The sequence below is a fragment of the Nicotiana tabacum genome, chromosome 6 (assembly GCF_000715075.1).
Source record: "Nicotiana tabacum cultivar K326 chromosome 6, ASM71507v2, whole genome shotgun sequence".
Lineage (NCBI taxonomy): Eukaryota > Viridiplantae > Streptophyta > Magnoliopsida > Solanales > Solanaceae > Nicotiana > Nicotiana tabacum.
Genome location: NC_134085.1, coordinates 61059228 through 61131316, shown reverse-complemented (window position 1 = coordinate 61131316; position 72089 = coordinate 61059228). Strand labels below are relative to the sequence as shown.

At 39.0% G+C, this 72089-nt stretch overlaps 1 protein-coding gene and 1 long non-coding RNA gene across 2 annotated transcripts; both read right to left on the bottom strand.

Moving 5' to 3' along the window:
- Nucleotides 1–63121: 63121 nt before the first annotated feature.
- Nucleotides 63122–66879, bottom strand: LOC107775692 (uncharacterized). Its single transcript, XR_012710378.1, has 2 exons — nt 66650–66879; nt 63122–63628 (listed from the first exon to the last, which is right to left on the bottom strand). It is a non-coding gene; the product is annotated as an uncharacterized LOC107775692 (long non-coding RNA).
- Nucleotides 66880–70047: 3168 nt separating this feature from the next.
- Nucleotides 70048–70710, bottom strand: LOC107775690 (histone H2B.9-like). The gene has a single exon (XM_016595444.2). The coding sequence runs from the start codon at nt 70620–70622 to the stop codon at nt 70182–70184; it is 441 nt and encodes a 146-aa protein (XP_016450930.1). The 5' UTR covers nt 70623–70710; the 3' UTR covers nt 70048–70181.
- Between the last annotated feature and the right edge of the window lie 1379 nt (nt 70711–72089).

Here is a 72089-nt window from a genome sequence, read left to right as displayed (position 1 = left end):
GTCTGTCTAGGACAGGTGTACCAAAAAATAAAAATGACCATCCTGTTGCTACTTGTGCATTTATTCGATTCAAACTTGTGTGTTGACCGATTTTTGAATATCAGGAATATTGTGAAATTGAAAAAAAAAAAAATAGTGGTTAGGGAATTGATTGCTTATTTTTGAAAAAAACCCAATGCCCAAATACTGTCAAAACTCTGCCGAAATTTTGAGAAAAATGAAAAAAAAATATCTTATTAGTTTGTTTTATTAAAAGCAAAGGAAAAATAGAAAAAAAAAGTCGTTGTTCCGTCTTGTTTTTCAAAAAAAATAGAAAAAAAAAATATAGTTTGTCTTGCCATGAAAATGAAAATGAAAAAGAGTCTTGTTTTTAAAATGGTTTATATTTATTTATTTATTTATTTATTTAGGAAAATGCTAAAAATAAAAAAAATAAAAAGAGTCGGGCATTGAAAGTGGTTTTATTATTTGTTGCAAATATATATATATATATATATATATATATATATATATATATATATATTTGTTGCAAATATATATATATCCAAAAAGTTTTTCTTTATGTCCAATATATATATATATATCTTTATTTGTTGCAAAAAATATTTGTCTTGCCAAAAAGTCTAGAAAAGTTTTTTAGACCCCCAATTTTCAAAACAAAAAATCCAAAAATATTTTCCATTATTGACTTCTTTAGAAAGTCTTTTTAATTATTTAAAAAAAATAAAAAATATATATAATAAAATAAAAAATCCGAAAATATTTTCCTTCTTCTTTCAAAATTGAAAAGAAAATTCAAAATTCAAAAAATACTTTTGGAACCATTTCTTTCATTGAAAGTAAAATTCCAAAAATATTTTCTTAGAAATCCTTCTTTGCAAAAATGCTCCCTTTCTTCTTTATAAGTCTTTCCTTCAAAAATAAAAAAAAATAAAAAGTTAGTTCATTTGCTTATTCATGATCTGCCTGAACTACGCGGGTTTGATTCTCACTGGATGTGAGATACGTAGGCAACCCTCATCGGGTCCAACCCCACCTTTTGCTAAAATAGCCAAAAACAAATAAATAAATAAATAAAAAACATGTCAAAATTTTAATTCTGTCATAAAGAAGTCGGGTGACGCTGTTTTATCAAGATATAGCCGAATGTTCCCGAAAGGGACGCCGGAAGGCTGACTTTGCATAAACAGCCACCTTTGGGTCATTTTTTAAGATTTGGTCCAGTTGACCCACACAGCCTTAAAAATCTTCGTCCCCGAGACGTTGAAAGGCCGTGTTTGCAATATTGAGTTTTCTATTTTGAAAAAACGATAAAAAGAGTCATAAATAAGTCGGGTGATGCTGTTTTGTCAAAAATAGCCGAATGTTCCCGAAAGGGACGCCGGAAGGCTGACTTTGCATAAACAGCCACCTTTTGGGTCATGTTTAGGATTTTGGTCCAGTTGACCCACACAGCCTTAAAAAATCTTCGTCCCCGAGACGCTGAAGGGTCGTGTTTGCAACACCAGGGTTTTATTGTAGTTTGAAAAGAAAAAAAAACAAGAGTCAGCGGTCAGGTGAATACCGTTTGGATTTTTAGTCAAAAATAAGCCAAGCCAGCGTCGGTCGCGTCTTAAACCGTTCTTGCCGAAATAGCCTTAGAGTATCTTTCAGTTGTTGAAAGGCTATTTTCGTAAAAGAACGGACAAGTTTGTAAAGTGTCATAAAATAATCCTCCCCGGCCTCAAAATTCATGTGAAATTTGGAAGGGGCCACGTTTGCAAAAATAACCGTTCGGTTGCATTTGTCAAACGGAGAAAGGAAGTTGGCCATTTGTTTTTGGAGTTTGTAAATCTTTTAATTAGAATATGTGGGTTGTTTGATTTTCGAGTTTGTAGGTCATCTTCAAACCTTTGAAACCTAGTTTGTTTTAATATGAAAATTGAAAAAAATGTTTAGTATTGTTTATCTTTTATTGGTCCGAACTACGCAAGGTCTGATTCATGCGGGGTCATGATACGTAGGCAATCTCCATAAGATTCGACACACAAAAAAAATGAAAAAAAATGAAAAAAAAGAGAAAAAAAGATGTTAATAATGAGGACTGACTGAGTCCATTCTAACCTGTTTGTTTCGCAAAGAAAGTTAAGGTGGTTGGTTTGTGGTAAGCCGGACAATGACACCCAGAATATCGCGCAGAATCCTTTACTTGCACCTCATGATACACACTCTGCGGGGATCAAGCCTGATAACAGAAGCACTCGAATCCTATTGGGGACTTGTTGATGGAGGTTGATGATATTAAAGCTGGTAATGGTCTTGGCAGTATTGATGCGAAGCTCAGTGGCTAAGATGTCAGTTTTGTTAAAGTGGGAGGACGCTCCGTTCCTTGGTTAGCAAGAGAGTAGCTTGTGGTGGCTTATTTTGTTGTCATTTCTATTGTTCGGATTATTAGGATTGTAATTAGGATATTGTTCTGTGTCAATATCTTTCCGCTTATCTTTCCTTTTTGTCATAGCAGTTTGTTTAAGTTTTGTCCAGTTTGTTTTAGGATTTTATTTTGATTTTGTTCGTCTTGTTATTCAAACCCTTCCACCGGTAGGCTAAAGCAAATCCGGTCCTTTATTATTTCCAGTCATCTTTTGTTTAGTCCTTTTATCATTTTTGTTCAGCGTCGATTCCAGTGACATGACATGCGCACACAGTTTGGGCCTAGTCTTTAAAGTTAATCACAAAACCCTGGAGAGGTGATCGGAACATTTAAAGAAAATAAGGACGGTTTGAGATTATTCAGAGCTCAAGTCATATGGAACTGGGGCAAGTAAAACATAAAGAAAACCGTTAAAAGCAAGATTCGCCAAATTGGCATGAGGGTCATTCATGATAATGAGAGTGTCGCCCAACGGTGCTTTAGAAAGGACAAACGAAAAGCAAATGTTGAATATAATTGTCAAAGTCCAGCACCATCAGAAGAGACTATAAATCTATGTTCAATTATGGTGTTTGCACTTGGCATGTTTTGAAGACTGGAATGACGAAGGCATTTTGTTCTGCTACTTAAACACTTTATCCTTCGTTAACCCCTTTTTTGAGCCTTATTATTTTTCTTTCATACCCCTCATTCGGAATCAGTAGCAACGACTAGAAACTACGAACAGGGAAGATAAAGAAAAAAAAGAGAGAAAGAAATGGAAACATCAAAACGACAAAAGACAAAAAAAAGAGAAGAAAAATGATAACAAAAGCAAAAGAAAGTCATAAGAAAACAGAGGAATTGGGAACTACGTTTGACCTGATTCCTCAAAGAGGATACGTAGGCACTTCACGGCTCGGTCATAGGGTGAATAGTGTGCATAGTGTGCATGGTGTAATAAAATTTTTAAAAAAAAATTAAAAAGTCCTCAAGCAAGAAACTGGGGCAAGGGTTGCGCTTGTTGTAAACAAATGTGATTTCGAAGGTTGTAATTTTGAACCCCAAATTTATTTTGTTTTTTAAGCCTTTAATACCCTTTCTTTCTAGCCTATCCAAAACCCACATTACGGTCCAAAGAAAGACCTTCTGATCAGTCTTCAAAAGATGTCAAGTCAGACAAATGAGAGTCTTACCGGTGAATATAACATTCTGTTCCACAGCAGAAAGGACTCTAATCTCCAGCAGAGAGAGTCAATACCGGCAACACTCCAAATCCCCAGCTGGAAAGTGATACAAATGAGAGAGTCTTATCGGTGAAAATCTTTACAGATACCATAAGGCGATGCAAGCTGAGAAGAAAAAAAACCAAAATGAGAGAGGCTTGATAGTGAAAACCCTTCGGGCACTACAAGTCGAATAAGATTGAGAATCAGATGGGGAATTGCCAATTTAAGGTCTTGAAAGACGATTGACGGTGGAGGATAGGCCACATGTGCATGTCATGACCATTAGAGTCGGTATCTGCGTTTGATAGGTTTTTATTTATAGTTTATTTTGTTAAAGAGTCATCTTTTTCCTTTGTCTTTTTTATTCTGTTCCCTTTTATCTTTTCCTTTCATAGAAAAATTCCCCAGTAGAGTCTGTTTGGTCAGAACAAGTGAGAATTGACTTCAAAATATGCCATCAGCTTTACAATTATGCAAGATGAGATCTGGCTAGTACATCCAAGTGGTGTAGTCAGCAAGGAACAAGCGTGAGGCCAGTGTCAAGAAAGATATCCCAGCCGAAATCAAAGGTTATTGAACCTCAAGGCCGAGGCCCGTGGACAAAGTAAGGAGAGCAGTGAACATGATTTGGGGAAATTCATACTAGACTAAAAGGTCGGGGAAATGCCAGTTTCCGAGCTATGCCACAAAAGAAGAGGGATATCCCCAGCAGAAAGGGATTATCCCCAGCAAATAATATCATCCCCAATAAGTTGTGGAACGCAGAGCAAGGAAGGAGAAAGGGAAAGTCATCCCCAGTAAGAGTATCACAACCAACCACCGCGTTTTAAACTAACAAATTTTGTTTGATTTGAAACAGGTAAAGGAAATGGCATTGATAACGGAAATGCATGCCACAAGAAAGATTATCAAACTGGGGCAGAAAATTTTCCTTCCATTTAGAAAATTTTCTAGAAGTCAGGTACCCATTCGGGGAAGAATAAAGATAACACCAGTCTCAAGGGAAGTGGTCTTTGAACCAGTGTTGCCCCCAACATAATAAGTTAAAATGGAGGAAGTTGTTCCCCAGCAGACAGAACAAAGGGATGAAACTTGAGCTCAGAAAAAGCAAAAGGCCAGTATCATTCCCAACAGCCTTCGAAGAGTGAAGCACTAGTTCTAAAGGAGTCAGAATCCCCCAGTAGTGTTATCCTCAACAGCGTTATCCCCAGCTGATAACATTTTATCCCCCAACAGGTAAGTAAATAATTCCCCAACAGTGTTATCCCCAGCAGTTTCGAGGAGTCCAACACAAGTTTGGTGAAAATCGGTATCCTCAGCGGTTCCTTTCGGGGAAAGGCAAAACGAGTCTTAAGGGAGGTAGTCTTCGAAGGAAGAAGCTATGCAAAAAAAAAAAAAAAAAAAAAAGAAGAGAAAAAAAGAAAAAAAAAGAAAGAAAAAGAAAAAAAGGGGGAAGTAGTTTGCAGAGGAATGAAACATCCTACTTAAAAGGAAGTAATTTTGGAAGGAGTAAGATAACATATTTACTCAGCAGAGTTATCCTTAGCAGTGTTATCCCTAGCAGGGTTACTCAGCAGTTCGCAGTGTTATCCCAAGCGGATCATCGAGATGTAGAAGCATCCTCGACAGAGTTTCGACCAAGTTTCAAGAGGGTCGGACAACCCAGAGTGGGTAAGGAAGAAAAGGAAAATTCATCCCCAGCAGTTTCGAGGGAAGACAACATAGGTAAGTAAATAATTCAGGAAGAATGAAATGGTTCACGCATAGGAGACACACTTCCTAAGTTCATTTTACCAATAGGAGACGCACTTCCTAAGTTTGTTTTTACCAATAGGAGATGCATTTCCTCCTAAGTTTATTTTACCCATAGGAGATGCATTTCCTCCTAAGTTTGTTTTTTACCCATAGGAGATGCATTTCCTCCTAAGTTTGTTTTTACCCATAGGAGATGCATTTCCTCCTAAGTTTGTTTTTTACCCACAGGAGATGCATTTCCTCCTAAGTTTGTTTTTTACCCATAGGAGATGCATTTCCTCCTAAGTTTGTTTTTTACCCATAGGAGATGCATTTCCTCCTAAGTTTGTTTTTTACCCATAGGAGATGCATTTCCTCCTAAGTTTATTTTTACCCATAGGAGATGCATTTCCTCCTAAGTTTAGGTTTACCCATAGGAGATGCATTTCCTCCTAAGTTTATTTTTACCCATAGGAGAGGCATTTCCTCCTAAGTTTATTTTTACCCATAGGAGATGCATTTCCTCCTAAGTTTGTTTTTACCCATAGGAGATGCATTTCCTCCTAAGTTTATTTTTACCCATAGGAGATGCATTTCCTCCTAAGTTTGTTTTTACCCATAGGAGATGCATTTCCTCCTAAGTTTATTTTTACCCATAGGAGATGCATTTCCTCCTAAGTTTGTTTTTACCCATAGGAGATGCATTTCCTCCTAAGTTTATTTTTGCCCATAGGAGATGCATTTCCTCCTAAGTTTGTTTTACCCATAGGAGATGCATTTCCTCCTAAGTTTGTTTTACCCATAGGAGATGCATTTCCTCCTAAGTTTGTTTTACCCATAGGAGATGCATTTCCTCCTAAGTTTGTTTTTACCCATAGGAGATGCATTTCCTCCTAAGTTTATTTTTACCCATAGGAGATGCATTTCCTCCTAAGTTTATTTCTACCCATAGGAGAGGCATTTCCTCCTAAGTTTAGTTTTACCCATAGGAGAGGCATTTACTCCTAAGTTTGAAATCAGGAGCCCGCCTGAAGAGAGGAATGACGTTTATTTTTAAAGTTGTTGTTGAAGTCAGGAGCCCACCTGTAGAATGGCATTTTTATTTTAAAGTTGTTTTTGAAGTTAGGAGCCCGCCTGAAGAGAGGAATGGCGTTTATTTTTAAAAGTTGTTGTTGAAGTCAGGAGTCCGCCTGAAGAGAGGAATGGCATTTTTATTTTAAAGTTGTTTTTGAAATCAGGAGCCCGCCTGAAGAGAGGAATGGCGTTTATTTTTAAAGTTGTTGTTGAAGTCAGGAGACCACCTGTAGAATGGCATTTTTATTTTAAAGTTGTTTTTGAAATCAGGAGCCCGCCTGAAGAGAGGAATGGCATTTTTATTTTAAAGTTGTTTTTGAAATCAAGAGCCCGCCTGAAGAGAGGAAAGGCGTTTATTTTTAAAGTTGTTGTTGAAGTCAGGAGCCCGCCTGAAGAGAGGAATGACGTTTTATTTTTAAAAAGTTGTTGAAATCTCGCCAGCCTAAATAAAGGAATGGCATTTTATTTTTTAGAGTTGTTTTTTTGAAATCAGGAGCCCGCCTGAAGAGAGGAAAGGCGTTTTATTTTCAAAGTTGTTTGTTGAAGTCAGAAGCCCACCTGAAGAGAGGAATGGCGTTTATTTTAAAGTTGTTGTTGAAGTCAGGAGCCCGCCTGAAGAGAGGAATGGCGTTTATTTTTAAAGTTGTTGATGTCAGGAGCCCGCCTGAAGAGAGGAATGGCGTTTATTTTTGTTGTTGAGGTCAGGAGCCCGCCTGAAGAAAGGAATGGCATTTATTTTTAAAGTTGTTGTTGAAGTCAGGAGCCCGCCTGAAGAGACGAATGGCGTTTTATTTTTAAAAGTTGTTGAAATTTCGCCAACTTAAAGAAAGGAATGACATTTTTATTTTAAAGTTGTTTTTGAAATCAGAAGCCCGCCTGAAGAGAGGAATGGCGTTTTTATTTTTCAAAGTTGTTTGTTGAAGTCAGGCGCTCACCTGTATAACAAGAGGAATACTTTTTAGTCTTATACTGCAGATCTTAAAATCAGTAACCCACCAGAAGGTAGAAGGGTACAACAGGAATCCCCAGTAGGAAATAATAAAATTCCCAGCACCGGAAAGCAGAAGGTGGCAACAAGAGGTCCCAGCACAAATTCAAGCGCATGTGTCAAAAGGAAGAAAAGACGCATTTTGAAAGAAGTGGCATGTGAACATTAAATCATGCCCAGCATAGCAAATCTGATGAAGAGAGTTGTATCCCCAGAGGAACCGCCGAAAAGCTTAATGAAGAAAGACATGTCCCCAGCGGACCGAACAAAATGATGAAAACTGGTATTCAGAAAAGCAAAGGGCCAGAAGTCTCGGAAGAAAAGCACCGGAAGAAACGCAAGCAGACAAGAAAGCAAGGCAACAAGAACAAGTTACAGTCTAGCCTAGCTTCTTGTTTTCTTTTAAGCACGGTGTAACAAGGAGATTGGTAAGCAGTGTTAATAGCATGCAGTAACAGCAAGCATCGCAATCCCAGGGTAGTCCCAACTACCAATGTTGCCCGAACTACATTGACCTGATTCCTGTTTAGCCCAGGATATGTAGGAAACCTCTGAAGCAAAGGTTCGGTCAAATCTTTTTCAAAAAAAAATGCTTCACACGGAGTACTCGGATGGGCAAAAATCGCTCACTTTATCTTTGCACAAAAACCCTTCATGTCCTCGGGCAAAGAGGGGCAGCTGTAAGCACGTGATTTTTGCCGTATATGAGAATTACTCCCAAAAAATTCAAAATAAAATGATTTTCCTTGGTGTGCAATTTTGAGAATTTTTGTGACATTTTTGGATAATTATTTGTATTTGTCTGTGCATGTTTATTTGTTAAATTAATAAAAAATACAAAAAATATGTCACATTTTGCATGTAGGATTTAATTCTACAATTGTTAGTGATTCAGTTTGTTTTACAAAAATTGAAAATTACAAAAATAGGCATTTTTAGTATTTAATGTCCAATTGTACAATTTTATGCTTAATTAGTACTTAATTGTGCGTTAATTGTTATTGGGAGTTAATTTGCGTTTTTATAACTTAATTTAGTTCTTAATAATAATTTAAGTATTTTTAGAATTTAGTTTTAGGAAATAAAAGAAGAAAAAAGAGCAAAAATATAAAGAAAATCGGAATTGGGCCTCTTCTTCAATTTCAAACCACAAGCCCAAATAATTGCCCAACCTTCCCCATGACCCGGTCCATCTCCACACGGGTCGACCCGGTCCGCCCCATAACCCCAATACCCAACCCCTCTTCATTTTTCATTTTTCCCAAAACAAAACAAAAAACAGAAAAAGAAAACAAAACCCTAAAAACCTAAGAAATCCATCCGCCCCCTCCGCCCTCTCATCTTCTCTTCTCCTTCACCATCTCCAAAACTGTAAGCCTCTCCAATGGCTGCCCGAGCCTCCATCGTCTTCTCCTTCACACCCAAGTCGACCCCTCCACGCTCTAGCTTCGACAACCCAAGCCATGAACGACCCCTCCTTTCTCCTCCTCGCGTCCAGCTGCTGCCACTGCTGCATCTTCATCTTCTCCATGGCGAGCTCAGGCTCGTCCATGGCTGCCCTCAACCCCGTGTCTGTTTCTTCTCCGTCTCCAAACGACCACCATCTTGCTAACCAAAACAGTCCTCGACGTTCGTCATCGCCATCGTCCCCAGCTGCTTCCTGCTGCCTCTGCGTCGAATAGTAGCTCCAAACCAAAAGCCAAGCAGGTTGCTTCATCTTCTTCGTCTTCGTCGAGCTCGAACTCGAGCTCCCATGGCTGCCTTACCACCAACCCGCGTCACTGCTGCTGCGTTTCTTTCTCCATTGATGCGGTGTTGCTACTTCACTTCATCGTCCTCATAGCCTCATCGACCACAGCTTTCTCGCTCTCGTCTTCAACCACGCGCAGCTGTCCCAAGCTCATCCGTGGCTGCGTGTGGTTACTCTTGCTAGTTCGTCAACCTTCTCCAAACCAGCTGCTTCTGCCTTCATCTTCAACGACCTCCAGGCGACGCAGCAACAGCAAATGGCGCTGCTGCTTCACTTCATCATCTTCATGGCGCTGCTACTTCACTTTGGTCAGAGTTTGTCGAAACAGTTCATACACAGGTCGAGTTTGTCAGGTTATGTTGGCACGATAATTCTTTCCGGGCAGATTTATTTTGTTCAAGTTTATCGTCGTTCCTCTCCGGTTAGTTGTTTAACCAATTTGTGTTTATCGTTTTTCTTATTTTTCTTCAGTTTGTTTCATGTTTGTTTTATTGTTCTTGTTTATTTTTTTAGGTAGAAATTGTTAGTTTAATGTTTGTTAGATTCAAATTGAAATTTAATTAATTATTTCTTCAATTTGTTTCATGTGTTTTATGTATTTTTCAGAAATTGTTAATGTTGTTATATTCAAGTTTAATTTCATAATTGTTTCTTCTTCGATCTTGTTATTTGTCTAAAAGAATTTAGTTGTAATATGGAAATATGTTGGTTTAATCATGTGAATCCGTCATGTTTTGTTGTTTTAAAATGGATTCAATTCATGTTCATTTTTTTTGAAGTTCGTTTTTAATTTAGTGATTTAATGTGAAGTTTGTTTTTGTTTTTGATTTGTGGATTTAATTTGAATCGTGTATTGTGTTGTTAATATTATTGTTTCCTTGCTCATCCATTTTTGGTCTAAGTTAACTAGGATTGGTTCCCAATATGGTTAATTTATTTCCATTAATTTGAAGTTGAATGATTCATCTGTGTTCATATGGTTTGTTATTGAGTTTGTTTAAGAAATTGGTCATATTGACTATATTTTGGTTAAGATTGATTAGTTGAATTGGTTATAGCTGATGGGGTAGTTTGGTAAATTGCAGTACGTTCAGGGGTAAAATGGTAATTGCAATAAGGTCGGAGGGGTAGTTTGGTAATTGAACATTTTGAATAATTCTTTATGTTAAGCATGGGGGACAACAATATTCCCCTCCACTACATTATGTCTTGTCCCTCATTATATTAAACAATTATATCACCCACACCCCATTACATTTTGTTTATGTTAGGCATGGGGGACAAGATGTAATGGGGTGGGGTTGATACAATTATTTAATATAATGGGGGACAAGACACAAAATAGTGGGGAATAATTCATTTGTTTAAGAAAGTGGGAAGCAAAGCATGCATTGGGGAAGATTTCGGGTTGGGGATTCAAGACAAGAGTCTTGTTATATATAGGGACATTTGACACACTTGAGAGCAGACAGACTTTTTACACTTGAGAGCGGAGGAGAGAAAGAAAACAAGACAGACTTTTACAAGACAGACTTTTTACACTTGAGAACTGGGAGGACTTTTACACTTGAGAGCTTTTAAGACTTGAGGGAGAAAGACTTAGTCTTGAACTTGAAAGATTTTTTAGGATTATTATTGAGAGAGGAATACATTCTGAAAATCTGAAGAGAATGTGATAGAGTTTAAAAAGAGAAAACAAAAACAAAGGGAGAAACGAATTTAGTTTCGGATTTAATACACGCGTGGGTTGTTGTTGTTTAGATTATTTACAAACTTTTGGGTTTGCTCTATTGAACTTGTTTGGTTTTCTTTAAATCTTTCTGGGCCTTGAATCTGGTTCGAATTGCTGCTGTTGGGTTGCTGAACCTGCTGTTGTTGTGTTATTACTATTGTTGACTCCTCCTTCTTTTGTTCTTGTACTGCCATTTCCAGGTACACATTTGTACACTCTCGGCTTGAAGCGAAATGAAATATTAATCAGGCTTTGTTCCTGTTGAATTCCTCCTGCTTAGATTTGTGTTTGAATATAATTTTCCTTTCTTTGTATAAAAATGTAGTTGACTGATTAATGAGTAATGAGGTTGCATATGTATAACTTCTTCATCTAATAATGTTAGTTTAAATTAATCGAAGAACAGGCAATCTGTTTTGATATTATTGTGCGTCAATCTCATGTTCCAGTGTTATTAAATAATAGAATATAGAACGGAAGCAATCTCTCTTTGTACAAACTCGATTGCAATTTTCCATTTGCATTAGCCGTAAACTAATAACTAATAAGTTCGACTTTTTCAGCATGTAATTAATTGAGGGATTTCCTTTTATTTTTAGAGACGAACTTAATAGAAGAAATGTAGTCACTATAGGTTTATCCTTTTAAATAAAATGAGATGAGCCTCGTCAAATAAAACACACAGATTGCGGGACCCTTACAAAAATATATGTGTGAATTACTTAGAATTCGGGAGGGTCGTTTAGCGAATTTCACGGCCTTCCCAAAATAATAACGCGATAGTCTCTTTAGGCGCGTGTTTAATAGTTTACTTTCTTAAGCTTGGGTGTGCATTTCATGCGACCCAAATCCAAATCCCAAAACATCAAATAAAATGTGTTCCGGATTGTGGATGCATTTCATGTGACGCAGTCCAAAGACGTGTTTTAAGCGATGTTCACATTCTTTTAAAAATAATAATAATAAAGTGGTAAAAAGTTAAAATTGGCACATCGGTTCATAATTGTATTAAAATCAGATAAATAAGCCGAATATGACAGTTGAGCGACCGTGCTAGAACCACGGAACTCGGGAATGTCTAACACCTTTTCCCGGGTTAACAGAATTCCTTATCCGGATTTCTGGTACGCAGACTGTAATATGGAGTCATTATTTTCCTCGATTCGGGATTAAAATTGGTGACTTGGGACACCCTAAATCTCTCAAGTGGCGACTCTGAAATAAACAAACAAATCCCGTTTCGATTGTCCTTTAATTGGAAAAAACTCTTTCACCCCTCGCGGGGGCAGAAAAAGGAGGTGTGACAGCTCTGGCGACTCTGCTGGGGATTAGAGTCCAGAATCTCTGGTTCAGGGTTCAGAATTCGAGCTTGGAAGGAAGGAGCAGGCCATCTATTACCTCAGCAAGAAGTTCACCCCGTACGAGGCTCGGTATTCTCTATTAGAGCGCACCTGTTGAGCTTTGACTTGGGTAGCTCAGAAGTTAAGGCACTACTTCTGTGAATATACTACATAACTCATATCAAGAATGGATCCCTTGAAGTACATCTTTCAGAAGCCCATGCCCACTGGCAAGCTGGCCAAGTGGCAAATCCTGTTGAGTAAATTTGACATTGTATACGTGACTTAGAAAGCAATCAAAGGACAGGCACTAGCAGATCACCTTGCTGAATATCTCGTGGACGGAGAATACGAACCCCTGAAAAAATATTTTCCTGATGAAGAGGTATCATTCATAGGAGAAGAAATTGCAGAATCTTATGACGGTTGGAGAATGTTTTTTGATGGAGCAGCAAATTTCAAAGGAGTTGGCATAGGAGCGGTCCTAGTATCAGAAACCGGTCAGCATTATCCAGTGTTTGCCAAACTCAGGTTCCCCTGCACCAACAATATGGCCGAGTATGAAGCCTGCATCTTAGGGCTCAAGATGGCCATTGACATGAACATCCAAGAGTTGCTAGTAGTTGGGGATTCAGACTTGCTTATACATCAGGTCCGAGAAGAATAGGCGACCAAGAACTCCAAGATACTCCCTTATCTACATCATGTGCAGGAGTTGAGAAAGAGGTTCACAAAGACAGAATTCCAGCATATTCCTAGGGTCCAGAATGAATTCGCCGATGCACTGGCTACCCTATCATCCATAATACAACATCCAGACAAGAATTTCATTGATCCCATTCCGGTAAAGATCTATGATAAGCCCATTTACTGTGCTCATGTTGAAGAAGAAGAAGCAGACGGAAAGCCTTGGTTTCACGATATCAAGGAATACTTGGCAAAAGGAGAATACCCAGAACTTGCAAATCCCACTCAGAAGCTCACACTTCGGAGGTTGTCCAACAATTTCTTTCACAATGAAGGAATCCTATATAGGAGGACTCCTGATTTAGGATTGCTAAGGTGTGTCGATGCAAGGGAAGCATCCAGGCTACTAGAGGAAATTCATGCAGGGACCTGCGGTCCACATATGAATGGCATTGTTTTAGTAAAGAAAATACTCCGAGCTGATTACTCTTGGATGACTATGGAAACAGAATGCATTCAGTATGTCCGAAAGTGCCACTGCTGCCAGATACATGCAGACATGGTAAAGGTGCCTCCAAATGAGCTTAATACAACAAGCCTGTCGTGGCCGTTCGCCGCTTGGGGAATGGATATTATCGGACCAATCGAACCTGCCACATCAAGCAGGCACAGGTTTATCCTAGTAGCAATTGATTATTTCACCAAATGGGTTGAAGCAGTATCTTATAGGGGAGTGACTAAGAAAGTCGTGGTGGATTTCGTCCGTGACCGTATCATGTATTGGTTCGGAATTCTAGAGTCAATCATTACTGATAATGGCTCCAACCTCAACAGTGATTTGATGAAATCCATATGTGAAACCTTCAAGATCAAACACAAGAATTCTACAACTTACAGACCTCAGATGAACGGAGCCGTAGGGGCTGCCAATAAGAATATCAAGAAGATACTAAGGAAAATGATAGAAAAGCATAAGCAGTGGCACAAGAATCTCACATTTGCTTTATTGGGATACCGCACCACAGTCCACACATCGACAGGAGCAGCCACCTATATGCTGGTCTACGGTACAGAGGCAATCATTCCCGCTGAGGTAGAAATTCCTTCCTTAAGGATCACACAGGAAGCAGAGCTCGACGACGCAAAATGGGTGAAGAGTCGTTGCGAGCAGCTAGCTCTTATAGACGGAAAGAGAATGAATATAGTTTGTCATGGTCAGCTCTATCAGAACAGAATGTCCAGAGCCTTCAACAAAAGAGTCAAGCCGAGACAATTCACACCGGGGCAGCTGGTGTTAAAGAAAAATTTTCCGCATCAAGATGAAGCCAAAGGGAAATTCTCTCCCAACTAGCAGGGTTCGTACATGGTTCACCGGTTTCTGATAGGAGGAGCCCTCATACTTGCAGAAATGGACGGAGAAGTTTGGCCAAAGCCGATCAATTCAGACACAGTCAAGCGATACTATATGTAATCTTTATGATTTCCTTATTTAATGTAATTTGAACTACACCTGACATGATTCCCATTTAAGAAGGGATACGTACGCAGCCCTATTTGTTCGGTCACAATTCAATAAAATTTCCATCTCCCCCGCTATTGGAAACTGGGGCAGAATTTTGAGGAGGACCCTCAAAATTCCGAAGTCGATTCCAACCATTTATCATTAATAGCCGTCAGAAGCAACAGCCCAGTAAACTAGGGCAGAATTTTGAGAAGGACCCTCAAAATTATGGAGCAAGAGAAGTTACAATGTCTTGAACCACGTCGCAGTCGTCAGTTCATCTAAAGAAAACTATTCTTAATTATGTACTTATGTTATGCTTTTACTAAATCATGCATGTTTATTACTAAAATTGCCTTGTTTAGCAATGCCACCCCAGTGATATATTCGGCATCGCTGGATCAAAGCCGAGCAGGTCAAGCAAAGCCAATGGGGATACGAACTAACCCTTCCCCCTTTACAAACCCATGATTTTTCTTTGGATGCAGGCACTTGAGTTGAAAAATCATCAAATATACTATACACTCATCACAAAGTTCAAGAATACAACTCTCCCAATCGTTGCACTTTCTCGCAACTGTTATCCGCACAACAGTGTCCCCAGCAGGCACAATATCCCTAGCAATCACGATACCGCAATCCACTATCAGCTAAGAATACTCTATTGCCATTTGCCATTTTTACTTCCTACATAAGGCTACCATTCTGCCTTCCGAGACTAAGCTCTGTCTCCATATGCATTCTCTGCATTGTATAAGGTTACCATTCTGCCTTCCGAGGTTAAGCTCTACCTCCATCTGCATTCTCTACATTGCATAAGGCTACCATTTTGCCTTCCGAGACTAAGCTCTATCTCCATCTTTCATGGCTGAAAGATCGCCACTTAATTTACATCTTGCATGGCTGAAAGATCGCCATTTTATTTACATCATTCATGGCTGAAAGATCGCCACTTCATTTCCATCTTGCATGGCTAAAAGATCGCCACTTCATTTACATTTTGCATGGCTGAAAGATCGCCACTATATTTACATCTTGCATGGCTGAAAGATCGCCACTTAATTTACATCTCGCATGGCTGAAAGATCGCCACTTCATTTACATCTTGCATGGCTGAAAGATCGCCACTTTATTTACATCTCGCATTGGCTGAAAGATCACCACCTACTGCATTTTATAGGCTGAAAGATTGCCAAATCATCTGAAGGCGTCATTGTTTGGAGACACCATTTTCATAGCCCGAGAACGCCATGCCATGGCCTGAGGACCCTTTTATATTTTGCATATCATTATTCAAAGGCGTCATAGTTCGGAGGCATCATTCTCATGGCTCGAGAGAACCATTTCATGGCCTGAAAATCTTGATTATACGCTTCTTGGCCCAGGACGTCATCCTAACCGTCCGAAGACAACATTCATGGTCCGATGGGAACTTGCATCATGTTTAAATTTCCGCACAACACTTTGTTTATTTGCAGGTAAACCAGCGAGTAACGGCTGTCTCAGCAGGAGCGATCCCGCTCCAGTTCCTGTAGCCCTATTAGACTTTAACCATCCAGCCCAACCTAAACATTGCATCCGTTCTTGGAAAACCTCCATCGGCATACTCCGCCGACGGATCCTGAACTACATAGGGCATGATTCCTGTAAGACCAGGGATATGTAGGAAGCTCAAGAACCAGGGCACGGTCAACCTTTTCAAATCATTTCGTTCGGTCAAAATTGGTCATCATATCTTTACCCAACAACTCTTTCATCTTTCCCGGGTAAAGAGGGGCAGCTATTGATACCCAATTTTTCCCTATATATTTTTCATATGCAAAATACTTTCAAAATAGCATATGTATGCATATATAAGCATGTCCAAGTGTTTCATTATTTTCCAATTTTTAAAAGATTTTTAAATCATTTTATGGCCTTATTTTATCAAGAAAAAAACCAATAATTATTTCCCAAATTATCCATTTTTGGTAACTCTTTATTGAATTTTCATATTTATACTAAAATATAGCTAGGGTAAGTTTTGCACATTTTTCACAAATTTATTTAGTATTTTAAAGCTGAATTGCATATAATTGTAATATTAGCTTATTTTAGATTTAATTGCGTTTATAATTACAAAATTGATTCCAGTATACTTAATTTAATATTTATATATTATTAATTAATAAAGTACCTTTAATTTGTTTCTAGAAATCATTTTACTATTTTTTATAAAATATATAAGGGAAAAGTGGCTATTTAAATACTAGCCATACTTATTTCAATTTTAGCCTAAATTCTACCCCAATTAAACCCAATTGAACCCCAGCCCAATTCCTAAAATTACCCGCCCCTGACCAATTAAAATAACCCACCCGACCCCCCTTTAAATCCCAGCCTTTAAATCCCAGCCGTTGATGGCTCACGTTCTCCCTTTCCTTTTTTAATTTACCAACCCCCCTAAACCTAAATCATTTTCCACCTACCAAGCCGCCTCTGAACTCTCAAACTCTCTCAAACATTCTCAAACCCTAACTGCCTCTTACCACCACCTCCACCTCTTCCACCCTGAAAACCACCGGAATCCATGGCTTCCAAGGCTCTAGAAACCCTACACCGGCCTCATATGGCACCCACGCGCCTGATACATGAAGATTCGAGGCTTGACCTCGAAGGTTTGCACCAAACCTCTGCCGATTCAAGGTTCTAGAGTCATCGTCGTCCTTGCTCCGGCGTACCATGGTGTTTTGAGCCTGGTTCTGACCTCTACGACTCAGATCGGTGACCTTTTCAAAGCCTTTCTCATTTCTAGGATTCTTCTGAAACCCTAACCCTTCAAGGTTTTCTCCAATCTTTTTAGATCCGTTGTGTATATGTGCTCTCTTTGAGTTTTTAAATGATTTCCCTAACTTTTCTTTCAAAAAATTACTTTCAGAACCGCTTCGTTTCCGATCTAGGGTTTTCTGAAAATGTTTAAGTGTTTCTCTGACTTTCCCTCCTTTGTCTTTTGTGTTTATTTGCCTCTACTGTGTTCTTATGTTTTCTTCTACCTTGTATGTTCTTCTACTGAGTTTTTACACTCTGTTCTTGTATGTTCTTTTACTGAATTTTATATACTACATGCTTGTATGTTCTTCTACCATGTTTTCCATACTATGCTCTCATATGTTTTTCTACTGTGTTCTTATATTTTTTTGACCTCTACTATGTTCTAGCATGTTTCTCCTACTGTATTTTCCTGCTAAGTTCTTAAGTTTCCTTATTTTCCTTCTATTAAGCCCTGTTTAAGTTTCTTCTGAAAAATCTCTTAAGCATGTTTCTTTTACTGTTCCTATCAGTGTTTTTCTTTCGAGTGCTTCTACTGTGTTCCGCATGTTACTTTGTTATCACGTTTTTCTCATGAGTTTCTATTGATGAAAGAAGCATGCAAGAGGTTTCAACTCTGAAACCTCTGAGCCTGTTTCAACTACTTGCCTTCTTATCTATGTACTTGATTCAATGTGGAAACCCTATAATTTGGGGGTTCCGCCAAGCTTGATTATATGATTTGATTGAACTTAGGATTTATTTCAAAACCCCTAACTCTTTCAGACCCATTCCTTGCTTTTCATATGACTCTGACCTTTTGCTAAACTTTTCTATACTGAATTTTCTACTGACTTTACAATGACACTACAGTCTTCCTTCATGCTTAACATGTTCGTATGCTCCTTATATATGATAAACTTCCCTTTAAAGTAGCTTTTGAATTTGTGATTAGTTCCTACTTCCTTCTGAATATGGGACTAATTGATTCCCTTTCCATTGTTTGCTGATTTCCCTTAAGTTAAAAACCTTTCCCATCTTCTGACTCGGTTCACTCATGCAAAATCTCATACTCTTTTGATTTGCTGTTTGTTAATTGATTTGCTTACCTTATTTGCACAAACCGTGTATTTCAAAAACCCTGTCCTTAAGTAACTTTTATGTATTCACCCTTAATTGCCTACTTTGCACAAAGTGTTTGATTAATTTCTTTCCTTAATTGGTTTATACCCGTTTGAATCTGAATCCCTTAACTAAAGAGAATCTTGTGTAATTAATTGACAATAAGCTCTTCAATTATTTCTTACCTTATTTCTACTTGGTTTTTACACAATAAAGGGCATGACCTTTGTTCACTACACATCAGACTTCATAATTCACAATCTCTTCTAAACTTTTACTCACATAATAGAACTCTATTTTCTTGTCTGCGCTGAGGTTTTTACCAGATTACTGCATTTTTCTCTACTTGTTTCCTTGAAACTGGTATGTCCTAATTTCAAATTTCAGCATCTCCACAATGTGTTTACTTACAGCTTTCTGCATCTATGTCTACTTTTCTACTTCCACAGAGTTAAATATTTAAACTAGCTTGTTGATTCCCTTTTGCTTGTTTCTGCTATGAATCCCTATTCCCTATTTCCCTTTATGTGCTTTGAGTTACAATTTAAAACATGGCAATATACAAGTTATTGTCTATGGATTGAACTTGATCCCTTAGGGGATCCTAACCTCTAAACAATGTGTTCCAGTAGGCTTATGGGTGTGCCAGCATCTCTCATTGTTGGGTTATGCCCACTCACCTGTTTTTACCTCTTGCAACTCCCCATTCCCTATACCCTATGTGTATCGTTTCCCTTTCCCTTTCCCTCTTTCAGAATTTTGCACTTACACTCTCTCTTAGTTCCTAAGTTCTGCCCCCCTCTTGTGAGCCTTTCCTTGGGACCTTGAGTTCCCTCTGAACTTGGACACCTAAGGGCTGGCCCTTCCACATTGCACTTTGGCTTAATATGGTGATACATTTGGGTGTAATCATTGCCCGGAGTTCTTATGAAACTCTTAGGGAACTCTGACACGCCCAAATGGGATAAAGGCTTTGAAACATGATCTTTGGAGTTGGTTTACTTCATACTTCACACAGGAAGTCTGAATCAGGCTCTCTTTGGTTGTAATTTTCAACTTCTGATGTATTTTCTTTACTTTATTTTTCAGGACTATAATAACTTGTAATAAACTATTAGGGATGGCTAGTGAAAAAGGGGGGAATAACTATGTATGTAAAAGGGGTAGATATCTTGCTCATAGGGAATTTCTGATTTATGCATATCACATAGATATCCTGCCTATAGGAATTCTGCACTTTCATATATAGATACTATGCCTATAAGGAATTCTTCACCTATATAGATATCCTACCTATAGGTTTCTGAAATTCTGTATTCATATGGATATCCTGCCTATAGTTAAATTTCTGCATCTCTCATATAGATACCATGCTCATAGTTAACTGGAAATCCGAATCCTGCATATGCATCTGTCACTAAGCAAACCTGTTTATAGGGCTTAAACAACTTACTGCATGTAGATATCATGTTCATAGGCTTAAACGAAGTACAGCATTTAGATGTCATGCCTATAGGATTTCTGCACTCTTGCTATGTCTGTAAAAAGGTTTAAAATCAACAACGCCTAGAAAGCATGCCTATAGGAATTAATAACCAAGTCTAAAATATCTCACTCGCCTACAAATCTAAAATCATTGTCTAACGTCTGCATCTGTCTTTCCTGAATAACTGACAACCTTTTCCAAAACGTATACTTCATCTTTTCTGAAATCAGTAGATATCATGCCTATAGGTTTTTGTCTAACACTTAGGCAAGCCATAGGACAGTTTAAACTGAATCAGATTTTATTAACTACAACCAGCAGGCAGGCCTGATTCGGGCTTCTTATCTGAAATATGCAATAAATCAGTCTGCCCCAACTTTTAAGTTAAATCAGACCCTAATCAGTACATGTGAGACATGTTAAACTATATGCTCTCTTTGATTTAAGGAGGTCTGTTTGAGCCTTATTTGTTTATGTGTTTCCCCATACTTGCTATATATATGTTTTGCTTGTTCCCTTAGTACTTTTACCTTTGAAACCACAAACAAGCCCGATTTCTCCTCCCTTTTAGGAATAGTAGTCCCAAGTACCTCCGGGGCTGATAAAGTTGGGGCGGGTAATAGCATGCAGTAAGTAAACGAGATCATTTTGTGCTTTAATACCTTAACGGGGTAGGAAGGTAGATATGGATATGATGACCACATGCTAACATCACGTGTAGCCCCTCACTGAGGAGTGATTACCGGATGTTGTGTGGGGTGATCCATATTATTAATAAACCAAGGACCCCCCCCCCCTTCCTTTCTTTTCTTTGTTTCTTTTAAATCTTTTAAAGCCATTTCTTTTAAGAAAATCAACTCATTTTAGTTCCTTTTTCTTACTTTTGTTTATTTATAACCATTACGTGAAAATCCCCTCTTATTTGAAGTCTTTATTTGCCTATGTGTTATTTGCACATAAATCACAACAATAGCTTGGCCGGGAACCATACTAGTGGATCTTGAGGAGTGCCTAACACCTTCCCCTTGGGATAATTTCAAGCCCTTACCCGATCTCTGGTTGTTCAAACCAAACCTTTCTTAGTGTCCTAATGCACTTAAATCATTAGGTGGCGACTCTTCAACTTAAAACCCAATTCCCAAATGGGAACGAGTTGTCTCCCAAATGTCATAAACCCAATTTTGCGAGAAAAAGGGGGCACGACAGCTGCTCATCCTCTAAAGTAGCTGCCCTGTCCCCGGGCTGAACTAGCACAGCATGCGGTACAGGAATAATCTCTGGGACCTGATCAATATGCACTCGCTGCTCAGGAGTGTGGGCGGTGGGAGTCTGTGCTCCTCTCGTGGCCTGGGATGTGGCTACAGTAAGAGGAAGCAACCTTGCCTGAGCCAAAGTGGTGTACATGCTCATGAACTGCGCCAGAGTCTCCTAAAGTGCTGGAGTAGTAGTACTAGTAGTAGGCGTGTCAGGTGCCGAGACTCCAGCTGGAACTCCTGGTGGTACCTCGGCGGCAGCTCGTGCAGGTGCTCTGGCAGCACAACATGCGCGTCCTCGGCCTCTAACGGCTGCAGTAGAGGGCGCGGGTGCCTGATCATCTCGGGTAGCACGTGTCCTTACCTTCTGTGAGAGAATAGAAGATAGCCGTTTAGAATTGTGATGTCAAAATATTGCACGACAAGGAAATCAAATGAAGTGGAAATTTTCCTAACAGTTACATAGCCTTTCGTAGATAAGTACAAACGTCTCCGTACCAATCAGCGAGACTCTAATAAGCCAACTTGTGATCCGTGATTCCTATGAACCTAGAGCTCTGATACCAACTTGTCATGACCCTGGTTCGCCCTCCGTGAACCATCGTGATGGCACCTAGTCTCTACGACTAGGTAAGCCTAAATTGCGGAAGAAAAACCAAAATTTGCGGAAGTAAAACAATTTAAAACATGAATAAAGTAATAACAGTGTTTAAATGTGTCGCTCGGCAAACACCATGTTTAACTCTCAATACCAATACATAAATCCAAGACCCGGAAACCCAAGAATCACAAGCTAAGAAAATACTACATAGCTCTAACTCCGGAAATGTCTAACAAGAACAGAAAATACAAAAGGGCTAAGTATTAAAAAGCAGGAATAGAAAGAGACTCCTCGGTCTGCGAACCCGCAAATATACCCCGAAGTCGCTAGGGCAGTCACCTCGCCTCACGAGTGATAGGACTGGGTAGAAATACCTAGATCTGCACATGAAAAATATGCGCAGAAAGGGCGTGAGTACACCACAACGGTACTCAGTAAGTGCCAAGCCTAACCTCGGTCGGGTAGTGACGAGGAAGGTCAAGGCCCTACTGAGGTTAAGCAAAAATATAAAGTTCAACAGTATAGAACAGAACAGAATGAATAAGTGCAGCAGTGAAAATAACACAGAATATACAGGACAGCAACAACTATACATAAATAAGGTAAACACGGAAGAAAGTACAGCTCAGCACCAATAATACCGATCGGGGATCTCCCAGGATATCGTCTTGTAGTCCCAAATACACATATCTGATAAGTCTCCCGGGATATCGTCCCGTAGTCCAACTCACAGTGCGCGGGGATCTACCGAAACCCCGTCCGTAGTCCCAAATGTAAATACCCAATACTGGGGAAATCTACCGGGTGCATTCCCGTAGTACCATATAACTGTGCAGGGGGAGCTATTGAAATCCCACATCTCCGTAGTCCCAAAATAAATAGGCAAGGGGGAGCTACCGGAATCCCACATTCGTAGTCCCAATGTAAATACGCAGCAACAGCAAGAAAATATCTAGAATATGGAAATTTCATATTAAGGCAAACAAGTGATTCTAGCCTAGCATGCTGCACAGATTTCAGGTAAGCAGGTTAAATAATTAAAGCTGTTAAATCACTTAGACATGATTTTCCTAAGCTAACAAAAGGCTTAATAGTACAAGTAATAAAAGCAGGAAAAGAAACATACTAATAAATACTTAAAGAAAATCGGATTTCTAAAAATTTGCACAAGTACGCACTCATCACCTCACGTACAAGGCAGTTCAATTACCAAATATACCAATCCTAAGGGGAAGGTCCCCCACACAAGGTTAGACAAGCCACTTACCTCGAACTGGCTCAAAAATCAACCCGAGACCACGTTTTGCCACGAGTACTCGACTCCGAATGGCCCAAATCTATTCAATTCAATTTTATAATGTAAATAACACTTCAAGTAACTATTCTACAATTAAATTCTAAGCTAATATGCAAAATTAGGTAAAATGACCAAAATGCCCCTCGGGCCCATGTCTCAGAATCGGGTAAAATTTATATTTTCAGAATCATCACACTTTCACGAGTCTAACCATATCAAAATTATCTCAATATGATGTCAAATTCGCAATCAAAACTTAATTTCTTGGTCTAAGAAATTTTCCCCCAATTTCCACCAAAATTTCGAAATTAAAGGATGGATTTAAGTGTAGATTCATGGAAATTAGTCTAAATCGAGTAGGAATCACTTATCCAAATCGTCCAGGTGAAAATCCCTTCAAAAATCGCAATCTCCCGAGCTCCCAAGTCCAAAATATGAATTATGGTTCAAACCCTTGATTTTGGGTTTTAAAAATCTGCCCAGGTGTTTCTTTCTTCGTGAACGCGGAATGACCCTCGCATTTGCGAAGCACAAAAATGACTTTGACCAAAATCCTCTTACGCGAACGCGACAAAGACACTCGCGAATGCGATGATTCCTTATACCTACCCTTCGCGAATGCACTCCCTCTCTCGCAAATGCGATGAATTAACTCGACCTCAGACCCAGCTAACAAATTACTCTACACGAACGCGCTACCCTTCTCACGAACGCGATGCACGAACATCCAGCCCTTCACGAACGCGGAGCCTTCCTCGCGAATGTGAAGGCTAAAATTCCACTATCTTCCACCGACTCTTCGCGAATGCGAGAGTCCACTCGCGAACGCGAAGAGTAAATATCTGCAATAGCTGAACCTGCAATTCTGCAACTCCAAACTTCATGAAATGGTCCGATTGACCACGCGAAACTCACCTGAGGCCATCAGGACCTCAACCAAACATACCAACATATCCTAAAACATTGTTCAAACTTGTTCAAACCTTCGAAACGCTCACAAAAACATCAAAACACCTATTTTCATCGGATTCAAGCCTAAGAATTCCAAAAACTCTAAAAACACGCTTTCGATCAAAAAGTCTATCAAACCTCGTCCAAATGCCCTGAAATTTTGCACACACATCACATCAAACAATACGGAGCTACTCCAACTTCCGGAATTCCATTCCGACCCTGGGATCAAAATCTGTCTATCGAACCAAAAAATTCAAAAATTCAACTTTCGGCATTTCAAGCCTAAATTAGCTATGGACCTCAAAACACAATCCGAACACGCTCTTAAACCCGAAATTGCCCAGCGGAGCTAACTGAACCATCGTATTTCCATTCCGAGGCCGTTTATACATTGTTTTGACTACGGACAACTTTCCAACACTTAGTCTCTTATTTAGGGAAAAAGTGTCCCAAAACTCTCCGAAACTCAAAACCAAACATCCTGGAAAATCGAAATAGCAGAAATACGCTTATGGAAAGCAGTTAATAAGGGATCGAGGCATTAATTCTTAAGATGACCAGTCGGGTCGTCACAAGTCTGATTGAACTTCTTGCCTTAATTAGCTCTTGTCATTACCGTTGGCTAATTTTTCTTAATTAAAGGAGAAGACTTTATTGATTTTACGTGTGTGATTGATTCTGTAAATTTCCCTAATTGCTACATAACTGATTCTTTACCTTATTCTTTTTAACTCTTGATTACTATATATGCCCTCACCTATTCTCACTTCGGGACACGAACATTAGTTCAAAAACTACCACTTTTACACTCTAAAAAGGGCTCATCCTGCTGTCTCTGCTACTTGTGATCTCTGTTATTCTAGTCAGCTGCAAGCCAAGGCTAGAAATTGCACGATACATGTCTCATATCTTGTGTTTTCTTTCTTTAACTAGGTATGCTTCTGATTAACTTTAAGAATCTAAACCTATGTGTTTATTTACTACCTTAGTTCGTCTGACCTGAGTACATTCCTGCTTCTATTTACTGCTTACCTAGTATGCCAAATACTGCCCTATTCAAATATGTAATTAGCATGTTTTCACCTTACTTGCTTGTTTGCTATCTTGTTTAACATGTCTTACATATGTAACTAGCCTGTTTGATAGACTATTGTTCATCTAGCATGTCTAAACTCTCCTTTTTGTGTAATCAGATGCCTACACTTGTTAGTACTTGCCTAGCATGTTCATTTAAGTCCTTTCCTATTTTGCCTTACTCTTGCTAAGTTATCTAGTCTCCCTAGGGTAACTAAAGTTGTGTTGTTTATATGTTTTCAACATGTTTCTGTTGTGACCTTTGCTCTATGTTCCAATGAACTGCATTATATCTAACCTATTTGGTTCTGTAGAACCCCTTAAGAACTCTATGCACCCTATTGTTTAGGTTCTCCATTAAGGTGTATTCCATGTGTTCCCAACCCCTCTTTCCTTGTGTGGAAGTTGTTTGCCTAAGTATTTTTTTAAAGTTGTTTGTTTTATGACTTGTGTTCTGATTGCAAATTGTTTTTCATACTTTCCTCAAACTGTTTTATCACTAAATCGGTACTAGTTTTCATAAACTCCTTTTACTCCTAAGACCTTTCTTTATATTGTTTATCAAACTCTTTCAAACCATTATGCACTCTCACTTAGTCTTATATTACTAAGTCCTGCCCCTCTTGTATGTGTACTGCTTAAAGACCCTTGAGATCTCTCTGAACTCTGGCATATCAGGGTTGGCACTTTCACACTGCACATAATCAGTCCTTATTTGAGAAAGGTCTGGGTGTGAGCACTACCCCAGATACTTGAGGTCCTTAGGGAACTCTGACACACCTAGACATGAAATTGCCTATGAAACTTTGGGCATTTGAAACTATTGAAGGCTGGGAAATTGCTTTGGGCCTACTTCAGTCTCCCTATAGCTTAATTTCTGTTCTATTTATGTAATTTTTATTCAATCATTGGTCTGTAATAATTAATTGTAAATAGATATTAGGGTGACTAGTGAAAAGGGAGGGTAGTTGTATATTGTGGGTAAAGTTGGGTAGATAACATGCCTATAGGGTTCATCTAGTTCAAATGTGTTTTATTAGATAATATTCCTATAGGTTTCAAGTGTGTTTTGTTAGATAACATGCCTATAGGATTTTGCTTTGATTCAAATAAATTCTGCTTGCTCTACTTTGCATAATTAGATATCATGCCTATAGGATCGGAAATCAACTTTAATTGTAGAAATCATGCCTATAGGATCTGAAAATCAGTTAGACCTAAAATCAGTTTAACTTATAAGTTCTGAATCAGATTAACCAACCTACTCGTTTCTTCAATGTTGTGTTAGTTAACATCACTAGAAAGCATTCCTATAGGATCCAAATTGCCCGTTTAAAATTATTTTACTAATTTACTGCATTCCTGATCAATGATTAGATACCATGCTCGTAAGACATCACTATCACATGCCTAGGCAAGCCTATAGGGCGACTAAAACTATGCAAACCGTAAAACTACACTCTGTTATCTGTGACTGCTCATATTCAACAGGTCTAAAATCAGTAGGCAAACTGAATAGGTCTTTGACACTTTGGTCCTAACTCAATACTGCATATTCTATACTCACCTATATATCCTGTTCTAGGTCTTCTTTTTAAATACCTAAAACTATGTGCAAGACGTGTACTTGCTTACTCTGTTTGTGGAGGTAAACCTTGAGCCTTTAGTTGTTCTCTTTTAGTCCAGTCCTAATTGTTTTGATTGTCGCCTATATTTTTCTCCTTTAAGTACCTTAGAATGGTCTAGAACTACCCAAACTAGAGGTCTTAAATACCTCAGGGCCACAAGTAAGGGACGGGTAGTGCACGCATAGGATATCTTTTGAGGTTGCTAGAACATTTTAGACTGTGACCAAGGGGAGGGAATCGGGTAGTAAGGATATGCGAACTGTGCGTTAATGTCACATGTAGCCCATCATTGAAGAGTGATTATCGGGCATTGCATGGATGTGATCCTGTAGGCTAACCAACCTAGGACCCTCGTTCCCAATTCCTATGTGTTTTAAATGAACTTCCTTTTCTTTACGTATATTTGTTTTAAATGTACTTCATTTTCTTTACGTATATATATATGCAAGATTGTTCAAACCTTTCCCTTGCTTCCATTACTTGAATCATACATGTACTTAGAATGTCAAAACATGCCTTTATTTGCAAATATGTGTTGAAATTGTTTACTTGTAATATGACTAATTCACATAGTTTAAGTTCGACAGGGACCCACCATTGTAGACCGCGATGGGTGCCTAACACCTTCCCCTCAAGGTTATTTCGAGCCCTTACCCTAATATCTGGTGATGCAAACTAGTTCATGAGTTAATCGCTCTAGGTACCCTAACGCACCGTAATCTGTTAGGTGACTCTTCAAATATCCAATTTCCAAAAGGAAATGAGTTATTCCCCATATGAATGTCGAAACCTGGAATTCCCCTTCAAAAGGGAAAAAAGGGGGCGCGACACCTACCACCCGTCATCGATGATTGGGTTGTCCAAGCCTTAACTCAAGGTTTGAACGAGCGAAATTCGATAGCATCATGACAACTAAAGCAGAATTTGATTGAATATCCAGCAGTGACTTACGCCGATGTTCATAATCAGTACCAGTCAAAGACTAGAGTCGAGGATGATCAGTTAGGAACCCCTTCCGGTTCCTCTTACTCCATATTTGAGAGTAAAGTGTTACACCCCGTATGTTTAACAACCTTGATACCGTTATATATATATATATATATATATATATATATTTGATATGGTATTTTGAGTGGAACATTTTTGTGAAAGAAAAAAAAATATATGGTTTGAAAATATGATTTTATATAGTTATTAATATTACTACTTTCAATTATAAAAAAAAACGTTTATAAGATTTTCTTTATTGTAAAGATGGAAATTATATTTTTCACATGAAAAGAAGGTTATCTTTTTACCACATTAAGAATTAAGCGTACAAGAATTTTTACTCCTTATATGAGATTAGAAAAATTATAATTTGAAAAAATATATGTATTTTTACATTGATGTTTTAATAAAATAATAATGTATATATTTATTTTATATGGTACCACATGATCATGATAGTAAGTTATATAAAGTGTACTAAAAATAAGTAGTATTTTAAGTAATTTGAGATAATTCTTAATTATATGGGTAATTGGTTAATTACCAGGTAAGGTGACATTACCTAATTAGCTAATAAGTTTCGACAATAATTAAGATCCCCACCCCACCCCACGTGGCAGATTTCTTCGTAAAACAAATTATGACTCATGCCTAATTAATATACGTGTCCCGCAATAGGACAGTGTCTTTCTCCTTTCTTTTCTATTGTCTTGTTAATGTATGTTTGCAATTTAGTATGTGTGTTTGAAGTTGTGATGACCCAAGAGGTCATCATTTATTTTAAAATAAAATTCTACGTTCCGAGGTCTTAAAAACCTCTTCTAGCATCATCTCGATTTGCGTGCGCAGCGGGGCCCGTAGTCGGAAAGCCTATATGCGAAAATCTGTGAAAAATGATAAATTTTGACTATAAAATGAATTAATTTGACTTCGATCACTGTTTTGGATAAACGGACCCGGACCCGTAATTTGACAGTCTCGGAGGGTTCGTAGAAAAATATGGGACTTGGGCGTATGCCCGGAATCGAATTCCGAGGTCCCAAGCCCGAGAAATAAATTTTTAAAGAAAATTATTTTCTAAAATGATTTAAAGGTTTTGAATATGAATTTTTATTAGAACATGTTGGTATCAGACCTGTATTTTGGTTTCGGCGCCCGGTACAGGTCTTATATATGATTTAAGATAATTTTGTGAAGTTTGGTAAGAAACGGAATCTGTTTGACGTGATTCGAACCTTAAATGCAAAATTTGATGTTTAAGAAGTTTTGAGAAATTTCATTGATCTTGAGGTTTAATTCGACGTTCATGATGTTATTTTGGTGATTTTACTACGCGAATAAGTCCGTAGGATGTTTTTGAGGTTGTGTGTATATTTGGTTTGGAGCCCAGAGGGCTCGGGTGAGTTTTGGATAGGCCACGGGGTGGATTTTTAGACTTAGAAAGTTGAAGATTTTAGCTGGTGTGAACAGGCCTGTAGGCTCGCAAATGCGAAGTCTGGATCGCAAATATGAAACCAGCCCAGGCCTGTCTTGCTCGCAAATGCGAGGCTTCGATCGCAAATGCAAAATTCCCCTGCTCAGCCTTGGGTCGCAAATGCGACCCTTTATTCGCAATTCCCAAGTCGCAAATGCGACATGTTGATCGCAAATGCGAAAGTCCAGTTTTCCCTGAAGGGTTTCAATTCCCAAGTTAGCATAGGTCGGGGTTCGCAATTGCGAACCCCTATTTGCATTTCCCATACCTGTGACTTGCAACTTTATACTTAGACGATTTTAAACCCATTTTTCACATCTTTTCAAAACACAAACTCCTTTGGGCGATTTTTGAAGAACAACTCTTCTTCCAAATCGATTGTAAGTTAATTTTAACTCATTTCCTTCAATCATGAACATCTTTTAACATGATTTTAACTTAAAATCAATGATTTTCATGGAGAAATTGGGTGTTTTGGGTAGAATCTAGGTTTTTCAAAAATTGGGGATTTGGACCTCGATTTGAAGTCCGATTTCAAAACAAATTATATATTTGGGTTCGTGGGGGAATGAGTAATCGGGTTTTGATTCGAACCACAGGTTTTGACCATATGGCTCATGGGTGATTTTTGACTTTTTGGGTAAAACTTTGGGAAATTCATTTTCATGCATTCAAATTAATTCTTAGCGTTTATTGATGTAATTAAGTAACTTGTGACTAGATACGAGCGAATTGGCGGTGGAATCGAGGGATAAAGCTATAATTGAAACTTGAGTTGTGTTCGTCGCATCGAGGTAAGTGCTTGGTCTAACCTTAGCTTGAGGGATTAGGAGTTGTGTCATATTTGCTATTTGCTTCTTGTTGAGTACGACATATAGGCATGGTGACGAGTATCTATAAGTTGGTGTCGAGCATGACCGTGAGTCTTAAATTGCAACTTGTTGTGTTCTTAAATGATATTTCGGACGCTTTAATTGATGACTCTCGATAGTGAGCAAGGAATAAGTTTGTTTTCGTGGGAATTACGAAGTTTGAGTATTGATGATAGCTAAAATGGTTAGATGTTGGATTAAGATTGGTTATAGTTGTTTCTCCCTGGCCGGGACATTTTTATTTATGTTGTCGATTCCCTTGTCGAGATAGTGTAGTTCGTTACTGATCCCTTGTCGGGACTATGGTTATGATTATTGTTGACTGTATATTTGGAACGGGTTGCACGCCGCAACATTATTATATATGGATCGGATTGCACGCCGCAACAAATATTATATTGGATCGGGTTGCACGCCGCAACATTATTATATATGGATCGGGTTGCACGCCGCAATAAATATTATATTGGATCGGGTTGCACGCCGCAACAGTGATATAAATAGATCGGGTTGCACGCTGCAACAGTGTTAAATGATAAGGGATCAGGTTGCGCGCCGCAACAGTATTATTAATGTTTTATTGTAGATGTTGAATCGTTCTCTTATATTTCTCTTAAGTTTCTGCTAGACTTGATATTTTCCCCATAGCATGTACCCTCTCCCATTTAAATTGTTTATTCTTGTTTATTTTCCGCTATATATTATATAACTGCACAGGTTTATCTGGAGTCTGGTCTTAGCCTTGTCACTACCTCGCCGGGGTTAGGCCAGGCACTTACCAGCACATGGGGTCGGTTGTGCTGATACTACACTTTGCACTATGTGCAGATACCGGAGCAGCATTTGGGCAGTAGCACTTGGGGAGCCAGCCTTCAGTCCACTAAGAGATCCCGAGGTAGTCCTGCAAGCGTCCGCAAGCTCGGCATTCTCTTCTATCTATTTATATGTTCTGTTTCACTTGTTTCCGAGACATACTGTATTTCCTTATTCAGACGTTTGTATGTTGTATTCATAGACAGTCCATGGATATTGTGACACCGGTTTTTGGGTAGAGACGCATGTTAGCATTTTTGTACTGATTTTGGTATTATATTAGTCTAAGTCTTCCTCTTCATTTCATATTTCACTATTATTTAAATATTGATCACCTATTAATTCAACTCGTTAAAAGGATGGAAAAAATGAAAGAGTTAGAATTTCTATATTTCGTGGATAGCCTAGCTTCTACGAGTAGGCGTCATCACGACCCCCGAGGGTGGTAAATCTGTGTCGTGATAAGTTGGTATCAGAGTTCTAGGTTACATAGGTCTCACAATTCACGGACAAGCTAAGTAGAGTCTGAGGGATTGGTACGGATACGTCTGTATTTATCCCCCCGAGGCTACAGAGCTAGGAAAACTTCACATTTGTTCTTTCTTGTCGTGCGGTTTTGTTTCTCAATACTAATTGAATTTCTACTCTGTTCATACGTAGATGGCAAGAACATGTGGTTCCTCATCCACCGCTCAGCAGCCCGAGCCCCCAGCAGCAGCTCCCACGAGGGGCAAAGGGCGAGGCCGAGGTCGCGCTAGAGACGGAGGTAGGGGCAGAGTTCAGCCCCGAGTAGCAGCACCAGTGGCGGAGCCTCAGGTTAACTTTGATGACGAGGTTCCGGCCCCAGCAGTCCCGGTGGGCCCAGCTCAGGTCCTAGAGGGGTTTATTGCTACCCTAGTACTTCAGGATGCTCTGGTCCGTCTAGTGGGCCTTATGGAGAGTGTCACCCGGGCAGGCTTGCTTTCTGTAGCGCCAGCCGTCTCTTAGGCTAGAGGAGGATCCCAGACTCCTACTACTCGCACTTCGGAGCAGGTAGCTCCCCAGATTCAGACTCCAGCGGTTCAGCCGGGTGTGGTAGCTCAAACCGGTGATGGAGCAGTTATGTTTGTCGATGCTTTGTGGAGGCTGGATAGGTTCACCAAGCTCTTCACTACTACTTTCAGCGGTGCATCTACTGAGGATCCCCAGGATTATTTAGACAGCCGTCACGAGGTTCTCAGGAACATGGGGATAGTTGAGACCAATGGGGTCGATTTTGCCACTTTTCGCTTGTCTGGATCCGCCAAGACTTGGTGGAGAGATTATTGCTTGGCTAGACTAGCCGAATCGCCATCCTTAACTTGGGAGCAGTTTGCACAGCTTTTTCTGGAGAAGTTTCTCCCCATCACTTAGAGAGAGGCCTATCGGAGGCAGTTTGAGTGTCTCCAGTAGGGTTCCATGACGGTTACCCAGTATGAGACCAGATTCATCGACTTGGCTCGCCATACTCTTGTCATACTTCCTACCAAGAGATATAGAGGGTGAGGAGGTTTATTGATGGTCTTATTTAGCCGATTCGTCGTTAGATGGCTAAGAAGGTTGGGAGTGAGATTACCTTCCAGGAGGCAGCCAATGTGGCCAGGAGAGTGGAGACGGTTCTGTCGTAGGGAGGTGTTCATGGATCGGACAAGAGGCCCCGTCATTCAGGCAAATTCAGTGGTGCCTCGTTTGGAGGTAGGGATTCGTATGGTAGAGGCCATCCTCCTAAGACCTTTCAGTCAGCACTTCAGGTTTCTCACGGTGCTTCAGGTGGTCGTGGTTCTCACATGCAGTATTCTGATCAACAGCCCTACAGTGAACCACCAGCTCTTATCAATGCACCGCTGCTCCAGAGTTTTCGGGGTGGTCATTCAGGTCACCAGGGTCAGTTTCAGTTTCCTCAGTCGCAGCACTCAGGTGGATGTTATGAATGTAGTGAGTATGGTCATATCCGGAGGGCTTGTCCGAGATTGGTGGGTACTCAATCGCAGCAGCAGGGTTCCCGTGCTATGGTTCAGGAACCAGGTGTTCCACAGCCCACCCAGCTAGCTAAAGGTGGGGGTAGAGGTGTTATAGGTGGAGGTAGAGGTGCTAGAGGTAGAGCTCAGACGCTAGAGGGGGAGGCCAGCCAGCTGCAGGCCATTCCAGAGAGGTAGTCCAGGGTGGTGGGGCCCAACCCCGATGTTATGCTCTTCCATCCAGGCCCGAGGCTAAGACTTCAGATACAGTTATCACAGGTACAATTCTAGTTTGTGATAGAGATGCTTCAATGTTATTTGATCCAAGGTCTACGTACTCGTACGTGTCATCTTATTTTGCACTGTATCTGGTCATGCTTAGTGATTCCTTGAGTGTTCCTATCTATGTGTCTATACCGGTGGGTAATTCTACTGTGGTAGATTGAGTCCATCGCTTTTGTATAGTTGTGATTGGGGGTCTCGAGACTCGTGTAGATTTGTTGCTTCTGGACATGGTTGATTTCGACGTCATATTGGGGATGGACTGGTTATCACCTTACCACACTATCTTGGACTCTCATGCCAAGACCATGACCTTAGCCTTTCCGGGTTTACCCCGTTTAGAGTAGAGAGGGACTCCTGGTCATTCTACCCGTAGTATTATCTCTTATGTGAAGGCTCGATGTATGGTCGAGAAGGGTTGTTTGGCCTATTTGGCATATGTTCGTGATTCTAGTGCTGAGGTTCCTTTTATTGATTTTCTGGTCGTAGTTCGTGAGTTTCTTGAGGTATTTCCTTTAGACCTGCTAGGTATGCCACCTGACAAGGATATTGACTTTTGCATTGATTTGGCTCCGGGCACTCAGCCCATTTTTATCTCGCTGTATCGTATGCCCCCCTCCCCCGGAGTTGAAAGAGTTAAAGGAGCAGTTGCAAGACTTTCTTGAGAAGGGTTTCATTTGACCCAGTGTTTCGCCTTGGGGTGCGTCGGTGTTGTTTGTTAAGAAGAAGTATGGGTCGATGAGAATGTGTATTGATTACCGACAGTTGAACAAGGTTACAATCAAGAATAAGTATCCATTACAGAGGATTGATGATTTGTTTGATCAGCTTCAAGGTGCCAAGGTATTTTCAAAGATTGACTTGAGATCTGGCTACCATCAGTTGAGGATTAGGGCATCCGATGTCCCTAAGACAGCTTTCCGCACTTGGTACGGGCATTATGAGTTCTTGGTTATGTCATTCGGGTTGACAAATGCCCCAGCAGCTTTTATGGATTTGATGAACCGAGTGTTCAGGCCCTACTTGGATTCATTCGTGATAGTCTTCATTGATGATATTTTGATATATTCCCGCAGCCGGGAGGAGCATCTTAGAGTGGTTCTTCAGACCTTGAGGGATAGTCAGTTATATGTTAAGTTCTCAAAGTGTGAGTTCTGGTTGAGTTCAGTTGCATTCCTGGGTCATGTTGTATCAGCAGAGGGTATTTAGGTTGATCCGAAGAAGATTGAGGCAGTCAAAAACTGGCGTAGACCAACATCAGCTACAGAGATTCGGAATTTCTTGGGATTGGCAGGCTACTATCGTCGGTTCGTGGAGGGGTTCTCATCTATCGTAGCCCCGATGACCAGGTTGACCTAGAAGGGTGACTAGTTCAGATGGTCGGATAAGTGTGAGGTGAGCTTCCAGAAGCTCAAGACAGCTCTGACTACGGCACAGGTGTTGGTTTTTCCCATAGGTTCAGGGCCTTATACAGTCTATTGTGATGCATCTCGTATTGGACTCGGTGCAGTGATGATGCAGGATGGCAAGGTCATTGCTTATGCTTCGCGGCAGTTGAAGATTCATGAGAAGAACTATATGGTTCATGATTTGGAGTTGGCGGCCATTGTTCACGCGTTAAAGATTTGGAGACATTATCTGTATGGCGTGGCATGTGAGGTGTTCACAAATCACAAGAGTCCTCAGTATTTGTTCAAGTAAAAGGAGTTGAATTTGAGGCATATGAGGTGGTTGGAGTTGTTGAAAGATTATGATATCACTATCTTATATCATCCGGGAAAGGCCAATGTGGTGGCCAATGCTTTGAGTAGGAATTCAGCCAGTATGGGCAGCCTTGCTTATATTCTGGTTGGTAAGAGACTGCTTGTTTTGGATGTTCAGGCTTTAGCGAATCAGTTCGTGAGGTTGGATGTTTCTGAGTCCAGCCGTGTGTTAGGTTGCACCGTCGCTCGTTCTTCATTATTGGAGCGTATCCGAGATCGGCAGTATGATGATCCCCATTTGTGTGTCCTCAGAGACAAGGTGCAGCGCGGAGGTGCCAAGTAGGTTACCTTAGGTGATGATGGAGTTTTGAGATTGTAGGGTCGAGTTTGTGTGCCTAATGTGGATGGGCTCCGCGAGTTGATTTTAGAGGAGGCCCATAGTTCCAGGTACTCTATTCATCCGGGCGCTGCTAAGATGTATCAGGATTTGCGGCAGCATTATTAGTGGCGGAGAATGAAGAAGGATATTGTTACATATGTGGCTCGGTGTTTGAATTGTCAGCAGGTTAAGTACGAGCATCAAAGGCTCGGTGGTTCATTTCAGAGGATTGAGCTTCCCGAGTGGAAGTGGGAGCGGATCATTATGGACTTCGATGTTGGTCTCCCACGGACTCAGAGGAAGTTCAATGCAGTGTGGGTTATTGTTGATAGGCTAACCAAGTCAGCGCATTTCATTCCTATGGCAGTTTCCTATTCTTCCGAGAGGTTAGCTGAGATCTATATCCGGGAGATTGTTCGTCTTCATGATGTGCCCGAATCTATCATCTCGGATCAAGGTACGTAGTTTACCTCTCATTTCTGGAGAGCAGTTCAGCGAGAGTTGGGCACGCGGGTTAAGTTGAGAATAGCATTTCATCCTCAGACGGACGGGCAGTCCGAGTGGACCATTAAGATTTTGGAGGATATGCTCCGAGCTTGTGTCATTAACTTTGGAGGCTCGTGGGATCAGTTTTTTCCTTTAGCAGAGTTTGCCTACAACAACAGCTACCAGTTGAGTATCCAGATGGCTCCTTATGAGGCTTTATATGGTAGGCGATGTCGGTCTCCGGTTGGAAGGTTTGAGCCGGGAGAGGCTCGGTTGTTCAGTACGGATCTGGTTCAGGAGGCCTTGGACAAAGTCAGGATTATTTAGGATAGGCTTCGTATAGCTCAGTCCAGGCAAAAGAGTTATGTTGACCGCAAGGTTCAAGATTTGGCTTTCATGGTCAGTGAGTGGGTATTGCTTCGAGTGTTGCCTGTGAAGAGCGTGATGAGATTTGGGAAGAAGGGCAAGCTTAGCCCTAGGTTCATTGGCCCGTTTGAGATTCTTGATCGAGTGGGAGAGGTGGCTTATAGACTTTCATTGCCGCCGAGCTTATCAGTCGTGCATCCGGTGTTTCATGTGTCCATGCTTCGGAAATATCACGGCGATCTATCTCATGTGTTAGATTTCAACACTGTCTAGTTGGACAAGGACTTGTCATATGAGGAGGAGCCGGTAGCTATTCTAGATCGGCAGGTTCGTCAGTTGAGATCAAAGAGTTTTCCTTTTGTTCGTGTTCAGTGGAGGGGTCAGCCTCCTGAGGCATCGACCTGGGAGTCCGAGTCTGATATGCGGAGCCGTTATCCCCATTTTTTCCCCGACTCAGGTACTTCCTTCTTGCGTCCGTTCGAGGACGAACGGTTGTTATAGAGGTGGAGAATATGATGACCCAAGAGGTCATCACTTGGTTTAAAATAAAATTCTACGTTCCGAGGTCCTAAAAAAATTCTTCTAGCATCACTTCGATTTGTGTACGCAGTCTGGGCACGTAGCCGGAAAGCCTATATGCGAAAATCTGTGAAAATGATAAATTTTGATTATAAAATGAATTAATTTGACTTCAGTCAACGTTTTGAGTAAATAGACCCGGACACGGGATTTGACGATGCTAGAGGGTCCGTAGGAAAATATGGGATGTGGGCGTATGCACGGAATCGAATTCCAAGGTCCCAAGCCCGAGAAATAAATTTTTAAAGAAAATTGTTTTCTGAAATGGTTTAAAGGTTTTGGAAATGAATTTTTATTAGAACATGTTGGTATCGGGCCCATATTTTGGTTTCGGCACACGGTATAGGTCTTATATATGATTTGAGATAATTTTGTGACGTTTGGTAAGAAACGGAATCCGTTTGACGTGATTCGGACCTTAAATGCAAAATTTGATATTTAAGAAGTTTTGAGAAATTTCATTGATCTTGAGGTTTAATTCAACGTTCATGATGTTATTTTGGTGATTTTATTACGCTAATAAGTTCATAGGATGTTTTTGAGGTTGTATGTATATTTGGTTTGAAGCCCCGAGGGCTCGGGTGAGTTTTGGATAGGCCACGAGGTGGATTTTAGCTGGTGTGCCCAGGCCTGCAGGCTTCGCACTGGCTCGCAAATGCGAAGGCTGGATCGCAAATGCGAAACCAGCCCAAGCCTGTCTTGCTCGCAAATGCGAGGCTTCAATCGCAAATGCAAAATTCCCATGCTTAGCCTTTCTTTGCAATTCCGAAGTCGCAAATGCGACATGTTGATTGCAAATGCGAAAGTCCAGTTTTCCCTGAAGGGTTCGCAAATGCGAGCCCTGTTTCGCAATTCCCAAGTTAGCAGAGATCGGGGTTCGCAATTGCGAACCCCTATTCGCATTTTCCATACCTGTGACCAGCAACTTTATACTTAGACGATTTTAGACCCATTTTTCACACCTTTTCAAAACACAAACTCCTTTGGGCAATTTTCCAAGAACAACTCTTCTTCCAAATCGATTGTAAATTAATTTTAACTCATTTCCTTCAATCATTAACATCTTTTAACATGATTTCAACTTAAAATCAATGATTTTCATGGGGAAATTGGGTGTTTTGGGTAGAACCTAGGTTTTTCAAAAATTGGGGGTTTGGACCTCGATTTGAGGTCCAATTTCAAAATAAATTATATATTTGGGTTCGTGGGGGAATGAGTAATCGGGTTTTGGTTCGAAACTCGGGTTTTGACCATGTGGGCTTGGGGGTAATTTTTTACTTTTTGGGTAAAACTTTGGGAAATTCATTTTCATGCATTCAAATTGATTCTCTTAGCGTTTACTGATGTAATTAAGTTACTTGTGACTAGATACGAGCGAATTGGTGGTGGAATCGAGGGGTAAAGCTATAATTGAAACTTGAGTTGTGTTTGTGGCATCGAGGTAAGTGTTTGGTCTAACCTTAGCTTGAGGGATTAGGAGTTGTGTCCTATTTGTTATTTGCTTCTTGTTGAGTACAACGTATAGGCATGGTGACGAGTTTCTATATGTTGGTGTCGAGCATGACCGTGAGTCTTAAATTGCAATTTGTTGTGTTCTTAAATGATATTACGGACGCTTTAATTGATGACTCTCGATAGTGAGCAAGGAATAAGTTTGTTTTCATAGGAATTACGAAGTTTGAGTATTGGTGATAGCTGAAATGGTTAGATGTTGGATTAAAATTGGTTATAGCTGTTTTTTCCTGGCCGGGACGTATTTATTTATGTTGTTGATTCCCTTACCGGGATAGTATAGTTCGTTATTGATCCCTTGCCGGGACTATGGTTATGATTATTGTTGACTGTATATTTGGAACGGGTTGCGCGCTGTAACATTATTATATATGGATCGGGTTGCACGTCGCAACAAATATTATATTGGATCGGGTTGCACGCCGCACCATTATTATATATGGATCGGGTTGCACGCCGCAACAAATATTATATTTGATCGGGTTGCACGCCGCAACAGTGTTAAATGATAAGGGATCGGGTTGCGCGCCGCAACAGTATTATTAATGTTTTGTTGTAGATCTTGAATCGTTCTCTCATATTTCTCTTAAGTTTCTGCGGGACTTGATATTTTCCCCGTAGCATGTACCCCCTCCTATTTAAATTGTTTATTCTTGTTTATTTTCCGCTGTATATTATATAACTTCACAGGTTTATCTGGAGTTTGGTCCTAGCCTCGTCACTACCTCGTCGGGGTTAGGCCAGGCACTTACCAGCACATGGGGTCGGTTGTGCTGATGCTACACTCTGCACTATGTGCAGATACCGGAGCAGCATTTGTGCAGTGGCACTTGGGGAGCCAGCCTTCAGTCCACTCAGAGATCCCGAGGTAGTCCTGCCGGCGTCCGCAGGCTCGGCGTTCTCTTCTATCTATTTATATGTTCTGTTTCACTTGTTTCCGAGACAGACTGTATTTCCTTGTTCAGACGTTTGTATGTAGTATTCATAGACAGTCTGTGGATATTGTGACACCGGTTTCTGGGTAGAGACGCATGTTAGCATTTTCGTACTGATTTTGGCATTATATTAGTCTAAGTCTTCCGCTTAATTTCATCTTTCGCTATTATTTAAATGTTGATCACCTATTAATTCAACTCGTTAAAAGGATGAAAAAATGAAAGAGTTAGAATTTCTATATTTCGTGGCTAGCCTAGCTTCTACGAGTAGGCACCATCTCGACCCCCGAGGGTGGGAAATCCGGATCGTGACAGTAGTGCTGGTTTTAGTTTGTTTCTCACGTTTTTGCATATCAAGAATAGGTATTGAACTATACCTCTCCATCAATCCTAAAGGATGTATAATGAACATGGATTTCTGACATATTTAGTTGTTGGATCACTTTTCTTTGTATATATGCCATGCTTCTGCATCTCGTTTCGCCTTTAGTTAAAGTTAAAGGAAAATGTGTCTATCCTCATATTTGTTGTTTTGAAAAATTAGACCATTCTAGTTTTGACGACTGATGAAAAATATAATAGTATTTTCAAACACGCTGTTAAAATAAGGAATTTTGTTTAGTCAAGCTTTTCACGGCAATATCATAAATCATGCTAATAAATGAGAATGGATAGTTTAATCTAATTATCTTAGCAATGTGATTCTTAACTTTAATCATTAAGTATGCATAAAAGAGTGAATCTGTTCTGTTGAAAAATTGCACTTTTTGCTGTCCTATTGCGCATGATAGAAAAACATCTCTATAGGATTTATTGATTGTACAGTTCAATATCTATTTACCTATATATCACGCATTTTAAAATCTGATTTTTAAGTTAAGGTTGTGGTGCGTTCATCATCCATTGCGAATTTGAATTTTAAATAGTGGAAACCATGAATATAGGGTATTCTTGTCTCACGGTAGAGCAGTTATATATATACCGAGCCTACTGTGGCCGAGCGCTTATGAGCGAGTCCAGTTGGTCGAGATACAGAGCCTAGTATGGCCGAGCGCCTATGAGCGAACCTACTATGGCAAAGAAGTTATATATATACCGAGCCTTTTAAGGTCGGACAGCTATTTTACTTACTATATTGAGAGAGTTGAGTCAGTATCAGCAGGTAAGCATATCTACAAATTATCTTTGACTTCCAGTTGCTTTCACTTATTATATTATCAGTTCAGTTTTAGCTTTTAGTACATGCCTTACATACTCGGTACATTATTCATACTGACGTCCTTTTGGTGGGGACGCTGCATTCATGCCTGCAGGTATAGATAGCCAGTTTGACGAGCTATCATAGAAGACAAGATTGGCTTCAGTGAAGGATCAGTAAGACTCCACCTCATTCGTAGTGCAGCCGAGTCTATGAGTCTTCGTGTCAGAAGCTTTCGATAGACTTATGGGTAGGCCGGTACTCTGTCCCATTTGATATCAAATAATCTTAGAGGCTTTGTAGACAGAGGTTCATTTTGTACAGAATGTCAGAGGCCTTGACGGCCCAAATGTATTCATCTTTTAAGAAAAATGGTTCAATGATACAATATTTTCTCACTTATTGTTGTACATTATGAGTTGTGGCCATGTTGGCCCATGATAGTTACAAAAGGAATAAATGAGGTACAGAGTGGTTCGCTCGGGCTAGTGTGGCACCGGGTGTCAGCCACGCCTTCCAAGGTTTGGGCGTGACAAAGTGGTATCAGAGCGGGTCGTGTCCTAGGAAGTCTACAAAGTCGTGCCTAGTAGAGTCTCACTTATGAGTGTTTTGTGTGCCACATTTATAATTGAGAGGCTATAGGGCATTTAGGAAATGTTACTCTTCTTTTGATTCCGGATCGTGCCATAGAGCTAAGTTGTAAAAAGTAAGTATAAAGTTTCCACCGAATTTTGTATTCACTAGACGTGCTATCACAATCGAGCTTTAAGGCATAGATGTAATTTTACTTATGTGGAAGGAAGGTTATGAAAGAAACATAAGATGCGATGCGAGATTGATAAGTAAGTAAGGTAAAGGTGAAGAAGATACGAGATGCTCAATTACAAAAGGTTGTGAATAGTCAAGACATCAGACATAGTTTTGGTTTTAGTTTAATTTATAGAGAAGACCCTAGTAAAATTTTTGCAAATCTCTAAAAATTAACATTCGAGGACGCCCCTATGTTTAAAAACCTTGATACCGTTATATATATATATATATATATATATATATATATATATATAATATGGTATTTTGGGTGGAACATTTTTGTAAAAAATAAAAAATAAAAATAAAAATAAAAATATGGTTTGAAAATATGATTTTATATAGTTATTATTACTACTACTTTTCATTATACAAAAAAAAAGTTTATAAGATTTTCTTTATTGTAAAGATAGAAATTATTTTTTCACATGAAAAGAAGGTTATCTTTTTACCATTTTAAGAATTAAGCGTACGAGAATTTTTACTTTTTGTATGAGATTAGAAAAATTATAAGTTGAGAAAATATATGTATTTTTACACGGATATTTTAATAAAATAATAATGTATGTATTTATTTTATATGGTACCACATGACCATGATAGTAAGTTATATAAAGTGTACTAAAAATAAGTAGTATTATAAGTAATTTGAGATAATTCTTAATTATGTGGGTTATTGGTTAATTACCGGGTAACGTAACATTACCTAATTAGCTAATAAGTTTGGATAATAATTAAGATCCCCGCCTCACCCCACGTGGCAGATTTTTTCTTAAAACAAATTGTGACTCATGCCTAATTAATATACGTGTCCCGCAATAGGACAATGTCTTTCTCCTTTTCTTTTCTATTGTCTTGTTAATGTATATTTACAATTTAGTATGTGTGTTTTGTTATAAATATATTATATTATGGATGTTCATTTAGTACTCCGTTGTAAATAAGCTTCCTGAAGAAGCTTATCCATATGGGACTCCACCGTAAATATGTTTATCTATTTAGTACTATATTGGAAATAAGCTTTCTGAAGAAGCTTATCACTTCGGTACCCGGTTATGGATAAACATTACCCCCGGTAGAAAATTATCCATACCGGGTATAATGAGCTTATCTTTTCAGTACCCGGTTATGGATAAACATTACCCCCAGTAGAAGATTATCCATACCGGATATAATAAGCTTATCCATTCAGTACTCCGTTATGGATAAATATTGCTCTCAGTAGAAGATTATCCATATCTGGTACAGCAGCAGCTTACACAGCAGCTTGTAGCAGCTTACACAACAGCTTGTAGTAGCAGCTTACACAGCAGCTTATAGTAGCTTACACTGCAGCTTGTAGTAGCAGCTTACACAGCAGCTTGTAGTAGCAGCTTACAGAGCAGCTTCCTTTCTTCTATAAATAGAAGAGATTTCAGTTCATTATGTACATCAGTTTGAATTCGAATAATATATCAGTTTCTCTCTATACTTGTCTTTACTTTATAGTCTTTATTTTATAACACGTTATCAGCACGAGACTCTGCCATCTCGAGCAAATATTTTGAAAGTATCTGAGGTAAGAACTTTCTTTTCCTAAATAATGTCAAATCTTTCTAAATTTGAATTTGTAGCCCTGGATATATCGGGCAAAAGCTACATGTCTTGGGTGTTTGATGCTGAAATTCATCTTGATGCGATGGGTCTGGTAGACACCATCAAAGATAAAAATCAGGTATCAAACCAAGACCGTGCCAAAGCAATGATATTCCTACGCCATCACCTTGATGAGAGCCTGAAAATGGAATATCTTACTGTTAAAGATCCAGTCATACTGTGGAATAATTTGAAAGATAGATATGACCACCTGAAGATGGTCGTTCTTCCACAGGCACGATATGATTGGACTCATTTAAGGCTACAAGATTTTAAATCTATCAGTGAGTATAATTCTGTTATGTTCAGAATTATTTCCCAATTGAAGTTATGTGGTGATAATATTAATGATCATGATATGTTGGAGAAAACTTTCACCATTTTGCATGCCTCGAATATGCTCCTGCAGCAGCAATATCGAGAGATGGGATTTAAAAAGTATTCTGAACTTATCTCACATCTTCTTATAGCAGAGTAACATAATGGGCTATTAATGAAAAATCATGAAAGCCGACCTATTGGTTCTTGTCCATTCCCTGAAGTGAATGAGACGAACTTCCACCAAGCTAAACGTGGAAGAGGTCGTGGCCCCAGTCGTGGTCATGACCGTGGTCGGGGAAGAAATCCCAATCATGGTAATAATAATGCACCAAAGAAGCCTTCTCACCACCAGCAGTGGAAAAGGAAGGAACAAAAGCATGAAGCGGTGCAAGCGCCAAATGTAGAAAATGCATGCTATAGATGTGGAGGAAAAGGGCACTGGTCACGTACTTGTCGTACGCCAAAGCACCTGGTTGAGCTTTATTAAGCCTCCCTGAAGAAGACAGAGAAAAATGCTGAAGCAAATTTTATTTCTGAAGATAATTTAGACTTCATGCATTTGGATGTAGCTGATTACTTTGCACTCCCAGAAGGAGAAATGTAATCGGTGGTGAATCTGTAGAAATATAAATATTTTAATTTTTGTTATTTGTAATAGATAGTATGGTTATGTAATTGTTGTACATAAAGAAAAATTATGATTTGATAATGATGTTTACTATAATATATCTTATTTATGTCATTTTAAAGAATATGGATAATATTATTAGATCAACTTAAACTCTAGCAGAGTTTGCAAGAAATATACAACCACCAGAAGTAGTTATATTTCATATATCTCATTGTAATTATATTTTGTTAACCACCAGAAGTGGTATATGTCTATGATCACCAGAAGTGATAATTTAGGCTTTCTATAGTTACAATTGAAGATAAGCTACATAAATATTCTCTATATTAAATGCACGCCTCGATTTGCTCCTGAAGTAGTAAATATTTTAAAAGAGGTTGAGACATCACAATTTGATGTGATTAATGCGCATTCAGATAATTATGTTCGATTTCCTGAAGGATGAGAACTTTTGATAATATTAATCCATTCCCTGAAGTGAATGTAACAATACTAATAAGTCGGGTAAATATTAACGCGCTCTTGATGTGAATACATTACAATTCACCTCCAGAAGAGTTAATATAATTGAGAGAATATATACTCAATATTTCGTGTTTTAAATTTGCTCCTGAAGAAGTAACACAGTTGAAATTGCCTCTTGAAGTGGAAAAATATTATAAAGAAGAGTTTTCGTGTGCTTAAACAATTGTTTTACATTGTTTATTTGATTGTGATTTTCTCTCATGACACCAGCAGTGTCTGAGCAATATTTGATAGTACAAAATGTATCAATAACTCCTGAAGAGCTAAATGTTTGCCTAAAGAATACATGACACCAGTAGTGCCAGATAAATATTAGATTGTGGATAATAAATTAAGGCTCTCGAAGAGCTTATATACAAATATGTCATTCATATTATATGATTATGGTCAAAACATATGTTGTAGTAAACCTGAAGTTTACTAATACAAATGGCTATCATATTGAGACTACAAATGATTGGAAGATTGATTATCTTCATGTTTCCACAATCATAGGGGGTAAAATAATATGTATGTGAGAAGTTACCTACCCTTATTCTTTAATTTGTACTATATCATGTATCACAGTAAACCAGAAGTTTACTAAAGCAAAAGTTTATGTCATAGTAAACCAGAAGTTTACTAAGAGAGCACATGACATGATAAACTTGAAGTTTTCATTTGCCATTTTTAAATGAGCTATTTGAGAATTCATATAAGCATATACTAAAGAACTAGAAGATTCTTCAGGAATTCTCATGTGTTGCTTGTTCTCATAATGAATTGATTATACCAGCTAAAGTTGGGACTAAGACCCCTGATTCTGAAATATATAAAAGGTGAATATGGGCTCGTTCACCTATCATGTGAACCACTTGTAGGTGCATATATGAGATGGTTACATGTGTAATTATTGTCAACCTGCAGTTTGGCATTTGGAATTGCTTTTCTCGATTAAGAGCATAATTTTCAGATTATGAAATCAAGACAGTTCATCTTGATAATGCTGGTTTATATCCAAGCTGGTTTAGCATTGAATACCTCCTATTAATGTCTAAACCATTGCTTATGAGAACAAAGCTTCATGTGTTGGTCTAAGATTTTCTAAATTGCATATAGCAGCACTTGTATGCATCAGATCAACAATATATGATAAATCCTCCCTTCAATTGGTTTAGGATCAGAAACCAAATATTTTTACTATCTTTTATTGTGTGGTATGTGATTAATTTCTCTACCATAATACACAAAGATATGTTTCCCAAAGATGATTGAGGATATATGTTAGTTTTTCTAACATTTGAGGGATGGAATAAACAGTTGAAAAATATGAATCGAATTATCATGATCCTCACTTAGAAGATAATTCAAGTCGAATGCCAGAAGCATTTGCTGATCCAAAATTAAATATCATATTTCAGCTGCAAATGCTCCTATAAAAATTAAAGTCCCTGAAGGATAGAGTTTACTGTACGCATGAAGCGTGGTAGACCAATCGGTTCCAAAGGTAACAATCCTTGAAAAATAGTAGGAGCTAATGATCGAAATGATCATAATGAGGAGGAAATAAGCTCTAGAAGAGCCCACGACAAAACATTTCATGAAACTCCCGAAAAAGTTCAGGTACCTGAAAATAAAGAAAGTGATGAGATCTCCACAAGTTATGTCGCTTTGGAACTGACACAAAATGATCGTCGACGATATATTTAATACAATATAGTGCACAATATTGTAAACGATTGTGAGGATCGGACTAGCAGTCCAGACACTTGAAGATGTCGTACCATTTAGATACAAGTCTTAACCTATATGACTTATTTGGCTAAATCTATATGAAGATCCTTGAAGGATTGAAAATGCCCGAAGCATATAATTCAAAGTCTTGAGAAATGTACTCGATCAAATTATAAAGATCTTTGTACGGTTTAAAGCAATCTGGGCGCATGTGGTATAATCACCTTAGTGAATATTTGCTGAAAGAAGGTTACATAAATTATGTTATTTGTCCATGTATTTTTATAAAGAAAATATCATCAGACTTTATTACACTTGTTGTTTATGTTGGTGACATAAATTGGAACTCCAGAAGAGCTCCAAGAGGGTCTTAAAAATGCTTTTACATGGACAAAGTGTACCCATTAAGTACACCATTGGATATTCAATCACTTGAAGTGAATAAGGATCTGTTCCAACCTCTAGAAGAGGATGAGGAGCTCCTTGGTCCTGAAATACTCTATCTCGGTGTAGATGTTGCACTTATTTATCTTGCTAATGCTAACAAAAGTGGTGCAGATCGTATTGATAATGCAGATGCAGGTTATTTATCCGATACCCATAAAGCTCGATCTCAAACCGGCAAGCAGGGAGTGAATATGATTGAGATCAGTGATTCATTCGAGAAATATGTGGGTTGGAATGTGAGAAAAGACCCACAATTTTATACAAAGACAATGCTGCATGCATAGCCCAATTGAAGGGAAGATTGATAAAAGGAGATAGAACGAAGCACATTTCACCAAAATTATTCTACACACACGATCTTCAGAAAAGTGATGACATTGATGTGCAACAAATCCGTTCAAGTAATAATCCAGCAGATTTATTCACTAAATCTTTGCCAACTTCAACTTTTGAGAAGATGGCATACAAGATTGGAATGCGGAGACTCAAATATTTGAAACAAGGTTTTCATCAGGGGGAGTAAAATACGCGATGCACTCTTTTTCCCTTACTAAGGTTTTTTCCCATGGGGTTTTCCTTATAAGGTTTTTAATGAGGCACCTAACAATGCGTCTTACTAAATATGTGTACTCTTTTTCCTTCACTGGAATTTTTTTCCCACGTGGTTTTTTCCAGTAAGGTTTTAATGAGGCACATTATCTTTTTAATGAACATCCAAGGGGGAGTGTTATAAATATATTATATTATGGATGTTCATTTAGTACTCCGTTGTAAATAAGCTTCCTGAAGAAGCTTATCCATATGGGACTCCACCGTAAATATGTTTATCTATTTAGTACTATATTGGAAATAAGCTTCCTGAAGAAGCTTATCACTTCGGTACCCAGTTATGGATAAACATTATCCCCGGTAGAAAATTATCCATACCGGGTATAATGAGCTTATCTTTTCAGTACCCGGTTATGGATAAACATTACCCCCAGTAGAATATTATCCATACCGGATATAATAAGCTTATCCATTCAATACTCCGTTATGGATAAATATTGCTCTCAGCAGAAGATTATCCATATCTGGTACAGCAGCAGCTTACACAGCAGCTTGTAGCAGCTTACACAACAGCTTGTAGTAGCAGCTTACACAGCAGCTTATAGTAGCTTACACTGCAGCTTGTAGTAGCAGCTTACACAGCAGCTTGTAGTAGCAGCTTACAGAGCAGCTTCCTTAAATAGAAGAGATTTCAGTTCATTATGTACATCAGTTTGAATTCGAATAATATATCAGTTTCTCTCTATACTTGTCTTTACTTTATAGTCTTTATTTTATAACACGTTTGAAGAAGTGTTGGTTTTAGTTTATTTCTTACGTTTTTGCATATCAAGAATAGGTATTGAACTATACCTCTCCATCAATCCTAAATGATGTATAATGAACATGGATTTCTGACATATTTAGTTGTTGGCTCACTATTCTTTGTAGAAATGCCATGCTTCTGCATCTCGTTTCGCCTTTAGTTAAAGGAAAATGTGTCTATCCTCATATTTGTTGTTTTGAAAAATTAGACCATTCTAGTTTTGACGACTGATGAAAAATATAATAGTATTTTCAAACACGCTGTTAAAATAAGGAATTTTGTTTAGTCAAGCTTTTCACGGCAATATCATAAATCATGCTAATAAATGAGAATGGATAGTTTAGTCTAATTATCTTAGCAATGTGATTCTTAAGTTTAATCATTAAGTATGCATAAAAGAGTGAATCTATTCTGTTGAAAAATTGCTCTCTTTGCTGTCCTATTCCGCATGATAGAAAAACATCTCTATAGGATTTATTGATTGTACAGTTCAATATCTATTTACCTATATATCACGCATTCTAAAATCTGATTTTTAAGTTAAGGTTTTGGTGGGTTCATCATCCATTGCGAATTTGAGTTTTAAATAGTGGAAACCATGAATATAGGGTATTCTTGTCTCACCTCGTACTTTCTTTTACACCTTAGACGTCAAGTTTGTAGGATATTTTCAATATTCATTTTCAACAAAAATGAAAGAATGTCTTGGAAAACTTTTCACTTCGTCAAATTGTGAATCAAGGTTATAAAGACAAATAGATAACCCATTTATGAATGTGTTGATTAGACTAACTACTATTTGTCTACCCAAGTAATAAGAAAGTATTTTCAGTTAATATGCTAATACATTCACTTTTAAGGAATAGAGACCATGTTAGATTTCTTCCTGATTTAATATTTAAACCATATTGATCTTTTCTGATTTGACAAAAAAAAACTACTTTGATCTATTGTAAGGTGTTTTAGTTGGATACTTGAAGTCTCTCATGGTAGTAGTAGAGTAATTTATGCTCTTTTCTATGTTACCATCATGTTAAGGAGGCTGGCTTTACAAGTACTAGCAAACCAGTAGAGCTTGAGTAATATTTCCAAAGAACTTCAGTTAAAGATTCTTGGTTCAGGGCAATTTTTGCAAAACATTCAAGTGAGTTGGTTCTTTAGCAAATACAATATATATCATGGGACAAAGGGGTGACTGGAATACATTATACACGGATTTTTCCCTACTTCGGGTATATTAAGGCTAAGCTCTTCCTTTATTTTGGTATGATCTCGTCATTACACAAGTTTGATAACGAGGCATAAAGAATAATTCATATCCCGAAATTTACGTATATTTTATTAGTCTCGCAAATTACGTATATTTTTCTAGTTTTGTAAGTTACAATATTCTCCTTATTTGGACTTTATATTCAATTGAGTGTTCCTTTCTTCCAGTCAAGAGAGCAGAGAGTCTATATATACAGTATTACACTATTTTTATTACCATCAAGCTATAATCGATGGGCAGGCCCCTATTGGGCAACCTCTAATCAGATGGTAAGTTATATACCGATCCTACTGTGGCCGAGCGCTTATGAGCGAGCCCAGTTGGTCGAGATACAGAGCCTAGTATGGTCGAGCGCCTATGAGCGAGCCTACTACGACAGAGCAGTTATATATATATCGAGCCTACTGTGGTCAAGCGCTTATGAGCGAGCCCAGTTGGTCGAGATATAGAGCCTAGTATGGACGAGCGCCTATGAGCGAGCCTACTATGGCAGAGCAGTTATATATATATCGAGCCTACTATGGCCGAGCGTTTATGAGCAAGCCCAGTTGGTCGAGATATAAAGCCTAGTATGGTCGAGCGACTATGAGCGAGCCTACTACGGATGTAAGGACCTGACTGGTCGTTTTGCCTTTTAGAACCATGTTCCCTTAAATAAAACTTTTCGCGCTTGCTTTAGCTAATTTACAACTTGCGGGGACGGTTGGTTCTGTTTTGTAAGAGTTTGGAGTGAAATATGCCCATTTGATTCCTTAGGATTTTCTTAAAAGGCTAAGTTTAACTTTTGTCAATATTTTGAGCAAATGGACCCGGATTTATAAATAGGAAAATATGGGACCTAGGCGTATGCCCGGAATAGAATTCCGAGGTCCCTAGCCCGAGTAATGAATTTTTATTAGAAATTGTTAATCTGAAATTTTAAGGATTTAAAGAAACTAATTAATGATTGATCACATGGGTATCGGGCTCATATGTTGATTTCGATGCTCGGTACAGGTCCAAAATAACATTTAAGACTTGCCCGCGAAATTTGGTGTCAATCCGAGTAGTTTAAGTGCGTTTCAGCTCGTTAGAGGAAAATTAAGAACTTGAAGTTCATAAGTTTGATTCAATTGGTTTTGAGGCATGATTCTTAGATTTAGCATTGTTTCGAGCGTTCCAAAGGTTCAAGTAGGTCTGTTTCATGATTTCAGACTTGTCGGTATGTTTCGGGCGGGGCCAGGGAGCCCCGAGCGTCAATCGGACGAAGCTTGAGCGAAGTTAGAAATTTTGAGAAGTGTTGAAGCATCTGCTTCTGTCATAATCGCACCTGCGGTTGGTTGACCGCAGAAGCGGTCCTCCCATCGCAGATGCGGCCCAGGGCAGGGCAGGGCAGGAACTGCAGAAGCGGCTTCAAGACCGCAGAAGCGATCCCAGCCCGCTCGGCCAATTATCGCAGATGCGACCTCTTCCTCGCAGAAGCGGGACTGCATCGCGGTCCCCAGACCGCAGATGCAGAAATCGCTGAAGCGATAAGCTTCATTTAATACGGTTCTAAGTCAATTTTTACCACTTGTCACTCCTCCATTGGCGATTTTGGGAGCTTTTGAGAGAAGACTTCCACCTAGCATCTTGAGGTAAGTCTATCCCACTAATTCTTAGTTTAATACTTGTGTTTTAAGTAGATTAAACACTAGAATTTAGGTAAAATAAAGGGGTTAGAGCAAAACCTAGGGTTTTTAATAAAAGTTAGATTTAACCACGAAAATCATATATTATTGATCCTTAGGTTATAGAGAACAACTTCCTTTGAAAGATTTCGGAATCCGGGCACGTGGGGTCGAATTTTAGGAAACTTGTGTTAAAGGTTGGGAAATTGCTTAAATAGCTAGAATTCGATCTTGTGAGTTTATATTGACTAGTTCCTACCTCATTTAACTAGTTCGGGATCGTTCGACTCTGAATTGAGGGCTTGGACTTGTTCTTGATATTGGAAGTGCAATTTGGAGCGAAGTGAGTCTCCTTTCTAACCTTGTAAGAGGAAACTATCCTCATAGGTGTAATAATTGAATTAATTGCTATTATATGCGGGGGCTACGTACGCACTAGGTGACGAGAGTCCGTGCGTAGCTACTATTATGTTAAGTCCGGGTAGTCTAGGACCCAAAAGCATGCTCTACGTGATATTCTTGTAACTTGATGATAAATTCGGATTCGTATAAATTATGTTGATTAAGGTAAATGAGACTAGTAGAGGAACCTTATCTTGCTTGGTCTTTTAAAAGAGAATTTGAATATTCATGTGAATAACTACTCCGATATACATTATTGTCTGTTTGTTGATGAGTTTATTTATATTTGACTGCGTCGCACGTGTGATTCGCGAGCGGGGTAATAGATGCATCTATGGTTCGAGCCGTTCGACCCTCGGTAGTGCACAATTTACTTTTATGTTGGATTGGGCCATACGTCCCTCGGTGTTACTTGCGCATGCTTTACTTAGTATTTCTATGTGGACTGAACTTCATGTATGCCTTGAAACGTAAATGGATACCCACGATATTATTTGAAAAAAGAATTGTTGTTCCCTACCATACAATATTAATAAATTGTGTTATCCATGCTTATTATAAATTCTTTCTCATATTATTTTGATCCTAGTAAGTATCAAGTCGACCTCTCGTCTCTACTTCTTCGAGATTAGACGGGATACTTACTGGGTACATATTGTTTATGTACTAATACTACACTTCTGTACTTAATTGTACAGGATCTAAGGCAGGTATATCTGGCTATCAGTCTGGTGCACATCATTGAACAGATTTCGAGACTTCTACGGTGAGTTGTTTCCCTTCCCATGTCATTCAGCAGCCTGAAGGAGTCTCTCTTATGTATTTTTGCTGTCTATTCTATTTTGGACAGTAGGATAGCGTGATTCTTTTGTATATTCTACTAGTCACCCATAGCTTGTGACACCAGGTCTTGGCACACACATTAGTAGACTGTATTATTTTTGGGGTTGTATGATTATTTTTGGCTTTACTGATCATTTCTGATTTTATTTCAACTTAAGGAATCATTGAAACTATTTTTGGGTAAAAGTAAATGGGAGATTATTTAGTATTTTCCGCGTTGGCTTGCCCGGCAGTGGTGTTGGGCGCCATCATGACCTATTATGAAAATGGGTCGTGACAACATGGTATTAGAGCACTAGGTTCACGTAGGTTAGACAGCTATTTTACTTACTATATTGAGAGTTGAGTCAGTATCTACAGGTAAGCATATCTACAAATTATCTTTGACTTCCAGTTGCTTTCACTTATTATATTATCAGTTCAGTTTTAGCTTTCAGTACATGCCTTACATACTCGGTACATTATTCGTACTGACGTCCTTTTGTTGGGGACGTTGTATTCATGCATGCAGCTATAGATAGTTAGTTTGACGAGCTATCATAGAAGACGAGATTGGCTTCAGCGAAGGATCAGTAAGACTCCACCTCATTCGAAGTGCAGACGAGTCTATGAGTCAACGTGTCAGAAGCTTTCTATAGACTTATGGGTAGGTCGGTACCTTGTCCCATTTGATATCAAATATTCTTAGAGGTTTTGTAGACAGAGGTTCATTTTGTACAGAATGTCAGAGGCCTTGATGGCTCAAGCGTATTCATCTTTTAAGAAAAATGGTTCAATGATACAATATTTTCTCACTTATAGTTGTACATTATGAATTGTGTCCATGTTGGCCCATAATAGTTACAAAAGGAATAAATAAGGTATAGAGTGGTTCGTTTGGGCCAGTGTGGCACCGGGTACCAGCCACGCCTCCTAAGGTTGGGGCGTGACACAAAAGGACATCGACAGAGAGTCCCGATCAAACAAAGATCGGTATCAACCATACAGCGCTGATCATAGAAATAACGGACCGGGACATAATCCCGTTCGGAATGATTGAAGGAATGATCTAGGACAAAACTCCCAAGGGCTCATAAGTTAGAGTGGCCTCGATAAATATGTCAAGCCTAAGGAACCGCCACGGTTATAAGAATACAACTTCAGCATCGATGCATCGGGTATTGTATCAGCCGTTGGACGAATCAAGGATGCTAGGTGGCCCAGACCCCTACATTTCGATTCGGCTCAAAGAAACCCTAATCAAATATACAAATACCATGGAACCCATGGTCGTAAAACCGAAGACTGCAGGCAATTAAGGGAGGAGGTAGCTCATTTATTCAACGAAGTTCATCTTCAAGAGTTCTTGAGTGACTGAGCTAAAATTCACTTCAGAGATAGGGATGCAAACAGCAAAAACAAACAGGAGGAACCGCAGCATGTGATTCATATGATCGTTGGTGGGGTCGATATTTCTCAGGGCCCAATATTTAAACGCACCAAAGCTACAATCACAAGGGAAAAGTGTACCCTGGACTACTTACCAGAAGATACCTTATCTTTCAACGATGAGGATGCAGAAGGGATCGAACAGCCTCACAACGACACAGTGGTAATATCTTTCCTTATGAATAAATTCAAGTTAAATGTGTGTTGGTTGATCCAAGTAGCTCGGCGAATATTATTCAATCAAGGGTCGTAGAGAAACTCAGCCTCTAAGATCAAATCGCACCCGCAGCTCGAATACTCAACGATTTCAACATGGAGAGTGAAACCACCAAAGGGGAAATCATTTTGCCAGTAAACATGGTCGGAACTATCCAGGAAACAAAGTTCCAAGTAATCGAAGGTGATATGAGATACAACGCGTTGCTCAAAAGACCATGGATTCATAATATAAGGGCAGTAGCTTCAATGCTTCATCAAGTCTTGAAATTCCCAACATCGAAAGGGATCAAAACGGTGTACGGCGAACAACCCGCAAACAAAGATATGTTTGCAATCGATAAGGTAATACCAGTATCGGCACTATCATCAACGAAGGGATCGGAGTCGAAGGGAAAGCAGTAAGTCAAATAGCAACCACAGTCACCGGCCTCAACCAGATCGGAGCAGCAAGAAACTTTTGAGGATGATGACTATATGATACCTCGAACCTTTGTAATCCCCGCTGATTCCGATACCACAAAGTCAACGGTTGAAGAGCTGGAACAAGTCGTACTAATCAAGCATATGCCCAATCGGTAGGTATACCTAGGCATGGGCTTAACCCCCGAGCTCAGGGAAAAACTTATTAAATTTCTTATTAAAAATATGGATTGTTTTGCTTGATCCCACCTTGACATGACAGGAATCCCACCGGAGATTAACACTCATCGATTGAGCTTGGACCCAAAGTTCAGACCAGTAAAGCAAAATAGAAGGCCACAATCCGAGGTTAAGCATGCATTCATCAAGGATGAGGTAACAAAACTTCTCAAAATAGGGTCCATTCAGGGGTAAAATATCACGAATGGCTAGCAAACGTAGTCGTAGTCCCTAAAAGGGGAAATAAATTTAGAATGTGCGTAGACTACAAAGACTTAAACAAAGCATGACCTAAAGATTCATTTCCTTTGTCGAATATCGATTGCATGATCGATTCCACAGCCGGCCACGAGATCCTCAACTTTCTCGATGCCTACTCCGGCTACAATCAAATACAAATGAACCCGGAGGATCAGGAAAAGACTTTGTTCATTACTAAGTACGGTACTTATTGTTATAACGTAATGCCGTTTGGGCTAAAAATGCTGGTGCTACTTATCAACGCCTAGTAAACAGAATGTTCGAAGAACAAATAGGTAAATCAACGGAGGTTTATATTGATGACATGCTAGATAAGTCCATGCACGCAGAGGACCATTTGACCCATTTGTAGGAAACCTTCAACATATTGAGAAAATACAACATGAATATCAATCCTAAGAAATGTGCATTCGGGCTCGGTTCGGGTAAGTTCTTCGGCTTTATGGTGTCAAATCGGGGAATCGAGATCAAACCCGATAAAATCAAGGCAATCGAAGACATCACAATCGTGGACAGTGTTAAGGCCGTACAAAGGTTAACAGGACGGATAGCCGCCTTAGGACGGTTCATCTCGAGGTCTTCGGATCAAAGTCATAGGTTCTTCTCACTGCTCAAAAAGAAGAACAATTTCGCTTGGACCCTGATGCCAACATGCGTTGAAAGAGTTAAAGCGGTATCTTTTGAGCCCCCCATTGCTTCATACTCCGAAAGCAGACGAGCAACTGTACTTATATTTGGCAATATCGGAAGTTGCGGTAAGTGGTGTCCTAGTTCGAGAAGAGCAAGGTACGCAATTTCCTGTTTACTATGTTAGCCGAACTTTAGGTGAAGCTGAAACCCGGTACCCACACTTAGAAAAATTAGTGCTTGCTCTAATAAGAGCCTCTAGGAAATTAAAACCATATTTTCAGTACCACCCAATCTGTGTGGTGACCACTTACCCTCTTCACAACATTTTGCACAATCCCAAACTCTCGGGCCGATTGGCCAAATGGCCGTCGAGATTAGCGGGTAGGACATCGAGTATCAACCCCGAATGGCCATCAAGTCTCAAATCTTGGCAGACTTCGTGGCCGACTTCATGCCAGCCCTCATACCCGAGGTCGAAAAGGAACTATTGTTCAAATCAGGTACATCTTCGGGGGTATGGACCCTCTTTACGGACGGTTCTTCAAATATGAAGAAGTCCGGGCTCAGCATCATTTTGAAGCCACCCACAAGAAATACAATTAGACAGCCTATCAAGACTTCGAAATTAACTAACAATAGGCCAAGTATGAGGACATGATTGCAGGTCGTGAGTTATCTAAGAGCTTGGGAGAAGAGGTCGTCAAGGCCAAGTGTGAATCCCAACTTGTATACAGGTCAACAGAACTTTCGAGGTTCAGGAAGATTGGATTCAGAGATACTTAGACAAATTACAAGTGTCTCTACATCGAATTAGAGAATGGACACTACAGCACGTACCTCGGGAACAAAATAGCGAGGTCGGTGCCCTTGCAAATTTGGGGTCATCGATCGAAGATAATGAACTTAGATCGGGGACTGTTGTACAACTTTCAAGGTCAGTGATCGAAGAAGGGCACGCCGAAATAAACTCCACAAGCCTAACTTGGGATTGGAGGAATAAATATATCGAGTATCTAAAAAGTGGGAAGCTTCCATCGGACACTAAGGAATCGAGGACTCTGCGAGCGAAGTTGCACGATTCACATTGGCCAAAGATGGAACATTATACAGAAGGATGTTCGATGGACCGTTGGCAATATATTTGGGTCCGGGAGACACGGACTACGTTCTACGAGAAATTCACAAGGGTACTTGCGAAAACCATTTCGGTGCTGAATCACTGATTCACAAAGTCATGAGAGCGGGATACTAATGGATTGATATGGAAAAGGACACTAAGGAAGTTGTTTGAAAATGCGACAAGTGCCAAAGATATGTGTCGATGATCCACCAACACGATGGCCATTCATGAAATGGTGGATGGATATCATCGGTCCTCTGCCATCGGCCTCAGGTAAAGCTAAATTCATTTTATTTATGGCTGACTATTTCTCTATGTGGGTAGAAGCACAGGCTTTCGATAAAGTCGGAGAAAAAGAAGTTATAGACTTTATATAGGATCACATCATATGCCGATTCAGGATACCTGCCGAGATAGTATGTGACAATAGAAAATAGTCTATCGGTAGCAAAATAATGAAGTTCCTCGAGCATCATAAAATAAAAAGGATATTATCGACGTCGTATCATCCTAGTGGGAACGGGCAGTCCGAATCAACAAATAAGACCATCATTCAGAATCTAAACAAAAGATTGAATGATGGTAAGGGAAAATGGAGAGAAATTTTGCTCGAAGTCCTTTGGGTGTATCGAACAATGTCAAAATCTAGTACGGGGGCAATATCGTTCTCCTTAGTATATGGCGTTGAAGCTCTGATCCTGGTCGAGGTCGGGGAACCCAGCATCAGGTTTTGATACACAACGGAAGAGTCAAATCACGAGGTTATGAACACAATCCTCGAATTGCTAGATGAAAAACGAGAAGTCGCCCTCGTCAGAATGGCAGCACAGAAGCAGCGCATCAAAAGATACTACAATCGAAGAGCCAATCTTCGCCACTTTCGAATCAGGGACTTAGTTTTGAGAAAAGTCACCCTCAACACTCGAAACCCAAACAAAGGGAAACTCGGCCCAAATTAGGAAGGACCATACCAGGTCCTCGTGTTATCAGAAAGGGATCTTACAAACTTAGCACGATGAATGGCAAATAATTGCCCAATAATTGGAACATATCATTCCTCAAACGTTATTATTGCTAAGGTATGACTTTCTCCTTTTTTCATTTGTATTTGATACCAATTTATTGCAGGTGTTCGATCGAAGACATCGATAAATTCTTCAACACAAAGACCTCAGGTTTTAAAGCACGTGTTGCACTCTTTTTCCCTTAGATCGATTTTTGTCCCAAATGGGTTTTTCCGGTGAGGTTTTTAACGAGAAAACAATTATTTGTGCTACCTGGGGACAATTCAACAGTATCCGAGGCTTCTTTACACTCAACCTCGAATACTGGAGGGTATCACCCTCGGATGTAATCACCCTCGGATGTTATGTTCTTAAGGAAAATACTTCGTATCAACAAGTCTCGATAGGCAAAATCTTGTAAGGGCCAAACGGTCAAATGAACCGTGTCCTTGTATATTACTCGAGACCTAATGGCAAAACATGTACGCATGAATGATCTATTGGAAGAAGTATTTTTTCCTTACCGTATGTTCCATGCCTTAGTGAAATTTCTACTTCTTCTACTTTACTTATGATCTATTGGGGAAGCTTGCTCAAGCACCGATCGCAACTAAAGCTCGAGCTATCAACCCCGTATTCGCGGACTGTCGTCCAAAAATCGACATGTTTGAATAATTAAACTTCGAGGCCATAAGACCTTGAAAAGGCAATCCTCGATTTTATAGGCCACAGCCACCCCACTTGGGGACTGACACTTCGAACAAATTCGAAGCATAATAGAGAAACAAGCCCAAAGGGCAAAACTCAAGTTAAAGGTTACGGCCAATCTAACACGATTCGGAGACGTCCGAATTCTGTAATGAAACATGCATTCAAATATCTTCATAAAATTGGTTTAAAAAGGCTACCCTCAGCAAAATTACAAAGAGTTTCGATAACATCAACCCTCAAAAACCTTATGGGGCACAAAATTGTTCAAACTCTCGAACAAGCTTATGTTAAGGCATAACAAAGTAAAGGGTTTCGTTAACACTAACCCCCGAAAACCCTAACAGATTTAGCTAGTGCTAAGGCGTAAACAAATTTTTATGATTAACTTTTTATGCCGAAAAGGGAGAAAAGCCATTCCTTTTAAAGCCATATCGGCATAATTCAAGAGCCTAAGGGCCATTATTGAGTTTGAGAAATCATCCTTACTCAACTAAAACCTAAGGGGCATCCTACTTCGAGTTTGAGCAGATACTCACTCAATTATAAGGACTACGCTAGTCCGATTTCGATCAAATTGCCCAAGCCTCATGAAAATTTTCAAGACATGGTCAAAATGGAATTTGTACGGGGCATAAATTGAAATGAAGATAAATCAAAGAGAATAAAGATCTTATATATATGAAAATATTTACAAGGATCGGTTAGGATCCTACACAAAAAATTCAAAGAAGGAAAAATTCTAAATGCCTAATCCTCCCCGTGAGCCTCATCTTCATCTTCACTGCCCTCGGAACCACTCATGCTCCCAGAATCATCATCATCGGAAGAGAGCAATGATTTAGCATGAATCTCCTCGAGAGTCTCTCTCCGAGACTGGCATTTGGAATGCTCGGCAATGCAGAATGCTCGAGCCTGAGCAGCATCGAAAATTTCTTTTGCTCGAGCTTGAGAGGCCTCGGCATCGGATCGGTAGACACCTGCGATCGCCTCAGCATTGACTTTAGCCGTCTCAACCTTGGATTTGGCTTTGTCCAGCTCGGTGACCAACCGAGCCTCAAGCTCCTCCATTTTCTTGGCCTGACCTGAGCTTTCCTCCTTCATGCTTTGGAGCTGACATTCGGGAGATGACAGTTGGGTTCGAGCAGTCTCTTTTTCTGAGGCAAGGCGATCCATGTTTTGTTTCCACCCCAAAGTCTCCGCCCTCATCATATTGGCCACTTTACGGAGCTGTTCGATCATCTCGACCTTCTGCTGAACCTGCAGGATTGAAGTATTAGTCGTCATCCCCGAAGTGATACATCGTACTCCTAAAAAAATTCATTACCTGCTCAATCAGGTCGGTATGCTCTTTATGGGTTATGGCCAACTCGGCTCGGAGGACCTTGATCTGTTCTTCTTTTTGCCCACTAAGAAGTCTGAGGGCATCTCTCTCCTCCGTGAGCCTTTTAAGATCGGCCTCATACCGACTCAGCTCTGACCGGGATTTAGAGAATGCTTCCCGATGAAGCGTCAAGGCCTATGAAGAAAGAAAGGAAATCAGGCAAGAGGAAATAAAGGCAAAAGGAATATTGATAAAGGGAGCTAAGGCTTACCTGACTCGGGAGTCGATGAGCCTCATCGAAGATACTCGATGCATCACCTAGATCGGAAGCATCTTCGACTCCCGTGAAGCAACCGTGAAAAGGTCTTCCCCTTCGTGGGCCATTCCCACATCGGGGGTTGGGCTTCCTGAATTTGCCCCTCTGAAAATGTGGGGAGGGGCGGCGAATCATCAGCATTTATTGCCCCAAGCAAGTCACTTGGGACGTTCTCTTCGTTCCGAAGGGCCTCAGAACCGGCCCCTTCAGGCACATCCGCCGATTGCTCATCACGGCGGGAGGCATCTTCAGCCTCCAAAGACTCGGGGACTTTGCTCGGGCCACCCTCCAAGATCTCCTCGGTCCGAGGTTGAACCTCTTCAACCATCACCGGTTCAGCGACCTTCGGAGCATTGATGCTCCTCTTTGTTCGAGCTACTAGCTCGAAGTCAGCATCTTCATCTTCTTCTTCTTCCTCCCTTAGACACTGAGCAACATTAGCAGGTATGGCAGCGGTGTCCTTTTTCGAATTGCGAGCCTTTCTCTTCTTAGGCTTTGGAGTCTCGGAGGGCGAGATCCTTTTTTTTTCTTCTCCTTCGAAGGCTTCAAGATCGGGGGCGGAACCACCTCCTCCCCAAACAGGGGCCTCATGAAGGCAATGTCTCAGAAGCCTATGCAAAAAGAAATCAACTGAATGAGAAAGGAAATATCTCAGAAAAAGATCATCAAATACATGAAAAGAATCTTACCATGATTTTTGGCCTCCCATCGGCCCTTTGTCAAGTCGCGCCACGAGCGCTCGGCATATGAAGAAGTCGAGGTCAGTTTCCGAACCCAGCCCTCAAGATTCAAAATTGCACCAGGCATCCAAGAAACTGCTGCATCGCAGGAAAAGATGCTAATAAGAAAAGGCAAAAGAAACAAAACAATAAACAGAAGCTATAAATGGGTTTGTACTTACGCTTCATGTTCCATTCCTCGGGGAATGGCATCTTCTCAACCGGGATTATATTGGAAGTCCTCACTCGAACGAACCGTCCCATCCATCCTTGATATTTGTCCTCGTCTATGCTCGAGAACAGTACCTTGGTGGCCCGATGTTGAAGCCTTATTAACCCGCCTCGATAAAGGCATGGGTTGTACAGTCTGATGAGATGGTCGAGGGTGAAAGGCATCTCTTCGACCTTGCTCACGAAGAACCGGAGCAGAATTACGATCCCCCAAAAGGAGGTATGGATCTGGCCTAGGGTTATTTGGTATTGGCAGCAGAAGTCGATGATGACGGAATCGACAGGGCCTAGTGTGAAAGGAAAGGTGTAAATGCTCAGAAACCCTTTCACGGAAGTAGTGATGTCCTCTTTGGGGGTCAGAATCACCACTTCTTTGTTTTCCCAATAGCAATCTTTCCTCACCTGCTCGAAGTCGCCCTCAGTTATCTAGCATATATATCTCGACATTGGCTCACACTGGCCAGGGACCGACAAAGTTTTATCGACTTTGAAGTCGGAAGTAAGATCGCACCCCGGGGGAACACACTCCTCAAGGCTGGATCCACCGGTATTTTATCGCCGGTCGGCCACGACGAAGAAGCTTTTTCCTTTTGAGGAACGATTTTTAACGTTTTTGCCATTTTTATATGGGTTAAAGAAAGAAGAACATGAGATTTGTTGTATTGAGGGAAGGTTGACAGCAAGATTTGAAAAATTTGCAGAACTAAAAAACTTGGAAGAAGTAGAGTGCTTTGAAGATTAAGAGAAGTTTGAAAGTAAAGTTTGGGAAATTATGAGGAAGGCCTATTTATAATGTTCACGGCGACGGTTCAAAGGCACTGGTAGCCGACCACCAGAAGCTCATTAATGATTTTGGGAACTGTACCGACGAGATGTTTCGGTCACTTTTTGTCGCTTACGTCACGATGATGACGTCATAACTGGTCGAGGCACAAAATCGGAGGCTTAATTCGCTTCTTCTCATTACATTCCAAGAAACGAGGGGACGATCTGTATACGGTTAAAATCGGGCTACCCGATTTTGCTGTTTAATCGAAACCATGGAGTTATTTCAAGGGTTAGTCTCGAAGTGAAACGGATCAAAGCGACGAAGGCAAGGTACTATGTTCGAGAATCGAAGTACCTGCCGAGATCGAAGCCGGCAGTGATCGAGGTCAAACGGGGCAGACTCCGAGTGAAATACAATAACGGGAAAGCGAGATATCCGTGACTGGTTGAAGATCATGGCGGGGATCTCGGAACGGATCAAATCAAAGGCGGTTAATTAGCTAATCATGTGATTTCCTTCTGTTATTAGAGTTGTACAGTAATTAGGATTCATCTACTATATAAAGAGGAGTCCTCATCATTTGTAAGGACCCCGGACATTCACACAGATCAAAGCAATACAATATTCTCTCTTTAATTCTCTTGTTTATCAGTTTGCTGCTTTTTAACTGTTTTTGCTCTACTAGCTCGAGGGTATTCCAACTTGAAAGCTCTGTTCAAACCCTGGTTTACTTTATCTTATTATCAACTTCTATCGCTAATCTTTGCATTTATCAATTGTATTAGGTGAAATCACGTATCCTTAAAATTATATTATAAGTTTAATTGTTATCCAGATTTTAGAGTAAACACATTTATTGGTACAAAGTTTCATTTGGTTTCTTTTTCACTATTCTTCGACCTTTCTCGAGCTCTTTAGCTCTTTCTCCTTATGCCGTTTTGTAGAAACAACATAAAATATGTGCTTAGAAATTTTTCCTTATTTTGCATTTCAACCTTACTTTCGGCTTATAAAATGTCCAGCTAAAACAATGAGATGGAACCTCTTTAATTACATTATTGCCGTAATTTAGGCGACAAAATTACATTTCAAGCCATACTTTGGAAACCAACAACTGTTTTCACTGTTTACTGTAGTTTTCGATCTTATTGATGAAAGATAGAAAAAAAATAGCAAGAGGGAACTTAAGCCTTAGAAGTAAACTATTAGATTAATTTAGGTTAGTAAAACATTCTGAATTAACTTCTTCGATTCATATGCACATGTTGGCCAATAGTTCAAGAATTGTAAGTAAAACGAATCTTAGTTACAAACTAAAGAATTGTAATATAACTTAGAGCAGATTTACTTCTCCATTAACTTAGAACGAATAAAAAAACAAGGCCTGCACAGTTGAATCAAAATGGTTTTGGCCTTCTTTATCAGGTGCTGGGCTGACGCAACTTCAACTGTAAATTTCTGTATCCGATCCCACAAGTCAATCTCAAGTCCTCAAGGGACATTCAAATTTAAGTTGGAAAAGAGCAAACTGCCTGATTGAAGCATCTTCCAGATCTAATGCAATTTGACAGTAACAATGTTCAACGAAATTCGTTTCAAGTATATCCTAAAGAGAAAGGAAACTGCAAAAGAGAGCAAAGAAATTTCAAAATGAAGTCGCTAAGAAAGCAACTTTTTTTTTTATTCCTCTTTGATCCCCCTCTTGTTGGAGTTATCGATCCTTTGGTGACTCAAACCCACAACCTTGACCATCGGAGAAACCTCTGTTGTCAAGAAAGCAACTTACTTCTTATAAAGGAAAACAAATTTTTGCTCATTAAGTCAAGAATGACACCTAATTTTTCATCCCAAATGCGAAGCCAGACATGTCATACTTATGCCTGAGGCCTCTAAATATTCAAAATCAAGGCTATAACCGCAGATCTCTACCCCCACAAGTAAAGCTACTTCACCTAGTAGTTACTCTAGATCAATAGGATCTAAAATTTTGACCAACAAGAAAAGGAAGAAGAATATGAATAGAGGTAGCAACATGTTCAGCTTCCCTACAGATTTGATAGTGTCTTTCTTCTTCATGATTGTTCGATTAAATAATATGAAGTCTGGGTCTTAGATGTTTTCTGGCAGCATAATGTCACATTTAAAGAATATCCACCACTATTTCCTAGAAATATATCGCTGTTTGGAACTCTTGCAGCAACTTTACTCAAATCTGCAGCAATTATATCGATTAAGCATGATTACGTTGTGAAAAATTAGAAACAGAAGTAGATGGCAGATTCTCCCTTTGCTTTCCTACTGGAATGGAGGTGGTAAAAATAATTGAATGACTTCCCTGCTTTAGCACAACTATAGCAGTCACGCAAACCTGCAGAGAAAGATGCTCACGGTATCAAATCTGACCAGTTCCTGGAAGCTGACTTGAGATGTCACCTGAAACCCAAGCTGGATTTGTCTTTCCTTAGTTGGAGGCTAGAAAATAAAAACCAGCTACTTTAAAAAAATACTAAAGAATAACAATGCATGAGAGAGATGGAGATTGTCGGAAACAAAAATGTGACATAGCCATCTCACAGAGGATATCCTAAATGGCCAGATAAATTCTAACGAACAGGCGTGGAAACATGAATTTTGGAACATCAAAGTCAATATTATTTTACATTTAAAACCCTAAAAGAGAACGTAAACATATTGAAGCAGTAAATGCAATATATAATGATGGCAATAATATTGACCTCTAACAGCACGGGAATAATCATCTGCAAAACAAGCAATCAAGAAAACATAAACATAGCACTTTCATCAAAGATTTATATTTGAATGATATCGCGTGAAGGTTTTCACTTAGCATTAATAAATAGGGAAGCCTGTCTAACTCAGCATAAATTGCAAATAAGAGGTTTCTCTTTGTGCAGCAGATGTTATGTTTGCAACATTGAGCAGGAAACTGCTGAACATTTATTTCTACAATGCACCTTAGCAAGACAATGCTGGGAGCTTTTTCTTACTGTTATGGGAGTGTCCCTGGTGATTCCACAGAAGATCGGTAGTTTCTCGGAAATCTGGCAGGCTCAAAAAGTGAAGAAAAACTTGAAGATATGGAGGACTATTCCCATCTGTGTTTTAAGGACTGGATGGATGGAAAGGAACAAGGCATGCTTTGAAGGGAAAAGGTTGCAGATTGCTAGAATCAAAAACAAATGCATCAAGAATCTATTTCTCCGGTGTTCTTGTAATACTTTAGATAGGATGGATCAGTATTTGGGTTTCTTATTTTTTAGGAGGAACATGTAATATGTTTGGTGGTGTGTTGGTTTTTTGACGTGTACTTGTTTTAGTACCATCTTGGTACCGGTTCTAATAAAAATTTTGACTTATCAAAAAAAAAACGATATCACATTTCTCTACTCTTTTCACACCTTCCTACTAGGAGTATTATTTTAATATAACTCTAGGAACAACATATAGTAACCTGTTCACACTCTTTTCTCTTGATCTTGCGAGAGTCAACACTGAGTCGCTAATCAGTCCATTCAGGATGAGGGATGGGTGGAGGTATTACACCTAAACTCCTAGATGTTATCTAGGAAGTTGTTACATTTTTCCCTTCTCGTAAATCTTCTAATCCTGCACTACAAAAGTTCCTTTTTCCTTCTAATGCTTTCTTTTTCGTACATGGAGCAAGGGGAGGAGATGTGGGAGATAAGCAAATGTAACTTGAAACAAAACTTCGAGTACCCTTTTTCATAAGCTAACCTAAGAAAATGTGGTATCAAAGCCTAGGCCAAGAAAAGAAACCTTTTCTCACTCAGAAGGCTCATACATAAGAAGCCACAGCCTGTTTCTCCTAATATATAAATTTAACCACTTTGATGGAATACAAAGACCAAAAAATTCTGATGAACAATATAACATTCGCAATACAAATTTTAGCTTACTAGGAGACCCTTAGGGGTCGTTTGGTAGGGTGTATAAGAATAGTGCGGAATAAGCATTAGTTATGCAAATACTATTTCTTATCTACTGTTTGGTGTGGTGTATTAAAATTATAATGCATTGCATAATTTTTAAGAAAAATAGTTGCTTACAAAAATGTCCTCCATATTCTCTAGCTTTAAGGGATTTTAAGGACAATTTTGTCTTTAACCATGCTAATGCATGCATTAAAGCCTTGGTATTACTAATGTCATGGTTTTCTATGCATTACTTATGCATAGGATAATGCCAAGTATGACAAGTATTAGTTATACACAAGTTGGAAAAAAGTACCAAACAAGGTATTAGTAATGCATAGAGTTAATGCTTGCATTATTTATTCTAATACCTCCTACCAAATGACCCCTTAGTATATTAGAAATATAACCACTAGAGTATATTAGAGAATCCCTGGTGTTAGATAATCCTTAAGTACGATTTTTTGCAATATTATGGACCCAAACAAAGCATTTATGATATTGAGGATTTACGCAGCCGACCCCAACTAGCATGGGATTTATAGTTATCGTCGTTGTTAATAGCCATGTCAGCCTAGCTTCACACCATCACCTGTTGTCTCATAATCTTACTTTTGCCTTGGGTAAGACTAAGATCTTCAAAACTCAAATCTTCATCTATCTGAAGACATTTTTGTCCATCTCCACCCTACACCAGATATGTTTTCCTTTCCGCTACTACCACTGATTTTCAGCTTATAGAGGAAAGACCTCTACATTAGCCCTATATCCTTTCATTCTTTCCAATGTTCCCATGAATTAGGCAAAAGAATTAAGGAACATTTAATCAAAAGGGAATGAGAAATTTTAAGTAAAGAGCAAGGGCATGGACTTGCAGCTCTTGAAAGGTTGATTTCATTACATTCAGCCACTAATCAAGAACATGAACGGTTAAAATGCACTACAACCTCTTAAACATCATGCTCTATTCAATTCCATTTCATTCCAATACTAAATACTTTTATCTTTTAATACAACTTGGAACTTCTCTAATAGAGTTTGTCTAAACCTTAAACTTATCGCTGCACAAACATACAAATCTCAACTTAGCTCCATTTGTTCCTTTTCCCTAAGTCTCTGGGACTGTTAACTCTATTTTCTGTTAAGCAAATATTCTTTTTATGGCAAAGACCATTTTTCAGGGGCTTGCTAAACGAACAACTTAACCTTCAACTCTATTTTTTAGATTAATGAAGAAAAAAAAAACATTATGCAGTATAAATAAGCTAGAAATATAAATGGGAAACATGGGTAATAGGTATACTAGATGATATTACAAAACAAAGGGGAAATATCACTTTTAGCCCGTGCCAGAAACCATTTACATTTGATAACCGAAAAAGTGTACAAGATTTGTATTTATTTTTTTTTTTTTGATAATTATAAGATTTGTATAATTTTTTGTATGTATCGTACAAAATGTATATATACAAAATATATACATTTTTTTTGCTATTATTTTGAGAGAGGCTATACAAACAAAAGAGATTACACATTGTACCTCATTGTTATTGCAGATCTGATCCAATGGTTATTCTCCACAAGGACATGGGAATGCCTTTTCATCTTCAAGGATTACAGAGTGGTGGACACATGCTTTGTAGTATGGCTGGTATGAAACCATCATGACCCAAATATAATTTCTTAGATGGTATTACAACTTCATAATATTTCAACGATGACAAATAGTATAATTTGGTCTAGACAAAAAATATTAAGAACAAAAAAGAAAAGTATTGAAGACTTAGCTAAAGATAGGGCGCAAGGGAAGAAAAAGCTCCATATAGGTGATACCTACTAGTTGGGAATAGGTTTTAGACTTGGTAGAGAACTTCTATTTGTTACTATTATATATATATATATATATATACACAGACAGTTATTTATAAATTGTATATATATAACTTCCTTTTCACTTTTATGCTAACTTTATTTTATTTTGGTATGACGATGATATGACCTGAGCTTAAAGAAAAAAATTCTACAGCTGACCCCAACTTGTTTGGGACTGAGGCTTGATTGTTGTTATATGGTGATCCAAGAAAAAGAAGAAATACACTAGCATAGTGAACATTCCGAGATATTGGTGCCAAAGACATTCAAAATAGGACAGCGAGAATACTAATGGTGCATTGGTGCCATGTATTTTTCCTTTAGATTTAACAGCCACCCTTGTGGAAAAAGGGTTGTAGCACAAAGCTAAAATAGTTTGAGAAAAGAAGGCCGAGAAAATAGTTTAAGGGGAAAGTTGCAAAATAGCCAATAATTAAGGGGGTTATAGAGCATTTTAGTTCCAAAAAAGTAAAGCATTTCAGTTCAAAAAGATAAAGAGCAAATTGACAAAGCTTTTAAAACACATTAACTAGAGAGGGAGAGGACAAACCAGAGCTATTAACCAGAGGAGCATCAGCATGATATCTGATCTAGGACCTTACCAGTTGATTCACCACCTGTACTGAAATAGCTCAAAAAGAAAGGCAAACTAAATGCTAACCTGCACAAGTTAACCATCAAAGCAAGCAAACGAAACAATGTTTTAATTAATTTTAAATATGCAATGGGAACGAGCTCAATGAATAGCTAATAACAGCATCTGAAGGGAGGTGCTGCAGAGGAGCTATCAAACAACTACAACTCAAGATAACTACGATCAGAAACAACAAAAAAGACCACTGTAATGCTGCAGAGTTTATGTCAAAAATCATGTCATCAGAACGTTATAACTTCAAAACCTGAACAATATTATGGAAAATATATTTACTCTAGTTCCAAACGACCTTTTATAGACAGCTTACAACACCATTGAAAATGTCATCTCCAACACAACATATATCAAGGTACTCATCCCTCGATCAAAGTTCAAATATTAATTAAACTTTTGAAGATCATGGACATCCAGTTCCACTTCCACAGATAATATTATCAGAGAAACGTAATACGTGTCATCAGGTTTATCATTCTTGAAGACCACAGTAGGTGTGCCTTAAGGGTCAAAAGCTAAAATACAAACAAGTAAAATGTCATTACATGACCATCATTTACTTGAGCTGTTAAGCTAGTGCAAACTCTTTCACAATTGAAAGTTATGCAAATTTCTTCCAAGAAATAGCTCAATAAAAAATCCATCAGGCTGTCCCTAAAAAATAACCAGCAAAACAGGACAGGTTCGAACCTGTACACATGACACCTGAAGGTAGTATCATACACCCATTCAATATTATCCACATCCAACACCTAGTATTGGCTCGCCAGCTAGCTTATGTGATCAACTAAACCACAAGAAGGTTTTCACAAATGAAAAGAAAAACAAGACCAACCAAGAGAAGCTGTCCATAGATAAACACAAATCCTAACCAAGTAAATTTGGTTTCAATCCTGGACCTATTCAAATTGACTGAACCATGTACAAACTTTTCGGACCTAAATCCCTAACCAGATTAAATCAAACCAGACCAAACTGAATGAGGGTTCAGAACTAAACCAGCCAAATCAACAGGCCTGTATAATCAAATTGTGCAAGTTTTCTTTTCTTTTTCTTTTTTATAAATAAATATCCAATTATGCAAGGTTTATGGACTAATAAAAAAGATTATATCTAGTTTCAGGCATTGACATCTTTAGAGTTTTAGAGAAAAACAAATGTAGGTTCTTTAGATTATAGGATCAGTACATCCACATGTAAATACTCCTTGTCTTTTCCAACAGTGGATATTGCACATAAGGAGAGTATGTGTCATCAAATTTATCATTCTAGGTGACCGCAATAGGAGCGCCTTCATGGTGAGAACCTAGAAATACAAACAAGTGAAATGAGAGAGCTATTGTACAAGGAAGCTACGTACACATTTCGAACTGAAAGCGAGATCTTGCAACCACACCCGAAGAAGCATGCAACAAAGCTCTTTTCCTTTCTCATTGAAGTATGCAGCGAGGAATCGGGAACACTGATCTAGACACAGTAGTATCAATTGAGTTAGCAAATCTAACGAGCGTACAAGCATCTTTTTCCTTTTATTTTTGAATTTGGCACTATTTAAATAAAAAAGAACCTACAAAAAGGTTTTCACAACATAACCAGCAACTACTTGAGCTGTTAAACAATGGCAGATGCTTTTACAAGTGAAAAATATGCAATTATCTTTCTAGAAAAGAGCTCAATAAATCATCCATCAAGCTGATAATAAACCTGTACATATAACACCTAAAGGTATTATCATCTTTCAATTTAATATTATCCAAATCCAAGACCAACAAGAAATAAAATAATAGTCCCTCCATTCATCTTGTTTGACACCAGCAAGGACTTTGAAACATAAAAATAATATGCATAAAATAAAAAATAAAAATAAATCTAACAAAATACAAAAAATCAGGTCCAACTATATGAGAACACCTCATTACGAACAAAATGGGGATGTAAGTATTAGATGTCTAACACAAAAGTGACAATCTTTAGATACCATTATGCAAAGTTGAAGTACAAACATTTCACTAATTGAACAGTCAACAGATACCAGAATCTTGTTCAGGGAATCACCTAAAGGACATTGAAGCCATTGAACCAATGTCAATTCTCTCCATCAAAACAACATATCAAGATCCAGACAAAGTTGAAACCCAACAAGGCAAAACATGTAAAAAAAAAACACACAAAACCTAAAACATCACAATTCTAAACCAAACAAATTTTAATAGAGATACATAAAAATTCTTCATTCACTATAGCTATCCAAGTTCAATAGAAACCCTATTTTGTCAATGTGTACACATAGAATCCTCAAAACCCAAGATAAAACAAAACCCTAAAATTGATTAAGATCTGGTATATCTGGTAACAGCCTTTCCACCATCCAAAACGATTAAAAGTACAAAAAATGTCAAAATTCAAAACCAAGTAAATTTAACAGAGAAAACTGAAAATTCTTCCTTCTTGATATAGATGTCCATTACATACCACAAATTTCAAATGCAACCCTAACTGGACAATTCTTTACATCTACAAACCCTAATCAAAACACAAACTCTAAAATTGATTAAGAGCTAGTAAATTTAGTAACAGCCTTAGTACCCTCAGAAACAGCATGCTTAGCCAATTCACCAGGAAGCACAAGTCTCACAGCAGTCTGAATCTCACGAGAAGTGATAGTAGGCTTCTTGTTGTAACGGGCCAATCTAGAAGATTCCTGAGCCAACTTCTCAAAAATATCATTAATAAAGCTGTTCATGATCCCCATAGCCTTACTGGAGATACCGATATCAGGGTGAACCTGTTTCAACACCTTGAAAATGTAGATCTTGTAAGTTTCAACTGACTTCTTTACCCTCTTCTTCTTCTTGTCTCCTGCAGCTGCTCCAGCGCCGTCCTTGGGAAGCTTCTTCCCTGCCTTTGGCTTCTTCTCTGCTGCCGCTGCTGCTGGTGCCTTCTCCACTGCTGGCTTTTTCTCAGCGGGCTTCTTCTCGGCTTTTGGTGCCATTGTGAATACTCTAGAGAGAGAAATAAAATATGAGAGAGAGAGTATGAGAAATTTGAGGACTTGAAGGTGAATTTGTGAAAGATTTGGAGTGAGGGGTTTAATTATATAGTGGTTTGGAGGAGAGTTGTTATTGGTCCTGATGGAATGACGCGGATCATGAATTATAGCCGTTGATGTTGGATATGAATCGACGGCGAAGAATTGTTGGGAACTTAAAGGCGAAGTGTCTTGAGGAATGATTTGAAATTTTGAAAAGTTTTCCGCTTTTTCTTTGGTTGGCGGTAATTCAAAAGTGAATTTCGTGTTCCGGAGTATTTATGATTCGGTTTTGGTTTTTTATTTTATTGGATTTTTTAATTCTTTTTGCACATGAAATATAAATTCAATACCAGAAATCCTCTAGATTTATTAACACATGTTTGTGTATGGTTTAGTATCAATTATTTTCGATTTGTAACGACTTTCGAGTGCCTTGGAGATTTTGTATTGAAATTGAAAATTTGAATGAAAAATGAAGAGTTCTCTTGTATCTTATCGCGGAGGACACTTAAAAGATTTTTGGAGTTAATCTAAAAATGAGATAGTCTAAGTATTGTGCAATGCAATCATGATGCACGCAAATTTTGTGGTGTGCATTATGACTTTCTTCCCTTTATCTAGTAAGTTGATCAGGGCCAAATGGAATTTATAATCGTCCAACTTTTTTTAAATTTTTAATCAATTATATATTTTTTTATCATAAGATAAATGTAAATATAAAAAGCTAAAATGTTGGATACAAAAATGTGAAATAAAGACCTAAAGTTCATGAATATATTTTAACTTAGAAGAAATATGCAACTTTAAAATCAAAAATCAAAATTTCAAAGAGACTATAGCCTCATTTATTTGCATTTAATGGAGATTTGAATCTTAATTATTTATATCACAAATATTAAGTACATTTATTTTTTAGGTTTGCACATTAATCATTAAGTGCATTTGTTTTTTTTCTTTCACAACCACTTAATGGGTGTGAATAGGTCTGAACGATTAAGATTTATAACAGAGACTTAGGCCTCATTTGTTTGCAATCATCACCATCGCTCACCATTATCAATTACCACCTTGTACCGTCCATCACCATTATACTCAACCACAACTACCATTATCACTGACCACCATCATCCACCACTACCATATTAACTATAACTGCCATTGCTTACTATTATCGATTAATACACCACCAACCACTACCATCTTAATAATAACTGCTACCGTCCACCATTATCAACTAATATACCGCCCACCACCCCCATCATTATTGACTACCACCACCTACCACCGCCACAATTATAAATTATCACTCCCACGACCATCATCCTCAAACACAACCACCCGCCCGTCCACCTTAACCGCCACCACTAACCACTCGCACCACCATCATCAACCATAGTCATCAATATCCACCATTATAAACTATCCAGA

What these genes read in the sequence shown, in the direction of transcription:
- LOC107775690 (XM_016595444.2), bottom strand. Translation starts at nt 70,622, where the DNA reads ATGGCACCAAAAGCCGAGAAGAAGCCCGCTGAGAAAAAGCCAGCAGTG.